The sequence below is a fragment of the Arachis ipaensis genome, chromosome B3 (assembly GCF_059453495.1).
Source record: "Arachis ipaensis isolate K30076 ecotype BB chromosome B3, ASM5945349v1, whole genome shotgun sequence".
Taxonomy (NCBI): Eukaryota; Viridiplantae; Streptophyta; class Magnoliopsida; order Fabales; family Fabaceae; genus Arachis; species Arachis ipaensis.
The window spans coordinates 69,988,266-70,060,354 of NC_142438.1; the positions used below are offsets into that span (position 1 = coordinate 69,988,266).

At 35.2% G+C, this 72,089-nt stretch overlaps 3 protein-coding genes and 1 non-coding gene across 4 annotated transcripts; 1 reads left to right on the plus strand and 3 right to left on the minus strand.

Moving 5' to 3' along the window:
- Positions 1–2,264: 2,264 nt before the first annotated feature.
- LOC148571028 (small nucleolar RNA R71) lies at positions 2,265–2,372 on the minus strand. Its single transcript, XR_015880352.1, has one exon. It is a non-coding gene; the product is annotated as a small nucleolar RNA R71 (small nucleolar RNA).
- Positions 2,373–39,355: 36,983 nt separating this feature from the next.
- On the plus strand, positions 39,356–40,700 carry LOC148571029 (uncharacterized). Its single transcript, XM_088507191.1, has 3 exons — positions 39,356–39,535; positions 39,997–40,290; positions 40,341–40,700. The coding sequence occupies exons 1-3, from the start codon at positions 39,356–39,358 to the stop codon at positions 40,698–40,700; spliced, it is 834 nt and encodes a 277-aa protein (XP_088363317.1).
- An 11,853-nt stretch (positions 40,701–52,553) lies between these two features.
- Positions 52,554–53,861, minus strand: LOC148571030 (uncharacterized). Its single transcript, XM_088508033.1, has 3 exons — positions 53,697–53,861; positions 53,298–53,405; positions 52,554–52,709 (listed from the first exon to the last, which is right to left on the minus strand). The coding sequence occupies exons 1-3, from the start codon at positions 53,859–53,861 to the stop codon at positions 52,554–52,556; spliced, it is 429 nt and encodes a 142-aa protein (XP_088364159.1).
- A 9,316-nt stretch (positions 53,862–63,177) lies between these two features.
- Positions 63,178–66,298, minus strand: LOC148571031 (uncharacterized). The gene is made up of 6 exons (XM_088509821.1): positions 66,177–66,298; positions 64,198–64,589; positions 63,847–64,082; positions 63,555–63,770; positions 63,358–63,450; positions 63,178–63,258 (listed from the first exon to the last, which is right to left on the minus strand). Exons 1-6 carry the CDS (start codon positions 66,296–66,298, stop codon positions 63,178–63,180), a joined length of 1,140 nt encoding a protein of 379 aa, XP_088365947.1.
- Between the last annotated feature and the right edge of the window lie 5,791 nt (positions 66,299–72,089).

Genomic DNA, 72,089 nt, shown 5'->3' on the forward strand with positions numbered 1-72,089 from the left:
ACTCACGTAAGGTTTATTACTTGGACGACCCAGTGCACTTGCTGGTTAGTTGTGCGAAGTTGTGACAAAGAATTAACATTATGAACGTGCGTATTGAGTTTTTAGCGCCGTTATCAAGGAATGGAACCGTCACGATTTCCGCACGCCAAGTTTTTGGCGCCGTTGCCGGGGATTGTTCGAGTTTGGACAACTGACGGTTCATCTTGTTGTTCAGATTAGGTAATTTTATTTTATTTTTAAGCTTTTTTTATTTCTTATTTTCGAAAATAATACAAAAAAAAAATTTTCTTTTTCGTTTTTCCCAAAATAATTTTCGAAAAAAACCAAAAAAATTTAATAAAATCATAAAAACCAAAAATTTGATGTTTCTTGTTTGAGTCTAGTGTCAATTTTTAAGTTTGGTGTCAATTGCATCTTTTTAATTTTTCTTGAAAATTTTCGAAAAATTCATGCATGGTGTTCTTCATGATCTTCAAGTTTTTCTTGATAAGTCTTCTTGTTTGATCTTTAAAATTTCTTGTTTTGTGTCTTTTCTTATTTTTCATATGCATTCTTGAACTCTTAGTGTCTAAATATTAAAAATTTCTAAGTTTGGTGTCTTGCATGTTTTCTTTTATCAAAAATTTTTCAAAAATACATACTTGATGTTCATCATGATCTTCAAAGTGTTCTTGGTGTTCATCTTTGCATTCAAAGTGTTCTTGCATGTTTCCTTTGTTTTGATCCAAAATTTTTATGTCTTGAGTCTTTTTAATATTTTTCTCTTTCCTTATTAAAATTCAAAAAAATAAAAAAATATCTTTCCCTTATTCTCTCATAAATTTTCGAAAATTTGAGTTGACTTTTTTAAAACTTTTTAAAATTTAGTTGTTTCTTATGAGTCAAATCAAATTTTTAATTTAAAAATTCTATCTTTTTCAAATCTTTTTCAAAAAAATCAAATCTTTTTCAATTTCCTTCTTAATATTTTCGAAAAATTTCAAAAATTATTTTCAAAATCTTTTTCTTATTTTTATTTCATATTTTCGAAATTAATGCTAACAATTAATGTGATTGATTCAAAATTTTTAAGTTTGTTACTTGCCTAGTAAGAAAGGTTCAATCTTTAAACTCTAGAATCATATCTTTTTAGTTTCTTATTAGTCAAGTAATCAACTTTGATTTCAAAAATCAAATCTTTTCAAATTTCTTTTTCAAATCCTTTTCAAATTAAGTTTCAATCATATCTTTTTCAAAATCAATTTCAAAATCTTTTCTAACTTCTTATCTTTTCAAAATTAATTTTCAAATCTTTTTTTAACTAATCCTATCCTTTTGTTTCAATCATATCTTTTTCAAAACTACCTAACTAATTCTATCTCTAATTTTCGAAAATTACCTTCACCTTTTTCAAAATTCCTTTTTGAATTAACTAATTGTTTTAAATTTAATTTAATTTGATTTAATTTTCCTTGCTTAATTTTCGAATTTTTAATTTTAATTTCTAATTTTTAATTTAAAAACAAAAATACTTTTATTTTATTTTATCTAATTTTCAAAAATTCTTCTCCCTCACCTCCTTCTATTTATTTATTTACTAACACTCCTCTTCATCTAAGAATTCGAACCTACTCCTCACCCTTGTGTTTGGATTCTCCATCTTCTATTCATATCTTCTTCTACTCACATAAAGAAATCTCTATACTGTGACATAGAGGATTCCATATTTTCTTTTCTATTTTCTTCTTTTTCATATGAGCAGGAACAAGGATAAGAAAATTCTTGTTGAAGCTGATCCTGAACCTGAAAGGACTCTGAAGAGGAAGCTAAGGGAAGCTAAAGCACAACTCTCTGGAGAAAATCTGACTGAAAATTTCGAAAAAGAAGGAGACATGGCCGAAAATAATAACAATGCAAGGAAGATGCTTGGTGACTTTACTGCACCTAATTCTAATTAACATGGAAGAAGCATCTCAATCCCTGCCATTGGAGCAAACAACTTTGAGCTGAAACCTCAATTAGTTTCTCTGATGCAACAGAACTGCAAGTTTTAGGGACTTCCATCAGAAGATCCTTTTCAGTTCTTCACTGAATTCTTGCAGATCTGTGATACTGTTAAGACCAATGGGGTTGATCCTGAGGTCTACAGGCTCATGCTTTTCCCGTTTGCTGTAAGAGACAGAGCTAGAATATGGTTGGACTCTCAACCTAAGGATAGCCTGAACTCTTGGGATAAGCTGGTCACGGCTTTCTTAGCCAAGTTCTTTCTTCCTCAAAAGCTTAGTAAGCTTAGAGTGGATGTTCAAACCTTCAGACAAAAGGAAGGTGAATCCCTCTATGAAGCTTGGGAGAGATACAAGGAACTGACCAAAAAGTGTCCTTCTGACATGCTTTCAGAATGGACCATCCTGGATATATTCTATGATGGTCTGTCTGAATTATCAAAGATGTCATTGGACCATTCTGTAGGTGGATCCATTCACCTAAAGAAAACGCCTGCAGAAGCTCAGGAACTCATTGACATGGTTGCAAATAACCAGTTCATGTACACTTCTGAAAGGAATCCTGTGAGTAATGGGACGCCTCAGAGGAAAGGAGTTCTTGAAATTGATACTCTGAATGCCATATTGGCTCAGAACAAAATATTGACTCAGCAAGTCAATATAATTTCTCAGAGTCTGAATGGATTGAAGGAATCATCCAACAGTACTATAGAGGCATCTTCTGTAGAAGAAGCCTACGATCCTGAGAACCCTGCAATAGTAGAGGTGAATTACATGGGTGAACCCTATGGAAACACCTATAATCCCTCATGGAGAAATCATCCAAATTTCTCATGGAAGGATCAACCAAAGCCTCAACAAGGCTTTAATAATGGTGGAAGAAACAGGTTTAGCAATAGCAAGCCTTTTCCATCATCCACTCAGCAACAGACAGATAATTCTGAGCAGAATCCATCTAGCTTAGCAAATATAGTCTCTGATCTATCTAAGGCCACTGTAAGTTTTATGAATGAAACAAGGTCCTCCATTAGAAATTTGGAGGCACAAGTGGGCCAGCTGAGTAAGAGAGTCACTGAAATCCCTCCAAGTACTCTCCCAAGCAATACAGAAGAAAATCCAAAAAGAGAGTGCAAGGCCATAGCCTTACATGGTGTGGCCGAACCCAAAGAGGAAGAGGAGGACGTGAATCCTAGTGAGGAAGACCTCCTGGGACGTTCAGTGACCAATAAGGAGTATCCCTTTGAGGAACCAAAGGAATCTGAGGCTCATCTAGAGACCATAGAGATTCTATTGAACCTCCTTCCGCCCTTCATGAGCTCTGATGAGTATTCTTCCTCTGAAGAGGATGAAGACATTACTGAAGAGCAAGTTTCTAAGTACCTTGGTGCAATCATGAAGCTGAATGCCAAATTATTTGGTAATGAGACTTGGGAAGACGAACCTCCCTTGCTCACCAATGAACTGAATGCATTGGATAGGCAGAAATTACCTCAAAAGAAACAGAATCCTGACAAATTCCTAATTCCCGGCAAAATAGGCACCATGACCTTTGAGAAAGCTCTGTGTGACCTGGGGTCAGGAATAAACTTAATACCACTATCTGTAATGGAGAAACTTGGGATCTTTGAGGTGCAAGCTGCCAGAATCTCATTAGAGATGGCAGACAACTCAAGAAAACAGGCTTATGGACAAGTAGAGGACGTGTTAGTAAAGGTTGAAGGCCCTTACATCCCTGCTGATTTCATAATCCTAGACACTGGAAAGGAAGAGGATGAATCCATCATCCTTGGAAGACCCTTCCTAGCCACAGCAAGAGCTGTGATTGATGTGGACAGAGGAGAATTGGTCCTTCAACTGAATGACGACAACCTTGTATTTAAAACTTAAGGATCTCCTTCTGTAACCATAGAGAGGAAGCATGAAAAGCTTCTCTCACTACAGAGTCAACCAAAGCCCCCACAGTCAAACTCTAAGTTTGGTGTTGGGAGGCCACAACCAAACTCTAAGTTTGGTGTTGAATCCCCACATTCAAACTCTAAGTTTAGTGTTGGGAGGTCCCAACAATGCTCTGATTATCTGTGAGGCTCCATGAAAGCTCACTGTCAAGCTACTGACATTAAAGAAGCGCTTGTTGGGAGGCAACCCAATGTTATTTAATCATATCTATTTTATTTTCTCTTTATTTCGTGTTTTATTAGGTTGATGATCATGTGGAGTCACAAAAACTACTGAAAAATCAAAAATAGAATGAAAAACAGCATTAAAAATAGCACACCCTGGAGGATAGCAGTCTGGCGTTTAAACGCCAGAAACAAGCATCTTTCTAGCGTTTAACGCCAGAAACAGGCACCAAGCTGGCGTTTATCGCCAGAAACAAGCATCTACCTAGCGTTAAATGCCAGAAACAAGCTACATTTGGGCGTTTAACGCCAGAAACAGGCAGCAGTCTGGCATTAAACGCCAGGATTGCACAACAAGGGCGTTTTACACGCCTAATTGGAGCAGGGATGTTAAGTCCTTGACCCCACTTGATCTGTGGACCCCATAGGATCCTCACCACTTCTTCTCTCCTCTTTACACCTTTTCATAAATCTCTTCCCCAAATACCCTTCACCAATCAACTCAATCACTCTTCCCCATCACCTCTTCACCACTCACATCTATCCTCTCTTCCCCAAAAACCCCACCTACCTTCAAATTCAAACTATTTTCCCTCCCAAACCCAACCCTAATGGCCGAACCCTAACCCTCCCCCCACTCCTATATAAACCCCTCATTCTTTCTTCATTTTCACACAACACAACCCTCTCTTCTTCCCCTTGGCCGAAACTACCTCTCTCTCCCTCCCTCCATTTCTCTTCTTCTTCTTCTTCTTCTTTTGCTCGGGGACAAGCAAACATTTTAAGTTTGGTGTTTTAAAAGCATAGCTTTTTGTTTTTTCATAACCATATATGGCACCTAAGGCCAGAGAAACCTCTAGAAAGAGGAAAGGGAAGGCAATTGCTTCCACCTCTGAGCCATGGGAGATGGAGAGATTCATCTCAAAGGTCTATCAAGACCACTGCTATGAAGTTGTGGCCAAGAAGAAAGTGATCCCTGAGGTTCCTTTCAAGCTCAAAAAGAATGAGTATCTAGAGATCCGACTTGAGATCCAATGAAGAGGTTGGGAAGTTCTCACCAACCCCATTTAACAAGTCAGGATCACTAGGAACCATGATCAAAGTGTGAACCCGAATCCAAAGCATTGGCTTACCATAGTTCGGGGGAAATACTTAGATTTCAGTCCGAAAAATGTAAGGCTGGCGTTCAACTTGCCAATGATGGAAGAGAACGCACGCCCCTACACAAGAAGGGTCAACTTTGATCAAAGGTTGGACCAAGTCCTCATAGACATATGTGAGGAAGGAGCTCAATGAAAAATTGACTCAAGAGGCAAGCCTGTTCAACTAAGAAGGCATGACCTCAAAACAGTGGCTAGGGGATGGTTAGAGTTCATTCAACGCTCAATCATTCCTACTAGTAACCGGTCTGAAGTTACTATAGACCGGGCCATCATGATCCATAGTATCATGATTGGAGAGGAGGTGGAAGTTCATGAGATTATACCTCAAGAACTTTACAAGGTGGCTGACAAGTCCTCTACTTGGACAAGGTTAGCCTTTCCTCACCTCATATGCCACCTCTGCAATTCGGCTGGAATTGACATAGAGGGAGACATCCTCATTGAAGAGGACAAGCCCATCACTAAGAAAAGGATAGAGCAAACAAGAGATCATGGACCTCAGCAAGAGCATGAGGAAATTCCCCACCATGAAATCCCTGAGATGCCTTATGGGATGCATTTTCCTCCACAAAACTATTGGGAGCAAATCAACCCCTCCCTAGGAGAACTAAGTTCCAACATGGGACAACTAAGGGTGGAGCACCAAGAGCACTCCATCATCCTTCATGAGATTAGAGAAGATCAAAGAGCTATGAGAGAGGAGCAACAAAGGCAAGGAAGAGATATAGAGGAGCTCAAAAGCACCATTGGTTCTTCAAGAAGAGGAAGACGCCACCCTCACTAAGGTGGACTCATTCCTTAATCTCCTTGTCTATTTATTTTATTGTTTTTTTTTTTATTTTTGAGCTTTATGTTTTATTTATGTTTGTGTCTTTACTATATGATCACTAGTGTCTAAGTGTCTATGCCTTAAAGTTATGAATATGAATCCATCACCTCTCTTAAATGAAAAAATGTTCTAAAAACAAAAGAACAAGAAGTACATGGTTTCGAATTCATCCTTGAAACTAGTTTAATTATTTTGATGTGGTGATAATACTTTTTGTTTTCTGAATGAATGCTTGAACAGTGCATATGTCTTTTGAAGTTGATGTTTATGAATGTTAAATATGTTGGCTCTTGAAAGAATAATGAAAAAGGAGACATGTTATTTGATAATCTGAAAAATCCTAAAATTGATTCTTGAAGCAAGAAAAAGCAGTGAATACAAAAGCTTGCAAAAAAAAAGAAAAAAAAATATAGCAAAAAAAAAAGAGAGAAAGAAAAAGAAAAAGCAAGCAGAAAAAGCCAAAAGATCTTTAAACCAAAAGGCAAGAGCAAAAAGCCAATAGCCCTTAAAACCAAAAGGCAAGGATAATAAGAAGGATCCAAGGCTTTGAGCATCAGTGGATAGGAGGGCCTAAAGGAATAAAATCCTGGCCTAAGCGGCTAAACCAAGCTGTCCCTAACCATGTGCTTGTGGCGTGAAGGTGTCAAGTGAAAACTTGAGACTGAGCGGTTAAAGTCAAGGTCCAAAGCAAAAAAAGAGTGTGCTTAAGAACCCTGGACACCTCTAATTGGGGACTTTAGCAAAGCTGAGTCACAATCTTAAAAGGTTCACCCAGTTATGTGTCTGTGGCATTTATGTATCCGGTGATAATACTGGAAAACAAAGTGCTTAGGGCCACGGCCAAGACTCATAAAGTAGCTGTGTTCAAGAATCAACATACTGAACTAGGAGAATCAATAACACTATCTGAATTCTGAGTTCCTATAGATGCCAATCATTCTGAACTTCAATGGATGAAGTGAGATGCCAAAACTATTCAAGAGGCAAAAAGCTACAAGTCCTGCTCATCTGATTGGAGCTAAGTTTCATTGATATTTTGGAATTTATAGTATATTCTCTTCTTTTTATCCTATTTGATTTTCAGTTTCTTGGGGACAAGCAACAATTTAAGTTTGGTGTTGTGATGAGCGGATAATTTATACGCTTTTTGGCATTGTTTTTACATAGTTTTCAATATAATTTAGTTAGTTTTTAGTACATTTTTATTAGTTTTTAAATAAAAATCACATTTCTGGACTTTACTATGAGTTTGTGTGTTTTTCTGTGATTTCAGATATTTTCTTGCTAAAATTGAGGGACTTGAGCAAAAATCAGATTCAGAGGTTGAAGAAGGACTGCAGATGCTGTTGGATTCTGACCTCCCTGCACTCAAATTGGATTTTCTGGAGCTACAGAACTCCAAATGGCGCGCTCTCAATTGCGTTGGAAAGTAGATATCCAGGGCTTTCCAGAAATATATAATAGTTCATACTTTGCCCAAGTTTAGATGATGCAAACTGGCGTTCAACGCCAGTTCCATGCTGCATTCTGGAGTTAAACGCCAGAAATAGGTTGCAAAGTGGAGTTAAACGCCAGAAACAGGTTACAAACTGGCGTTCAACTCCAAGAGAAGCCTCTACACATGTAAAGCTCAATGCTCAGCCCAAGCACACACCAAGTGGGCCCCAGAAGTAGATTTCTGCATCATTTACTCATTTCTGTAAACCCTAGTAACTAGTTTAGCATAAATAGGACTTTTTACTATTGTATTTACATCTTTGGAACATCTTCAGTTTTATCTTTAGATCACGTTTGGGGGCTGGCCATTCGGCCATGCCTGAACCTTCATCACTTATGTATTTTCAACGGTAGAGTTTCTACACACCATAGATTAAGGTGTGGAGCTCTACTGTTCCTCATGAATTAATACAAAGTACTATCGTTTTTCTATTCAATTCAATCTTATTCCGATCCTAAGATATTCATTCACACCTCAATATGAATGTGATGATCGTGACAGTCATCATCATTCCCAACTATGAACGCGTGCCTGACAACCACTTCCGTTCTACCTTAGATTGAATGAATATCTCCTTCATGCTACGTTCTTCATTAGATTGTCCACATGAAGCCATGGGGGTTCCTTGAGTGTCCGAACGTTGGGAAGGTAATCGATTGATTGCTTGATCCAGTTTGTTAAGGGTTGCATGAAATTTTTTCACTGTTTCCTTGAGACGCTCCCGTGATTCTTGGGTCGATGGATATGGACATGGTGCATAGGGAAGTGGTGGTTCTTGGGAGTAATTAGATTGGAATTGGGGTGGATATGTGTTAGGGTCATATGGAGGTGAGTGTTGGTAGGTGGCTTGTGAGTGTGGTGGTTCATAGCTATGTTGAGGAGGTGGTTCATAGGTATATGATGGGGCTTGTTGGTAACTATAAGGGGGTCCACCATATCTATCATCTTGGTACGCACCTCGGAATGGCTCTTGACCGTAGTAATTTGGTGGGTGATGGTTGTCACGAAGGGGTCCACCATAACTATTGTCTCGACATGCATTGTTGAATGGTCGTCGTCCATGGTACCTTGGAAGGTGTTGTTGCCTAAAGGGTTGATCAGATTCTCGTGGTTCCATCCATCTTTGATTGGTTTGACCTTGATGCGTGTTCCTGTTATAGCTTCCATTCCTTGCAACAATATTAGAACCAAACTTAAAGCGACGGAGGTGAGAACTCATAGTAATTAATAAAAATTAAAAAAAAAAACAAAAACAAATAAACAAGCAAAATAAAATATTTACAATAACCAATAATAAGGCACACAGTTGCAATTCCCCGGCAACGGCGCCATTTTGATGATCGGAAGATTGATGGTTTAGAATTCACAATAAATTCTCATTGCAAGTATAGTTTCTAAACCAAGCAATAATCCTTTCATACAAAAACTTGTTTGTCACTTAAGCAAACCCAATAAAATTGATAACTGAAGTATTGAAACCTCGGGTCGTCTCTCAAGGAATTGCAGGGAGGTATGATTTATTATTGGTTATGGAAAAAGTATATTTGGTTTTGAGTTTTTTAAAATAAGGAACAAGTAATTTAAATGACAAGAAAAATAAATTAATAATTAGAAAATCTCTTGGCAAAGTATAAGAACTGAAAATTCTATCCTAGTTATCCTTATCAGGTGTGATGAGAATTGTTTGTTGCTCCCACTTAGTTAACCCTTACTAAATAAAGGAAAGTCAAGTGGACTAATTAATTTGATCCTCAAGTCCTAGTCAACTCCTGTGGAAAGACTAGCTTTAGAGCAATCCAAATCAATCAGCAATTCCCAAATCTCAATCAACTGCTGAGTTTGACAACTCAAGTGTTACCAATTACTTAACCAAAACCAAAAGGAGAAAAATCTAAATTAAATTAAAAGCATTAATAGCATAAATTTGAAGAAAGCAATCTTAAATCTGAAATACCTCAATATGCATTAAATAGAATATTCAAATCTAACATGAGAAGGTTCATAAGTCAATTTGGCAAAATAAGTCAAATACAAGTAAAAGCATTAGAATAAATAAAAGTAGAAGAGAAACATTAATTAAAGGAACATTGAACCTGTGATTGAATAGAAGTAGCCTAATCATAATAGAAATCCTAAATCCTAAAAACCTAAGAGAGAGGAGAGAGCCTCTCTCTCTCTCTCTAAAAACTACATCTAAAACCTAAAATTGTGAATTATCAATGTTCTCTCCATCATCCTCTTCGATTCTCCCATTCTCTGGCTTATATTCCGTATTTCTGGGCTTGGATCTGGGCCGAAAGGGGCCCAGAAATCGCTGAGGATATTTTCTGCAGATTCTTGTACGTGGCGTCTGTCACGCGTTCGCGTCTTTTGGAGTTTTTTTCTGGTCACGCGTACGCGTCAGTCACGCGTATGCGTCACTTGCGTTCTGCTCAAAGCACGCGTCCGCGTTGTCCACGCGTACGCGTCGCTACCATTTTGCGCTAGGGACGCGTCTACGTCGTCCACGCATGCGCGTCGCTGCCTTTTCTTCAAAACTCCATTTTTGTGCTTTTCCTCCATTCTTGTATGTTTCCTTTCTGTCTTCTAAGTCATTCCTGCCCTATGAAGCTTGAAAATACTTAAACACACAGATCACGGCATCGAATGGTAATAAAGGATAATTAAAATTAATATTTTTAAAGCATAGGAAACATGTTTTCACATATATTATAAAATAAGGAAGGGAAAGTAAAACCATGCAATTCATATGAATAAGTGGGTGAAGAATTGATAAAAACACTCAATTTGAGAACAAGATGAATCATAAAATAGGGATTTATCAATGCTCTATAAAGAATTTTTCTCGAAAATTTCATTATTTTGGCTAAACTTATTCTTTATATATGTATATATAATGTGATTGGATAGAATTCATAAAAAATCCTAAGTTCATTTCCTAATTTCAATCAAACCAAATCATCAAGTGTATAGAAAATTGAATTAGGTGCAATCATCATATTATCGAATCATAATATATAACTAAAGACTAAAAGCATATATACAGGCCAAAATAAAAGTGCATCAAACTATAAAGATACTAGTTACGTACAAACAAAACTAACAAAAGCAATAAACTAAAATATATCCAAAATAACAAAATGCTAACAAAATATCTAAAAAGCTAAAAGCATAATAAAAACTAAAACTGAAATGTTCAGAATGGAAGAATTGTCACCCAAAATTCACCGATCAGTCGGACGACCTCCCCACACTTAAAATCTAGCACCGTCCTTGGTGCTCATGAAGTCATGCAGAGTGGAATGAATCGTCATTGTCATCTCCACTGTCATCTGCTAGGGTCTGCTCCTCCTACTCCCTGGGTTCAGAAAGAGTGTCAGGTTCCTCCGATGGGAAGTTAGTGTAGCCAGATATCCTCTTCAGGTAATCAAAACGTCGCTTATTGCGATGTTCCATCTGATAAATCCGCTGGAAGAGGCTCTGTAGAAGGTGGTAAATTGGCTATGATGATGCTGATGGTGCTGGTGGTGCTATAGGTATTGATGATGATGGGGCTACTAATGTTGAGGGTCTAGGCAGAATTCCCAGTCAAACTTCATCTGCTTCCTCTCACCTTCTTCCTTTTCATAAGCATCTTTGCCACTGGGTCTAGGCAGAAGGTGGAGGATATGCTCTATAGTCTCCTCAGCCACTGAAATCTTTTGACTTCTGAGGTGAACTACGTCGAGGGCTGCGTTGTAGTAGTTGACATAAAACTCCCAGACTCACGACGTGTTCACAGCCACATGATCCCTTTCTAGGAACCCCCATCCCATATCATAAATCAGTTTCAGTTTACTTTTTCATATCTTCGAGAATCTCGAGTTTTTTTCCATTTGTAGATTGCGCTCTCTAAAAGTCGGGAACTTTAGCTCGGAGTAAAGGTTGTTGAACTTGTATAGATCTGTGGGAGGTAAACTCTGATCAACTTGTCTCTCTCAACGATATGTTTTGTAGACTGTAGCCCATCATCTGCTGTTGTAGCGGGCTGTGTCGTTCACTTTCGTTTACCTGAGCTAGATGCCCTTGCTTTGCCCTTTCCATTCTTATCCGTCATCCTAAAAAAGAATAGAGAAAATAGGTATGTAAAATATATTTGAAAGGCAAGTAAAGCAAAATAATTATGAAAAGCAGGCAAGGAGAGACTGAGATAAGGAACAACAAAACTATGAAGTGAATGGATTAAAGTAGAATTAACTTGGAATGTGAGCCCAAAGATCAAGAAAAGACCTCCTTACATGTCCATTTGGAGTTTTTGCCTACAGGAGGATGCCCTTTGGGCTATGCAATGCCCCAGCCACATTTCAAAGGTGTATGCTTTCCATTTTCTCTGACATGGTGGAAAATTTTTTAAAGGTCTTCATGGATGATTTTTCTGTCTTTGGCAATTCATTTAACACTTGTCTGCATCATTTAACTCTTGTTTTAAAAAGATGCCAAGAAACTAACCTGGTATTAAATTGGGAGAAATGCCATTTTATGGTTCCTGAAGAGATAGTTCTTGGGCATAAAGTGTCATGCAAAGGTATAGAAGTTGATAAAGCTAAAATAGAAATTATTGAAAAACTTCCTATACCTGTTAATGTGAAAGCAGTAAGGAGCTTTCTTGGGCATGCTGGCTTTTACAGGAGGTTCATCAAAGATTTTTCAAAAATAGCAAAACTTTTGAGTAATTTGTTAATGCTTGACAGCCCTTTCATCTTTGATGACATTTGCAAACATGCCTTTGAAACCTTAAAGGGAAAGCTCATTACAGCACCAATTATCACACCCCCTGATTGGAAACTACCTTTTGAACTTATGTGTGATGCAAGTGACCTTGCTATTGGTGCTATGTTAGGACAAAAGAAAGACAAGCTGCACCATGTCATATATTATGCCAGCAAAGTGTTAAATGAAACACAGAAGAATTATACCACCACCGAGAAAGAACTTTTGGCAATTGTTTATGCATTTGATAAGTTTAGACAGTACTTGATTGGTTCAAAGTTATAGTATATACTGACCATGCTGCCCTCAAGTATTTAATGTCTAAACAGGATTCAAAACCAAGGCTTATTAGGTGGGTGTTGTTGCTGCAAGAGTTCGACATTGAAGTAAGAGATAGAAAGGAAAGTGAGAATCAAGTAGCAGATCATTTATCAAGAGTGCCACAAGAAGCCAATCAGGATAGACCACAGCAAGTGAATAAAAATTTCCCTGATGAGCACCTTTTTCAAGTTCAGCAATCACCTTGGTTTACCGACATAGCAAACTACAAAGTGGAAAGGAAGATACCTCAAGAATTCTCCAAGCAACAAGTGAAGAAACTAATTAATGAAGCAAGAAGGTTCCTGTGGGATGAACCTTTCTTATTCAAGAGATGCTCTAATGGAGTAATTAGGAGGTGTATCCCTGAAAACGAAATGAGAGATATATTGTGGCATTGCCATGGTTCAGCCTATGGTGGACACTTTGGACCAGAAAGAACAGCTGCAAAGATACTGCAGAGCGGCTTTTATTGGCTGACTATCTTCAAGGATACCAGAGAGTTTGTTCACCAGTGCAATGAATGCCAAAGAGCTGGAGGATTTACAAGAAGGAATGAGATGCCTCAAAATTTTATTCTGGAAGTGGAGCTGTTTGATCTATGGGGGACTGATTTCATGGGACCCTTTCCCCCTTCCTACTCTTTCAGATATATTTTGGTGGCAGTGGAGTATGTTTCAAAGTGGGTAGAAGCCATAGCCACAACCACCTGTGATGCACAGATTGTCCTTCAATTCCTTAAGAAGCACATTTTCACTAGATATGGGGTACCCAAGGGTCTTGTTAGTGATGGTCGTGGCCATTTCTGCAACAAATAGATGGAGAAACTCCTCCACAAATATGGAGTAATTCATAAAGTAGCCACTCCATACCATCCTCAGACTAATGGCTAGGCTGAATTAGCAAATAGGAAGTTGAAGAAGATCTTAGAGAAGACAGTGGGAATCAAAAGAAATGACTGGGCTAGGAAGCTAGAAGATGCACTCTGGGCATACAAGACAGCTTTCAAGACTCCCATTGGAAAGTCCCCCTTTCAGCTATTGTATGGCAAGTCTTGCCATCTCCCTGTAGAACTTGAACACAAAGCTTTTTGGGCTACTAAACTCCTTAACCTTGATTCTCAGGCAGCAGGGGAGAAAAGGTTATTACAACTAAATAAGTTGGATGAATTTAGGCTAGAAGCCTATGAAAATGCTAAGATATACAAGGAAAAAGCCAAGAGGTGGCATGACAGGAAGATCTTAAAGAAGGAGTTCAAACCTGGACAGCAAGTGCTCTTGTATAATCAAGGCTCAAGATTTTCCCTGGCAAACTTAGGTCTAAGTGGACTGGTCCATACTTGGTGACAAAGGTCTTTCCTTATGGAAGTCTTGAATTACTAGATAAAGCAACAAAGAGTCATTTCACATCAAATGGTCACAAAGCAAAGCCTTACTTAGGAGGGCAATGGGACAAGGAAAAGAAAGTGCAAAATCTAAATTAAGCAAGCAGGAAGGATGTCAAGCTAATGACAATAAAAGAGCGCTTGTTGGGAGGCAACCCAACCTGAGGTAGTTTTCTTTTCATAGCTGTTTTAATAAAAAGGTTAATTAGTATTATCTATATTGCAAGAAGCTAAGTTTGGTGTTACACACCAAAATAATCTAAGGGAGAATGAAGGATTCTAAGTTTGGTGTTCCACCAAAAACCTCATCATATAACACATTTTCACTTTATACATAATGCTAGCTTCAAGCAATCAGATAAACTGGTTAACCAATTTGTTGTTTTCTAGTTTTTAGTTCTATAACCTTTAGCAAGGCCAAAAGAGTTCATAATTAGTTAACTTGTTACATCAGAAAAGCAGTGGCAAGGGACTAAGTTTGGTGTTCACACGCCAAAGTAAGTTCAAAAGCCCATAAATAAGCTTTGCATACTAACCAGCTGCCTTAAGAGCTTGAGAAGCAAGCAACTTTTGAGACTCATACAGAAAAATGGTCAATATTCGAAAATAATCTGCAGTGGGACCCAAAAGAGACACAACAAAAGGAAGAATGAAAAGCTGCAACCCAACATGTTGTATTTGCACTTGATTCTTGTTGTTGAGAAAGGTTTTAAATGTTGGGAATTTCTATATAACCTGCTAAAATATTCATTTAGTTGCAAGCGAAATTGTTTGTCAAGAATGCTGATTTGCATAATAATTGGCATCCTTCATCACCTTGAATTTTGCTTTGTCTCCCCTGTGCCTTTTTAATTCAATAAAAGAGAAATATTTGAATTAAGAAGTAAATATCCAATGTTGCAAAAGTTTGAATGAAAGTCAGTGGCAGTATTTGTTGGTTTAATGCATGGTTCATAAAATAAATGCTGCATAATGATATGTTCTTTAAAGTGTGAACTGGTTTGTTGTTATGAAGGCTTGTACCATTTAGGATCCCTTGAGAATGAAATAACAAAAAGAAAAAGGAAGAGAAAAAGCCAAAAGTGGCAAAGAAAATAAACAATAAGGCTAGGCACCAATAGCTTGGACCATAGGACACATGCCTGTGGTGTTTTTGTACTAGGATATGCTTGGACATGTAAGTTCTGAGGAGTATTTCAAAACTTGGCCACTTAGATCAACTAATTTGGGATTGCCCACTGAAAGTCCACAATAAAGAGCAACCTAACTACAAAACACTTAGTTATCCAAAGAGATGCTGGGCATCAATGATCCTAGGGAGAAAAGGGTGAGCCATGTGTCTATGGTGAAGGAATGTTGAGCAAAAAAAAATTAAGCCAAAGGCCGCTGCAACATTTGCCACCAAGCCTTCAAAGAATAATAAGCTCTCTGAGCAAAACAAAGAAGAAAAAGTTAGCAAGGGAACAAGCCAAAGTAAAGCCTTATAGCAGCAAACTTAGTAAACCTTTGAGGAAACATCTCTTATGTAACAGCAAGCAATAAATGAACCACCATTGTCTGCATAAAAATCCCATGAACTGAATTCAACTATATGCTCAATAAGGATATGCACACTTCTCTGTTTCATGTCATTCTCTCTTATGTTTGATGCTTGCTTGGGGACAAGCAAGATTTAAGTTTGGTGTTGTGATGCCAAGGCATCTTAGCCTAGTTTTACTAGTCTTTTTCCTTTGTTTTCAATAGGTTTTATACACTTTCTTGGGTTACAAGTAAGCCATTTGGGTGGAAATTCATGTGCATTTGGATTCAATCAACCAGGAGTAAATTGATGCATTTTCATGAGATTTTGTGCTATAATTGCTTATATGTCAATGATGATAAGAAGTCTCATGATTTTAGCATAGCTTTGATGCATTTGTTGATTGATGACAGGTGACCAAAAGGCTTGGAGGAAGGTTGAAGAAAGGGGATGGCAGTAATGGAAATGAAGGCAGCAAAACCATCCTGGGAAGAGCTCAAGTTTGTGCCAATGTTTGCCTCAAACTTGAGGTCAAACGTTGGATTAAGAACAAGCCCTGGAGAAGCCAACGTTTGCACCAACGTTTGCCTCAAACTTGAGGTCAAACGTTGGTTCAAAATTATACTCTGGAGAAGCCAAAGTTTGCACCAACGTTTGCCTCAAACTTGAGGTCAAACGTTGGCTCAAAAACTAACCCTGGGAAAAGCAACGTTTGCGCCAACATTTGCCTCAAACTTGAGGTCAAACGTTGGCTTACAAATACACCAGGGGAGGCTTAATGTTTGCGCCAATGTTTGCCTCAAACTTGAGGTCAAACGTTGGCACAATTACTATACCAGGGGGACTTAAAGTTTGCGCCAACGTTTGCCTCAAACTTGAGATCAAATGTTGGCTGCAACATGGCCTTAGAGGGAGCACGTTTGAGCTCACATTTGACCTTAAACGTGAACTCAAACGTGAGTGACAGAAAGAGCACCGTTCTGCATAATTTTTAACATTCCAACATTTGAGTTAAAGTTTGCCTCAAATTTTGACTCAAACTTAAAGGCTCCAAAGTCTAAATTGCAAACAGATTTCTTCTCAAGTCCAAGAGCAACCAACTGAGGCTATCTTCAATCCAATTCCATCAAGGCCAAGGCCCAAATTCAAGGCTTAAAGACCATTAGAAGAAAGTGTATAAATAGAAGTTAGTTTGATTTAGGAGGGAGCTGAACTTTTACTTTTGAACTTTTTACCTCTGTTAAAATTTGATTTGTAATTTGGAGAACTTTGATTTTGGATCTGGGAAGAGAATTCTTTGGGTTTCTTGTTTTCTTTTCTGCAAAGCTTTACTTGAGTCTTGGGTGTTGAGAATTGAGGAAATTCTGTCTCAATCTCACCTTGAGATCTCTCTTTGTTTCTTTCACTGCACCATTGGAGAAATTGAGGTTTGAATTTGCTTCTTCTACTGTTTGATTTTTTTACTTCACTTGCAATTGTTCTTTGAATTGGATCAAGAAAAGTGGTGAGATCTAGACTTGGTTTTCTAGTCTCTCGACCCCTGAGATCTTCAACTTTCATTTAGTTACTGCAATCAAGCTACATTTCACTTTCTGTTTGTCTTCTCAAGCGATTATTCTTCTCTTGTTTAGATCTGTTGCAATTAAATTCATCATTTACTTCTCTGTTTAATGCAAGTTACTTTTCTTCGTTTAATTTCTACACTCCCAATTCCCAATTCCTTTTATAATTCAAGCAATTTACATTTCTTGCACTTTAAGTTTCAGTCATTTACATTTCTTGCAATCTAATTTTCTGCAATTTACATTACTTGCACTCTAAGATTCAGCTCTTTTAATTTCTCTGCATTTTAAATTCTTGTCAATTATCCCTCTCCCTTTAAAATTCATGCAATTTAGCTTCTGTCAAATACAAATCACTCAAATCAACTCTTGTTCGCTTGACTAAATCAACCACTAAACTAAAATTGCTCAATCCTTCAATCCCTGTGGGATCGACCTCACTCACATGAGTTATTATTATTACTTGATGCGACCCGGTACACTTGCCGGTGAGTTTTGTGTTGGATCGTTTTCCACACATCACCCCCAATCCTAATTCTCTCTTGTTCTTTTATCCTTTTATTCTTATTTCATCATAATAATTGTTTTTCTTTGTTTTAAGTTCTTCTTTGCTTGAGGACAAGCAAACCTTTAAGTTTGGTGTTGTCGCTATGCTTATGGTTTTTCTGCTTATTTTAATAGCACCAAAGGGAGATGAATGTTCTTCATGGAGGAATGAGATGGCCACTAGCATAACTGAGGTGGTTAAGTTCCTTTCATTCTATTTCTCTTCCGTTCTTATCTTGTTGTTTTCTGTTGCTTTGATTGCCTGCATGGTCTTTAGTACTTTCAGTTCTTAGAATTAGTTTCATTCTGTTATTTGTCTCATGTACCACTCACTGAACTTGAATCTAAAAAGAAAAAAAGGAAGTGATGTATTGCATGAGAAATTGAATTTATATTGAAGAGTAGTCTTATTCACTTAAATGTGGTGGTATTTTCTGTGACTTTGAATGCATGACATGAACAGTGCATATTTAAATTTGAATCAAAGAATGTTGATGTACAAGGAACAGGAATTTAGAGAATTATTATGACTTCTCTGAAATAAACAAAAACTTAATCCTTGAAGCAAAAGAGACAGCAAAAAAAAAAAAGAGATATAAAAGCAAGGTCCAAGGCTCTGAGCATCAATGACTAGGGAGGTCAGACATGATTAAAAGCTCAAAGAGTTGTTTCCCTAGTTACATGCTTGTGGTGTTCTTGTATCAAGTAATCCTTGAGACAAAACATTTAGAGTTGAGATCAATTGCAATTAGCAGAGTATGCCAGAGGATTTGAGCACCTCTGTCTAGGAGTAACTGAAAGAAAAATCAGAACTTAAAGAGAGTTCTCCAGTTAAGTGCTTGTGGTGTTTCTGTGTCAAGTGAATCTTGAGACAAAACATTTAAAGTCACGGCTAGGCTCAAGGTGCAAAGCACCAAAGAAAAGAAAAATTGCTGTGTTCAAGGGTTAAATTGAGTTACAAAAGATCAGAGAATTCATAATATTATCCGGATTCTAATTCTGAATAACAGTGACATCCCTCTGATTCAAAGGAGAGTGAGATGCCAAAACTATTCAAGATTTGCAGCTGTAAACCCCACTATAAGAAGAGACACGAGCTTAATCGAACTCTCCTTCTCATGCAAATTCACATTCTAAGCTTATATTAATTTGGTTGCTTGAGGACAATCAAAAATTCAAGTTTGGTGTTGTGATGCGTGAGCATCTTTCCTATCTTTTCCTAGTGAATTTGCATTTAAATTATTGAATTTAATCAAGAATTAATTATCTTTTAGCCATTATGGATGCTACTTTGAGTCTTGTGCGATTCTGTTTATTTTATGTAGCATTTGGTTAGATTTGATGGAGCTTCCACAAAAAAAGAGAAGAATGCTATATAGGGCAGAAATGCTTAGAGGATGGAGAGGAAGCTTGCACAAATGGAAGGAGCACAAGAATTAAAGGAGATGACAGCGAGGAGCGACGCGTGCGCGTACCTGATGCATGCGCGTGATTTGGAGCTTTCCATGGCGACCCGTGCGCGTACCTGACGCGTACGCGTGGATTGAAGATTTGCACAGTGACGCGTGCACGTACCTGACGCGTACGCTGACACGCGAAGAAGACCATCGACGCGTACGCGTGACTGACGCGTACGCGTGACAAGCGTGAAGTGCAGAAAATGCTGATTAATTAATTCTGATTTAAAAGTTTATTTTTATTTTAAAATAGAAAAAGATATTATTTTTGTCTTAGAAGATAGATTTTAAATTAATTAGGATTAGATATTAAAGGGGATTGGAATTATTCCACAGGGGATTCCACCTCTACCAAAATACATTTTATCAGAATCATTATTTTTCTCTCTGAACCATGAGCAACTAAACCTCCACTGTTAAGGTTAGGAGCTCTGTCTATTGTATGAATTGATACTATTAGTTTTTTATTTTAATTTATGTACTGATTTATAATTCAAGAATTGTTTTCGTTATTTATCTTATGAATTTAGGTGGAACGGAAGTATGACCCTCTTTCTAATTGAGTTCTTGTATAACTTGGAAAAGCTCTTTACTTGAACAATAGATTGAAAACAATTTCTCCTAAATTCTAATTATCTGGCCTTAACGGGATACGTGACATATAATCCTTTTATATTTGGATAATTAGGATTTTTGTGGCATAATAACTAGAATTAAACTTCACCCTCTAATTGGAATTAATTGACCAAGGAATTGGCAGTTGATGAGAATTAGAGGAGACTAGAAAGGTCTAAGGAATTAGGGTCTAGTCACATATAGTTTGCCATGAATTAAATCTTGCATGATTAAAATAAATTACTAAGAAAAATCAATCCGGAAAAATAGATAACTCTGAAGCCTTAACTGCCTTCTCCATACTTTATTCCCAACTTATTTATTCGCTTGTCTTTAATTTAATGCTTTTTGAACTTTCAAACACTATTTTCTATTTGTCTAACTAAGCTAATCACTCAATCATTGTTGCTTGATCCATCAATCCTCGTGGGATCGGTCCTCACTCACCTGAGGTATTACTTGGTACGACCCGGTGTACTTGCCGATTAGTTTGTGGTTATAAATTTCGCACTAGCAGGCTGCAGGCCAAACTCAGGCCAATTAACTATATGACAGGCCAGGCTTCTTAAGAGTAAAGCCTGGCCTATTTTCATCCCTAATCACACTTACACGATCTGCCAGGTATATGAAAATCGAGTTTGCCGTCAAACCATTTTAGTTATTAATATTTAAAATTATAAATATATATATATATATATATATATATATATATATATATATATTAAAGATATATAATTGTATTGCTTTGTAAAAAAGAAATATAGTGTTTATTATAGGGATAAAGACAAAAGAAAAAATTTTCTACTTTGATAAATGCTAAATACTAGCAAAGGGAAAAGTAAAAAAGAGATTGAGGATTCACAAAGAAAGGTGCTCTATAACTTGAGTCATTCTTTGTTAGATCTTCTTTGCAATTACACAATTACGGTTGCCGCTAGCTTCTCACCTTCAAAGACCTCGAAATTTCTCACTTTCCATAACGCCTAACACAGAGATGCAAGGAAGGCCATAGAAGATTGTCCTCTTCCAATGCTTTTACTTGCCGTTGCCACCAAATTGTAAACTCTATGGTTTCATTTTACACTAGTAGTTCAAATTTATTCCTAAGCTAATAAGTTCACATAATTATTTTATGAGTCAGCTCGAATTAATTCAAATTAATTCCTAAACTAATAACAATAATAATTTTGTTTACATTATATAATCTTTTAGTTAGTTGTTAGGATTTTTATTTTAAATTCAAAAAAAAGTCAATTAGGTTTCAGAAAATCTTAGGTATGAGCCAACTATAAAAGTATGAATTAGAGATGCATATCACACCTCCCTTGCTTAGTATAATTAATTACTTCTTTTAAAATTTTTCTATCTTTTAACAACGGCGGTCCGTATTCATAAAATTGCTGAGATCAATCCTACAACTGATAATTTGTGGGTACGTATATGAGTGATAAAGTTATGGACACTATCGAATAACAGTGGTAATATAATGTAGTTTCTTTTTAAATCTAAGGATACATTAATTTTTTTTATAATATAAGATAATTGATGTATCACATCTCTAATAATTATAGGGACAACTACATCTAATTCAAATTTACTAACCAAAGAATTAGAAACAGTGTGCATAGCTGAAAAGAAAAGACATCTAAGACAAAGAAAATCATTATTGAAAGAATTGGCTATAAATCTTGCAAGAATTTTTGAAGAAGTTGAGGATATTACTAAAAACACGACTGTAGTAAATAATTATGTGCAAATTGAATACCCAGCTATATTCGATGTTACTGAGAATATAGATAATTTAAGAAGTAGCAATATCAACACTTTATTATTTACTATTGTTTTGCTTTTTATAAACAAAAAATTATCGATTAGTGTACACTACAACATTTTCAGGTTGAGGCAACATTTAAAAAGTGTTGCCTAAAAGCCGACAAAAGGTTGCTTTTGATCTATGGCAACACTTTTAGATCTAAGGCAACATTTTTGGGCGGCGTTGCATATGCAGCCGTTGCCTTAGATCAAGGCAACACTTTTTTGTTTCAAAAGCAACGCTTTTGAGAGCAACACTTGGTAAGTGTTGTCTTTGGTTGAAAAACAACACTTCAAAGGTGTGTTTGAGACAACACTTTTGCAGTGTTGTCTCTTCTCTCGTATTTTGGTCACTACTAAAAAGTGTTGCCTATTTGCAATAAAATGCAACTCTTTTACGTGTTGCTTATAAATTGGAATTTGCAATCTTTTGAAATGTTGCCTATTAGTTTTGAATATGCAACCATTTAAAGTATTGCCTTTTCATTTGGATATGCAACCTGTACAAGTGTTACTTTTTCTTTTGAATATGCAACCATACAAGTGTTGTCTAATATTCAAAATATGCGACTAATAAAAGGGTTGCCTTTTTTATAAAAATAAAAATTAATTTTGTAATAAAAATACAAAAAATAAAATTTACAATAAAATTTTTTGTTCATACATGTGTAATTATTTTAATTAATAAATAAATTTGTGCACAATAGAAAAAAAATTATAAAAGAGACAAGATAACTAATAATAAAATTCTAATTAAAATAGATATAAAAAGTTCAATTAGTATTTCAAATACATGTTTATCAATAATTCTCAACAAAATAATAAAATTATTGTCTAACAATAATTGTCATAACAAAATAGTGATTAATATTTATCAAAAAAATATCAATCTACTTGCATATTTTATATCCATGCTTGACTTGTCCCATATGCTAAATCTGCAAATAATACACAATAAAAAATAAGCAACTTACCATTAAAACTGAAAAATTATAATAAAATTTTTTTTATGATATTAATTACTATAGATATAAAAGCAATAAATAGATCTAAAAACTCCTTCTAAACAACAAGAGTGAAGGGCATAGTTATCAGAACCGAACCGGTGATCGAACCGGTCAAGTTACTGGGTCACTGGATTACCGGTGAGTCACTGGTCGAACCGGTCAACTCGGTATAATTAAATAATTATATAAAATTTAATTATTTTTTATTATAACTTTATAAGTACTTTTATTTTGTTTTTAAATTTTAATATTTTATTAATTAGTTTATATTTATTTTATTATTATGTTATTATAGGTAAAAACTCACATACAATTGTTTTCATGTAAAGTTGATATTTAAGAATCGTTAGATGATTTGACAAGTTTGACTAAATATCATCTAACGATTTTCAATTATCAACTTCATATGAAAACAACTGCATGTGAGTCTTTACCTATTATTATATAATTTATTAAAAAAATGATATTAATAAATATCATATAATCATGAAAAGAAAAAATAAATTGTGATTAATAAAAAAATTTTATTTATCTTCTTTTTAATTTGTATATATTTAATAAAATTTATAGTTAAATAAAATATAATTGATTTAAAAATAAGTGATTTTATAATGAAAATAAATTGAATATAAATAAAATAAAAAAAATGCTATATGTATTATAATTTGTATATAATTTAATAAGAAACACAGCAGTTTGAGTGGTACAAGTTTTCATGTTCTATTCAAAACTGCAGGGGTTCGAACCCCATCTTTGTCATTTTGAAAAATTTTCCAAACTTCCCAATCCTTGACACTTGGCAAGACATGGAGTATATGGAGCACGGTGGAACGCAGGTGCGCCGACGCATCATAGGTTTCCCTCAACTGTGACCCGAGCGGTTTGAGTTCGAACCGGATCGGTTTTCACCGGTTTATTTAGGATTTAACCGGTTCGTTTCGGTTCTTTGCCTTAAGCGGTCCTCAACCTGGACCGGACCGATATTGGGTTCGGTTCACCAGGTTTTCGATCGAATCGGCCGGTCCGGTCCAGTTTTTACAACTATGGTGAAGGGTAACAGGACCTCATAACAAATATATATATTCATGAGCAATGCTTTTTGTAGTTTTTCTAATAGAATATTTGTTAAAGCAAAATTAGCAAGTCACCATCTTAATTCTTATAAATACATGATTTCTTATCATTCAGGACCAAATCCGGCAACTTTTCTTGCTACCTCATTAAAAAGTGGTTTTAGAAGTTCTCTGAAATTTGTTATCGAAATTGCATGAAACTTTGAAATAGATACTTGAATCACTTTAATCCAACAACAAAAATTGTAATTTCTTCTTTGTAAACTACCACTTCTACTAACTTCGCTGGTAGCCTAGCTAGCAAAAAACAAGAGGAACTCCTAATCTAGTAGCATTGAATCCAAAGGAAAATACATTTATTGAAAGAAACTGGGAATCTTAATATTGAATTTTGTGCTTGATCTCTAATAAGTAGAATGAGTGTTTTTGTTAGCAGAATCTATGACAAACACAAAGCTCTTGAACAATTGATTCTATCATATTCAGCATATATTAATCAAATCAATAGCATATATTAATCAAATCAATTTATTCTATCATATACCTCAAAAATACACATATATATGACATAGCCAAGGAAAAAAGCTAGATGCAGATCTTGCAAATTTATATTAGATCAGAGTCCAAACAGAACAGTTCTATTCTTATCATTCAAAACTACAACTAAGTAGAGTCATCTTTTTAAATAAAAAACTAAGGCAATAGATCAAATTCTCAAGTAACTCAAATTCTTATCCTATGGAAAGTGCTTGGATTGTGTAAAGAGAGATCATAGAGATGGAGACAAAGTGATATAGCAATTGAGATAATGACACACAAAAATAGTTTCTGCAAAAGTCTAGTGAAGGCCATCATGATTTGTCTAAGAACAAAATTTTCAAAAGTAGAAACAAGCAAGCAACATAGCTAAGCTAAGAAATTGAACTGGCATACCAAATCAATAACAACTGAATATATTTATTTATATCTACAATAATCTTTTTGTAATTTTAATGCCACAGGTTAATTACTTTTATGTAAGTAAGATTAAAACACTGAAGATAGAAAACTAACTTTGACGCAATGGCGAACATATTAATCGGTGAGATCTGTTCACCAAACAATCAGAAGTAGAAATGAAATATATCAAATTTCACAATAACTTTTTCTAATAATAAAAAATTATAAATATATTTATTTATATCTTAACAACTCCAGAGAAATGTGACAAACCAATTAAATTAATTTGCAAATTTAGATCTAGCTGAATATATCTTAACATCTCATAAGATTAAATAAGAGAGGAACCTGAATCAACTCCTGCCACTCTTCTTTTGGTAAGAGATGAATGGCGAGTAGAAACTAGAGAAGCTTGAAACATCAACATTATTACCAAAAATGCTACAATAGCAACAACAATATTATTAAAATTAGGATTCAAGGCACGAAAATGGAAAAGAAAAAAGAATAGGCAGAATCATAGGTACCTGTGAAATAGTAACCGGTGGTGATAAAAGCAACAAAAAAAGATATACTATATTACCTTTATCATCATATCATTTTCATCTAATTACCTTTGTTTAATTTTTACTTATTTGCATTAACTAGTCACAAGTAGTACCAAAATTAATAAATCAATTTACTCCTTAAAATGATAATAAAAGGAAAAACAAAATAAGAAATTACTCACAGGTATTGGAGTCTATCTAATTGGCCGAGAGTGGAAGGAATCACCCCAGAGAATCAATTATTGGAAAGTTCCAATGTCTGAAGCTTTGGAAGGGTTCCAAACTCTGGCAGAATTTGACCTGAGATATTGTTGTTCTACAGTAACCTACCCATAACGTGGAGAATTATGCTTAGGTTTCTCAGAAGGTGATACAAACTCCAATACTACAGACATGAAACCAGTAATTGTAATAACCAAAACAAGAAGAAAAATAAGATAAACATTATTACATGCTGGGATCACATCACATGTATGAGAAAATGATGCATTGACACTATTGTTTTTCAAATCCACCAAAGTCCCCCTTTTCCTTTTAGTGTTGACTTTTAGTTCAATATTTTCAATCAAACGCTTGTTTTATTACTTACAAACCAAGTTGGTCAAGAAAAGATTAGTGTCTAACCACTGTGCTGAAGAGAACAACAGAAATGGTACTAGTGATCATGATGGCATTCTCACGCAACGTAGTGTGGCCTAGCCTTGTAAACTGCATGTCAAAGATTCAGTTTATTTCTAAACCAGACACAGATTTAGTTAGTATTGAAAGCTAGCCATGAAGTTTGATTACTTCACCTGGTTGTAAGCAAGTGCTATAGAAACAGCACCTCGCATGAGACCAGACCACCAAATTGTGACCTATGAAACAAGATCATAGGAGACAGGAGTCATGTACCAAGGAAGGCTCTGAAAAGAAATTGAAACAGGGAAAGAAAACACATACTTGTTGCTTCATGTCAATTTTCACATGTGGGGATTTCTGGAGCAAATTGGATAAGAATGAGAGAGGGAAAACAAATGTTGCTCTTCCAACTAGGATAAGTCCTAGAAGCACTGAACTGATCCCAACTGATTTTCCAGGACTAATGAATCAAGAGACCAAAAATGTTAATTAAAATTTTCACGTTTTACAAAGTTTATTAATCTAGAAATGTTAGTATTACCTTTGGCTTATGAATCGCCACTTCTCTATATCCAGTGCATCTATCCCAACATAAAGGAATATAAATATCTCAGCAATGAATGACAATGTTGCAAAAACATGCCCGCAATAGGTTAATTCAGATCAGCAATCTCATAATAAATCAAACATGTTGAAATTTTTGACGTACTTGGTTGTGACTCTTGAAAATAAAATTATTAGTATTGGAATTAATTGCATCAGTAATGAATAGACATGGAAAAATACCTCCATTAAAATTAAAAGGAGATTCTCACCTCAACAAGCATGTATGAAAGGTAAGCCATCAGTATCATAAGAGCAACCCTAACCTGAGACATGATTAGACGATAAACACATTCCTCAATTTCCCCAATCTGAGAATAGAATTAGCTTCCTAAGTTTATGGAGGAGAAAAAAAACCTAACCTGAGACATGATTGCAGCGAGCAGTGAGGATTACAGCAGAGACGGCTCAAGCAGAGTTAAATTTCTGAAAGAGCGGCGGCAGCCTCCAACAACTCAAAACAGAACCAAAAAGAGCGGCGGCAGCCTCCAAGAACTCCGGTGAGCTTCCTCAACGACAGTGGTGGCAGGAGCTTCGGCGGTGCTAACCGAGGCTTGACGGCGGCAGGAACGGCGGCGGTCGAAGCTCAGTAGCAACGAAGACCAGGCGCGCGGCGACTCCACACGCGACGGTGACAACGACGGCTTCACCTCCTCCGCGCGCGCTCTTTCTTCTCCGTCTGTGGCTATGGTTCGCGCTCCCTTCCGTTCGCAGTTCTGTTTCTGACGCGGCTCAAGAACGATCGGCGGCGACGACCAGATCTCCAGCGATGGCAAGAGGATGCACGACGGTGCCTTCTCCCTCCCAGTCCTGGCTTGCGCTCGTCACTCTCTCCCATGGCTCCCTCCGCGAATGCTCTCTCTCTCTCTCCACGGTTCGACGACGACGCGACGGCGGCGGTGAGACCCAGCGACGCGGTCTTCTTCTCCACTCTCCTCTGCTTTCCCCAGATCTCTCTCTCTCTCCGGTGATGGTGGTGCGGCGGCAAGACGCAGCACGGTCCCTCCTCCCTTCCCGATCTCCCTTCTCCCTCGGACTCCCCCCTTTCTTCTTTCTTCGTTACTAATTGTTGGAGTTAGGGTTTCAGTAAATCAGTAAATAACTAAATAATATATAAATTATAAAGATGTATTTTGTGTTAAGTTAAAAGAAGAAAAAAGTATTTTTTGTTAAAATATTTGAAAGAAAGGTTAAAATTTTCAAAGAAAAATTTTAATTTATTTTTGGCAACATTTATAGTGAGAAGTTTATTAAAAATTTAAGAATAACACTTATAAAGTGTAATATATAAATATCACAAATGTTGCTTATTTAATTTATAAAAGCAACACTTTTTATTTGTACTTTTAATTGATCAAAAGGAACATTTATGGTCTGATGTTAAAAAAGAGTTGCAATAACTTTATTTTGATGTAACAAATATTAAGTGTTGTCTTTAATTAGTTTAGACAACACTTTTTGAGTGTTATTTGCAATATATGTTGCAATAACTAAGAAATGTTGTAGTGGTACAAATTTTTAAAATTCTGACAAAGATATGGTTATATATTATATTTTTTGTATTTGAACATTGATTTATTGTAATTCTTATTATTTGATTACTGTGCATATAAAACTTAAACCTTGATCTTGGTACAATAAAATCGTATTATATAATCTCATCTTTTTAATTTATAGATTGCAGTCATTGATGGGAAAATTTGTGGAAAACTGAATCTTCCAAAATACCCAAAACTAACCGGCAAGTGCACCGGGTCGCATCAAGTAATAAAAACTCACGGGAGTGAGGTCGATCCCACAGGGATTGAAGGATTGAGCAATTTTAGTTTAGTGGTTGATTTAGTCAAGCGAATCAAGTTTTGGTTGGGTGATTTGTGATTTGCAGAAATTAAATTGCATGGAAATAAAGAGAACAGGGAATTAAAGTGCTGAATCTTAAAGAACAAGAAATTAAATAGCAAAAACTTAGAATGCAAGAAATGTAAATTGCGGAATCTTAAAGTGCAAGAAATGTAAACGGCTGGAATTATAAAGGGAATTGGGGAATGGATTTGCAGAATTTAAACAAGGAGAAGTTGAATTGCATTAAACAGAAGAGTAAAAGGGAATTGGGATTGAAGCGGATCTTGAAGCAGTAAAGTAAATGAACATTAAAAGCAAGAAACAAAATTTAAATTGGGAATTTAGATCTCAGGGCCCAGAGACTAGAAAACCAAGTCTAGATCTCAATGCCTTCTTAGATCCAACAAGAACAATTTCAAGGGAATTGTAAATTGCAAGGAAAGTAGATGAGAAGTAAGTAACAGAGACAGAAATTTAAATTCAGTAAATAAGCAGAGAGATCCAAGGATGAGATTGAAACAAAATTTCTTCAAATCTCCAACCCAAGATCCAAGACAAGTGTAATTGAAATTGAAAGCAATAAAACTAAGAGGAAGAGGAATGAATTCTCCTTCCCCAAGACAAAGAAATTAAAGATCACTCCAAGTAGCTCAAAACCAAAAGCTCTCTCCCAAAATCACTCAGTAAAAACTCAAAAGGAAAAAGCTCTCTAAAAACTTCAAATCCTAAGCTATTTATACACTTTCTTCCAATGATCATTAAGCATTCAATTGGGCCTTTAGTCTTGATGGAATTCGGTTGATAGTAGCCTCCGTTGATTGCTCTTGGTGTTGGGAAGAAATCCATTAGTGAACCGGGCCATGAGTCATTCACGTTTGAGCCAACGTTTGAGTCAAACGTTGACTCAAACGTTACTTGAGTGAAATTATGCAGCATAGGCCATTTGCTGTCATCCACGTTTGAGCTAACGTTTGAGGTCAAACGTGAGCTCAAACGTGGTTCTTCCCTCTTGCATGCTTCTTGGGGCTACTTTGTCCTCTTGTTGTGTTGCCAATTTTTGTGTCCAATAGAGACTATTATATATGGTTGGAAAGCTCTGAATGTCAGCTTTCTAACCCACTTGGAATCACCTCAATTGGACATCTACAACTCAAGTTATTCTTGTTTGAAGTGTGCCCCCTTCATGCTGTTTGGCGCCAACGTTTGACCTCACGTTTGAGTCAAACGTTGGCTCAAACGTTGCTGCCTCCAGGGATGCCATCTCTTCTCTTTGGCGCCAACGTTTGACCTCACGTTTGAGGCAAACGTTGGCGCAAACGTTGCCTTCCCAGGAGCTTCAATTCTCTTCTCTTTTGGAGCCAACGTTTGACCTCACGTTTGAGGCAAACGTTGGCTCAAACGTTGCCTTCCATGAGCTTCATTCTTCAGCCAACATTTGACCTCAACGTTTGAGGCAAACGTTGGCGCAAACGTTGGCTTTCCCCAGGGTGTTCTTCAACTGCTACTCACGTTTGAGTTGACGTTTGACTCAAACGTTAGCTCAAACGTGAATTCCATTTTCTTAAACCCATTCTTGCAACCTTCTTCCATAATGTTGGCACATCTTTTGTTTCCTTTCTTCACCTACAAGTAATCAAAACAACCAATCAAAGTATCACAAAATTCACAAGGTTTATAAATCAATTAATTATCAACTAAAGTTGGCTTGAACCTCATGATTTTGTATCAATTAAAAGGTGGTTGATTGATTTAAGGAAACCATGCAATTCCAATTCAAATGGTTGATTTATAATACAAGAAAGTGCATAAAACTAAATGAAAACAAAAGAAAAAGACTAGTGAAACTAGGCTAAAATGACTTGTCATCACAACACCAAACTTAAAGCTTGCTTGTCCCCAAGCAAGAAAAGAATTATTATGAAGAAAAGATGAAATGGAAGAGGATGTTCATGCTAGCAGAGTATTATTGATAGTTCATGGGGTTTTGTGTGGATATGCAAATACTCACTTCTTATTAACTCCTAGGCCTAGAAAGTCTCCTTCAAGCTTCAAGTGACATACTGCTATGACCTCTCATTATTCCTTTATCCTTGGCTATTACTTTGTTCATAAGCTTTATTTGAGTGTCATGTGTAGCAAGTCCATTTTCTTTTCTTTATACTTGACACATTATTCACCATAGACACTTGGCTCACATTCCTTCTTAAAACATTGATGCCCAGCACCTCTTTGGGTTACTAAATGCCTTGTAGATAGGTTGCTCTTGATAGTGGACTTTCAGCTGATGATCCCGGATTAGTTAGTCACCGAGTGTTGATGCACTCCTAAGAGCTTACTAATCCAAGCAGATCCTAGTACAAAGACATCACAGGCATATATTTTACAGTTCAAGCTATTGGTGTCCAGCTTTGTTTCTTTTTGTTCTGCCACTTTTTGGCTATCTTTTTTCTTTTTTTTCTCCTTTTGTTTTTCTTTCTAACCAAGGAATTTAATTCAATTGAGATTCATAGACAGTAGGCCACTCTTTACTTAGAAGGAGATATCCTGGCTCTTTATTCATCAAAAGTGAGCTATTATACAATCACACACATACCACCACTTACTTTTATCCTACTTTTATCTAACAGAGAATATCTTGCTTCATATTCAAACTGTTCTTTTATTGAAATTAAAGATGCAGGGGACAACACATGCTTTTTGCTAAGTGAACGTAAACACACAAGCACACACATAAGCTAGTTTACTTATTTTAAAAGAAACAAACATAATGCAAAGACTTTTAAAGGACTACTTAAAAATGCAAAGACAATTTAGAACAGATAGAATGCATGCTTTTTTTTTTTTGTGATGAACAAGGAGCAAGTCCACCTTTCATTTGTCATGCCTTTTCTTTCTCCTTTCATACACTTGGCTGCTAGTGTTCTCACCATCCTTGTTTGGTGCCTGTTGATCTTGCCAAAAGCCAGTCTTATTCATAGCCTCCTCCACTCTATCTTCAAGTCTCATAGGCCTACTTACTTCTACCTCACTTCTCTTTTTGAAGAATTCATCAAAAGTTGGGAACGCTGGATCCATGTTGTGCAAATGTTCTCCAATATAGTTCAGTTTGATTTGGCTATTGATGTTGTAATCGGCTTGTACTTCATACCTTGCATCTTGGAGTGTTGTGAACTCTTTAAAAGCCTTCAAATTTTCAGCTTGCATTTGTTCCAACTTCCCAAAAGATTCATGAGATTGAAAGGCATGTTCTTCTTGCATCACAAGAAATCTTGACTCGAATTCATTTTGTTTGTTCATTATTCTTAGCTCCCTTTCTTCTTGTGCTTGTTGGTTTTTCATGTACAGAGAATGGTATTCCTCTTGCCTGTCTTGGATTCTCGTGTACTGTTGAGACAATCTCCCTATTGCTTCTTGCATTTGAGTCATATCCATATTGCCATGTGGGAAAAAGTGTGGATGTTCCTCCTCCTCTTGTGGCTCTTCTTCTATGTGTGGCTCATCTTCTTCCATTGGTTCTTCTCTTCCTCTTCTTCTTGGTATTCTTCGGCTTTGCTGTGCTTCAGTAACAACCATCATTCTTTCAACGGTTATAGGCATTCCCGGGTGCAACCATGTTGGGTTTGCCTCCTCCATTGGCACTTTGGCTCTCATGCATAGACGCATAATGGTGCTCGGGTAGTGCAGCCACCCTTCGGCCGAATTTTTCTCTGCTAACCTTTGGATGTCATTTGCAATGATTTCATGGACTTTCACTTCATCTCCCATGATTATGCAGTATAACATGATAGCTCTCTTCTTATTGACCTCCGAGTTGTTTATTGTGCCTAGGATTGATCTCTTCATTAGCTCGTACCAACACTTTGCTTCAGGGGTGAGATCTCCCCTTCTCAAGTACTTGTACTTGTTTTTAGTGGTACCTACCCATTCTGTGTTGACTACGCTAATCTCGCTGGCAATCTCATCATAGTCCTGTTCTTCATTTAACCTTTGATGATATCCTGGCTTATCAAAATGAGTTGCCCTTAGTTTTAATACTTTCATGATAGTATTTGGGCTAAAATCTACTTCAGTTCCCCGCACATAACTCTTGTAAGTTGGAGGTTGATCCATTTCGGTTCTTGGGGTGTTGGCATAAAATTCCCATATAATGTTCGCATTAATCTTGGTAATTGGTGAAATGAGCTCCTCCCACCTCCTCTTCCTAATCTTGGCTTTCATTTTTTGACACTCATCGTCTAGCAATAGGAGTGGAACCTCTGGATGTATTTTCTTCTGCCTCATCCATTCAAGTTGTAGTTGATGGTACCAAGATCTAAATTTCCATCGATCAAATTCATGGGTGCTTTCCTCAATCATAGGCTCTTTTCCTCTCTTTCGTTTGGTTCTTGAGGACGAGGCCATGATTGTTTAATTTGCTGATCTTTTTGAGGGTGGAGGAAGTGTGAAGAAAGTTGGAGAGTTTGATGTATGTTTGGAGCAATAAGAAATTGAGACCGAACTTGCTATGATAAGAAATGATGAAGAGAAGTTTAAATGGTTAGAGTTTAGAGTAAGAGAAATGTCGCACAAAGTTTGTTATGTTGAGGAGTGATGAAGGGAATGAAGTTTCTAAGGTTGGAGTGATTCGGTCATGTGCATGGCTTGAAGGTGGTATGTTTTTAAATGAGCAATGAAGGGCTAGGATGCAATTAGACACTATGGAGATCAAAGGTATGCATGTAAGGATGAATGAAGACAAAGTTTGCTCCTTCCCTTGCCTTTGCCGTGATCATTCTCAAGGAGTGGCAGATTTCTTTCTTGAAGCATGTGATGGGATTTTGTCTTTATGCTATGCTTTCCTTTGTCTTGTCTTTTTCATTGAAGATTCTTTGACTTCCTAGTCATCACAACAAGACAACATACATTAGTCTTATCCAACCGTAGCAAGAGTGTTCTTTTTAGTAATACTATGTGAACCATCAATTCTTATCTCATTTGAACCGTGACACTCTTTTTGGAGGACACCAAACTTAATGTTTGGTAATGTATAAAGAAAATGAGTCTCTTCCTCCAATTAGTGAAGTTCAAATGTCAAATGTTCATAAGAATTGTTTTCATTACACTTTCTTTTTATCTCTTTTTTTTCATGAAGGATCAATTGTATCCTTAAATCGGTGCATCAAAGTTTGATGAACACCAAACTTGTTTCTTGTCAAAGGGTACATCACAATTAATGCCTTCATTGCCGAATAAGAATTTTTCTATTTATCAGGTTTTGGAAAATAACATTTGTATGATTATTGATGCATGAGTTTCAAATTTTCATGAAGCTATGTGGACACCAAACTTAGTGTTTGGCCATATGCTTTATCAAGACATTTTAAGCATGTGAAACGAAATTCTTTGTAACATTGGTTTAGTGTGCTTGGAGGTACACCAAACTTAGTATATGTTTCATAACAGTGCATGCAGTCAATGGACATGTTCATGAAAAGAGAAAAGAATTCATGCTCAAATGATCATAACTTATTTAATTTAAAATGACATGAATCTTAAAGCATGGGTTGCCTCCCATGGAGCGCTCTTTTATTGTCACTAGCTTGACATTGAGGCTTTCTTTTATGGTGGTTGGTGTTTGTAGGGCCTCAATTTGTCTCCTCTGACCGTGATCCTCTTCTTTGTTCTCTGGTGTTCAATTTCAGCATGCTCTAATGATAGTATGTTGCTGACAGTATAGTAATCCTCGGTTTGTTGATTTGCCCCCAGCTGTTGATATATCAGTTGCACTTTATCACCTTTGGAAAGCCCCTCTGTTGGAATCTTTCTGTTCTTCCAACCCCTTTTTGCTTTGTTTCTGCGTTTCATCTTTCCTTTTGTTGTTCTTTCTTTTCTGGCCGTAGATTTTCCTTGGGGACCTCTCTTCTCAGTGGCCAATACTCTAACATCCTCTTGGGCTTTTTCATCAGTCTGCACAATCCTTAGCATTGGGATGTTGCTGTGACTTTCCTGGTCATTTTTCATATAGTCTTTCTTCTCCTTGCTAAATTGTGCCTCTGGTAATACCTTCAGAGTGACACTCTGGTCATGCATCCTGAGAGTTAATTCCCCTTCCTCTACGTCTATGATAGCTCTAGCAGTGGCCAAGAATGGCCTTCCCAGTATAACAGAGTCACCATCATCATCGTTTGATTCTAGAACAACAAAATCAGCAGGGTATATAAAACTGTCCACCTTGACCAAAAGATTTTCAATTATACCCCTGGGATATACCATTGACTTGTCTACCAGTTCCAGAGACATTTGTATTGGTTTGACCTCCTCTATATGCAGCTTTTTCACCAAGGAGGATGGTATTAAGTTAATACTTGCTCCGAGATCGCACATTGCTTTAGTGATGGTCAATTCCCCAATGGTGCAAGGCAGCAAGAAGCTTCCTGGGTCCTCAAGCTTGGGAGGAAGCCCCTTTTGAATCAAGGCCCTGCATTCCTCAGTAATCATTATGGTTTCTTTCTCATCCCAGCTTCTTTTCTTGTTGATAAGATCCTTTAGAAACTTGGAATATAGAGGCATTTGCTCAAGTGTTTCAGCCAAGGGAATATTGATTTCCAACTTCTTAAAAATCTCAAGGAATTTGTGAAAATGCTGGTCTTTAACCTCTTTGTTAAACCTCTGGGGATATGGCAGTGGAGGTGTGATGCTCTTTCCTATTTGCTGCTGTCCCTGAGCTACTTCCTTTGAGCTATGTGGCTGGTTGTCCCTCTCTTTAAGTTTCTCAGTGTCTTTGTTTGGCATCACAATTTGCTCCTTGGCCTCATCTGCCTTTGTTTGATTCTCATCCTCCGTTGGTTCTTTGATGTTCTCTGCTTGCTTCCTTGTAGTGTCATTGTTGCTTATTAATGTGCTCCCACTCCTTAATTGTATTGCCTTGCATTCCTCCTTGGGATTTGGAATTGTGTCGCTGGGCAGTGAGTTTGAAGGTCTCTCAACAGATACTTGCTTGGAGAGTTGCCCCATCTGTCTCTCTAGGCTCTTTAGGGAGGCTTCCTGATTCTTGGTTACCATTTCCTGGTGTTTCAACATTTTGTCTATCATGGCCTCCAAGTGAGTGATTCTTTGGGCTTCAGGTGATACTTGAGGTGGGTTATGAGATGTGGGTGGTGGATGGTAGGCATTTTGGTTGGTGGGTTGGTTATTAGATTGGTATTGGTTGAGGTTGGGGTAGTTGTTTTGAGGTTTTCTGTAGGGGTTTTGGTTAGTTTGCTGCTGGTTGTGGTTTTGGTTGCTTCTTGGGTTGTGTTGGCTTGAGTTCCTCTGCCATGGTTGTTGGTTTTGGGTATGGTTATCCCCCCATCTGAGGTTTGGGTGGTTCTTCCAGGATGGATTGTATGTGTCTCCATACACTTCATTCTGTCCAGAGTTTTGGTTGTGCATGTACTGGACTTGTTCTTGCTGCTGCTCTTCTTGAGTCTCTTCATTTTGCACCTATGTGGATGATGGTTGGCTTGTGTTGACTGCAGCAACTTGGAGGCTATCAATCCTTTTGGCCATTTGCTCAAATTGTTGTTGAATTTGCTGCTGCATCATCTTGTTTTGAGCCAAGATTGAGTCTACTCCTTCTAGCTCCATTACTCCTTTCCTTTGTGATGGTTGGCGGTTTCTTTGATGAGCAAAGAAATATTGATTGTTGGCCACCATGTCCACAAGATTCTGAGCTTCCTCAGCAGTTTTCATCAGTTGTAGTGAACCTCCAGCAGAGTGATCTAATGCCTCCTGAGATTTCAATGTCAGGCCTTCATAGAAATTTTGCAGCACGTCCCATTCATTGAACATCTCTGGGGGACACTTTCTGATTAAGGCTTTGTACCTCTCCCATGCTTCATACAAGGATTCGGCATCTAATTGTGTGAATGTCTGCACCTCGGTTTTCAGCCTGATGACTCTTTGGGGTGGATAGAATTTGGCTAAAAATTTAGTCACCAAATCATCCCAACTAGTGATACTTCCTTGGGGAAAAGTTTCAAGCCATTGTGCGGCCTTATCCCTTAATGAGAACGGGAACAGCAGAAGCTTGTAGGTTTCAGGATTCACGCCATTGGATTTGATAGTGTCACAGATCCTTAAGAAGGTAGATAGATGTTGATTTGGATCCTCCAATGGTCCTCCCCCAAATGAGCAGTTGTTCTGGACCAATGTGATGAGTTGTGGCTTCAGTTCAAAGTTATTTGCATTGACATTAGGGGTGAGAATGCTGCTTCCACAATGTCTAGCATTTGCAAAGGTGTAGGAAGCCAATACTCTCCTCTGTTGTGGTTGATTATTAACTCCTCCTCCTGGGTTAGATGTATCTCCTTCCATCTCGTGGTATTCTTCCTCAGATTCTTCTTCTCCAACAATATTTTTCCCTCTTTCGGCTCTTCTTATCCTTCTAAGAGTTCTCTGATCAGCTTCAGATAAAACAGGAACGGATCTCCTTGTACCTGACATACAAACAAAACAAAAGAAACACCAGTAAGATCACTTCAATCTATTGCTAGAATGAAGTTTAGTTTAAGGAAAAATTCAAACAGTTAGTGGGTTAGTCCAAGATTAAAGAATCAGAGAAGAAAAAGTGCTTGATCTAGATCTCCACTTCACGTAATCATTGTCAATCTAATCAATCCCCGGCAACGGCGCCAAAAACTTGATGGGAAAATTTGTGGAAAACTGAATCTTCCAAAATACCCAAAACTAACCGGCAAGTGCACCGGGTCGCATCAAGTAATAAAAACTCACGGGAGTGAGGTCGATCCCACAGGGATTGAAGGATTGAGCAATTTTAGTTTAGTGGTTGATTTAGTCAAGTGAATCAAGTTTTGGTTGGGTGATTTGTGATTTGCAGAAATTAAATTGCATGGAAATAAAGAGAACAGGGAATTAAAGTGCTGAATCTTAAAGAACAAGAAATTAAATAGCAGAAACTTAGAATGCAAGAAATGTAAATTGCGGAATCTTAAAGTGCAAGAAATGTAAACGGCTGGAATTATAAAGGGAATTGGGGAATGGATTTGCAGAATTTAAACAAGGAGAAGTTGAATTGCATTAAACAGAAGAGTAAAAGGGAATTGGGATTGAAGCGGATCTTGAAGCAGTAAAGTAAATGAACATTAAAAGCAAGAAACAAAATGTAAATTGGGAATTTAGATCTCAGGGCCCAGAGACTAGAAAACCAAGTCTAGATCTCAATGCCTTCCTAGATCCAACAAGAACAATTTCAAGGGAATTTTAAATTGCAAGGAAAGTAGATGAGAAGTAAGTAACAGAGACAGAAATTTAAATTCAGTAAATAAGCAGAGAGATCCAAGGATGAGATTGAAACAGAATTTCTTCAAATCTCCAACCCAAGATCCAAGACAAGTGTAATTGAAATTGAAAGCAATAAAACTAAGAGGAAGAGGAATGAATTCTCCTTCCCCAAGACAAAGAAATTAAAGATCACTCCAAGTAGCTCAAAACCAAAAGCTCTCTCCCAAAATCACTCAGTAAAAACTCAAAAGGAAAAAGCTCTCTAAAAACTTCAAATCCTAAGCTATTTATACACTTTCTTCCAATGATCATTAAGCATTCAATTGGGCCTTTAGTCTTGATGGAATTGGGTTTATAGTAGCCTCCGTTGATTGCTCTTGGTGTTGGGAAGAAATCCATTAGTGAACCGGGCCATGAGTCATTCACGTTTGAGCCAACGTTTGAGTCAAACGTTGACTCAAACGTTACTTGAGTGAAATTATGCAGCATAGGCCATTTGCTGTCATCCACGTTTGAGCTAACGTTTGAGGTCAAACGTGAGCTCAAACGTGGTTCTTCCCTCTTGCATGCTTCTTGGGGCTACTTTGTCCTCTTGTTGTGTTGCCAATTTTTGTGCCCAATAGAGACTATTATATATGGTTGGAAAGCTCTGAATGTCAGCTTTCTAACCCACTTGGAATCACCTCAATTGGACATCTACAACTCAAGTTATTCTTGTTTGAAGTGTGCCCCCTTCATGCTGTTTGGCGCCAACGTTTGACCTCACGTTTGAGTCAAACGTTGGCTCAAACGTTGCTGCCTCCAGGGATGCCATCTCTTCTCTTTGGCGCCAACGTTTGACCTCACGTTTGAGGCAAACGTTGGCGCAAACGTTGCCTTCCCAGGAGCTTCAATTCTCTTCTCTTTTGGAGCCAACGTTTGACCTCACGTTTGAGGCAAACGTTGGCTCAAACGTTGCCTTCCATGAGCTTCATTCTTCAGCCAACGTTTGACCTCAACGTTTGAGGCAAACGTTGGCGCAAACGTTGGCTTTCCCCAGGGTGTTCTTCAACTGCTACTCACGTTTGAGTTGACGTTTGACTCAAACGTTAGCTCAAACGTGAATTCCATTTTCTTAAACCCATTCTTGCAACCTTCTTCCATAATGTTGGCACATCTTTTGTTTCCTTTCTTCACCTACAAGTAATCAAAACAACCAATCAAAGTATCACAAATTCACAAGGTTTATAAATCAATTAATTATCAACTAAAGTTGGCTTGAACCTCATGATTTTGTATCAATTAAAAGGTGGTTGATTGATTTAAGGAAACCATGCAATTCCAATTCAAATGGTTGATTTATAATACAAGAAAGTGCATAAAACTAAATGAAAACAAAAGAAAAAGACTAGTGAAACTATGCTAAAATGACTTGTCATCAGTCATCGATAATTTTTTGTAGATATTATTTTTATACTTCATATGGTGAAGGAAAAGTATATTTTTATATAAAGTATTTGTTACAAATATAACTGAAACAGAATTTACTAGCTTGGTGATTATTATTAGATGTGATAGATATTGGTGATCCAGAATTTTTTTGTCGGCATTGTGATGCTATGATGTGGTATGAGGAGAGATCAGAGAAATCCAAAACAGGATCCAATATTGAGTTCTCAATATGTTGTATGCGAGGAAAGATACAACTGCTATTTTTGCAACATCCACCACAACTCTTACAAGATTTAATATTTGGAGCAGACCAAAGAATACAAGAAAGAAGTGTCGAGTATGTAACCATTACCAATGGTGAAAGTCTATTTCAACAATCTTGGTTAATTGCTTTTTCATGATTAAAGCACAAAGATTGACATACTATCGAAACAACCAAGACAAAGTGAGAAGTGATATATACAAAGAGATTCAAGATGTTTAATAATTGTCAAGATGCTATGAGAATTGGTAAGAAATATGGATATCCAGACCTCTTCATCACAATGAGATGTAACTTGAGTTGGCAAGAGATTTGCAGAATTAATAATCCAAGAAACTTAAAGGTTAAAGACCGACCAGATATATCGTGTATTAGGACAGTTAATGACTTAATGGTACATGTGATATTTACTATATGAGAATTTTATTAACTGTTCAAAGAGGTTGCACAACATATGAGTCTATTAGAACAGTTAATGAGATTACATATTCTAACTTCTAAGATGTTTGCTATTCCATGGGACTACTGTGTGACGATAGAAAATTTATTGCACCTATTAATGAGGTAGCAGAACTTGCATTTGGTCATCCATTGAGAAAAGTATTTTTTGATGCTACTGATATTTAATAGCATTAGCAAACCAGATCGTGTTTAGAATGCAATTGGGACATTATTTTCTGACGGGGCACTATATGAGAGGAGAAAAGCATTGAAAAATCAAGGTATTTCACTATGTCTTTTTTTTATATCAAGATTGTATTCTCTTACTACTTTTATTTTTATTAATAATATTAATAAATTTTATTTTGGAATTACTTATTAAATATTCATAAAATCATCGTATGCTTTTGCTAGGACATGACTGATGACGAATCAAAAAACCTTTGTCTTATTGAGATTGAGAAGATACTCAACAGCAATGCGAGATCTTTAAGAGACTATCAATCAATGCCATATTCTGAGGTGTCTGATGTTTTCTTTTTTCAGAATAAGCTAATAGAGGAGGAGTTAACATATGACACAAATGAGTTGACTCATACAAACTTATATACAGAACAAAAGATGACTCATGAGCAAATGTTAGTATTCGATGAGATACTCAATGCTGTTATTGCAGACTTGGTGGTTTTTACTTCGTTTATGCGTATGGTAGGTGTGATAAGACATTTATTTGGAATGAACTTTCTTCTACTATTCAGTCTAAAAGAAAGATTATTTTAAATTTTGAATCCAGTAGAATTGCATTTTTACTCCTACCTGGTGGTAGAACAGCTCATTCTAAATTTTCAATACCCATTACAATCACTGATAAATCTACTTGCAACATCAAGCATGGCAGTTTGAAGGCTGAGTTGCTCATCCAAAATAGCTTAATAATTTGGGATGAAGTTCCAATGCTCAATAAAATGTGCTTTGAAGCACTTGACCGGACGCTCAGGGATCTTATGTCAGTTGCTGATCAACATAAGACACATCAACCATTTGGTGGAAAGGTTGTGGTTTTAGGAGGTGATTTCAGACAGATACTTCCGAATTCTGATGATTCTGAAAGAGAGTAGACATGATATATTGTCATCATCTATTAACTCATCCCATCTGTGGTTGTTCTGTAAGGTTCTTAAGCTGCATACGAACATGAGACTTTTAATGTCTTCTTCGGGTCAACAAAATGGTGAAATGAAGAGATTTGCTAATTAGATACTTGATATTGGAAATGGAAATATTGGTTTTGCTGTTGGTGATGAGTCAGAAGTTGAAATTCTAGGTAATCTACTAATTATAATTACTGATGACCCTCTCTCTCATTTGATAGACTTTGCATATCCAAATTTGTTGTAAAACATGCATATTACATGTATTTTTAGAGTAGGGCCATTTTTGCACCACGCTTGAGAGTGTCGAGAAGGTAAATGATTTCGTCTTGACAATCTTTCTAGAAATAGAAAATGAGTATTTAAGTTCTGGCACAAGATGTCAAGCTGATGAGAATGAAGATGTACAATAAGAGTGGTTCACATCAGAGTTCCTAAATGATATCAAATATTTGGGACTACCTAACCACAAGTTTACTTTGAAGGTAGGAGTCGCTGTAATGCTACTACGAAATATAGACTTGACTTCAAGTTTATGCAACGAGACAAGGCTAATAATTAACAAACTTGACAAAAACGTAATTAGAGCGACAATTGTGACCGGTAGAGATATTGGCGAGAAAGTGTACATTTCAAGAATGAATTTGATCCATTCAGATTTAGGATTGCCATTTAAGTTCCAACAGAGACAATTTCCATTAATAGTGTACTTTACAATGACCATCAACAAGAGTCAGGGTCAATCATTATCACATGTAGCGTTTTACTTGCTAAAATCAGTGTTCACTCATGGACAACTTTACGTTGCTTTGTCAAGAGTTAAGAATCGTAGTGGCCTCAAGGTTCTAATTCTAGACAACAATGACGGCAATCCAAAGTCATCAACAACAAATGTTGTGTTCAAAATTTTTTTTAATAAAATTCAGGTAAAAAATAGTATTTTCATTTTAATAACATGTTATGATTACACTTTTGTACAAATATTTACTGTAGATATAACTAATTTATCTAGAACTCTACTTTCAGAGTTGAAATGAAATTTGTAACAGGGAGCACAACATCATATGTGAGGTTAGTAAAATATTAAGTTGTCGATAAATTTTCATTAGCCTTTTGATATAAAGTTTAGTGTAAAACTGACATGTTACTATTACAGTTATATATGTTCTTATTTTTTCAGGTCTCTTTCCTTATGGTTCAAGAATATTATAGAATTCAAAATGTTCTATTTGCATTTTACTTTGAATAGAGATAAAACAACATATTCAGTATGTTTATTATATAATGATGATGATCAGTGACGGATCCAGAAAATTTTAGAAGTGGAGACAAAAATATATACACAAAAATAAAAATTGTTGAACATTATTAATTATATAGAGATATAAAAATTAAAAAAGTTAGTGAACACTTTTATTTTTAAAATATTATTCATTATATATAATTTATAAAAAAATATTTTTTTTATTTTTAAAACTTGAACTTAAAATATTTTAATTAAATTATAAAAAATTGTTATTCTAACTTATTTTTTATACATATTAGATAATAAAAGACTGAATCAATTAGCACATTAGCAACTAATGATACACTAGTATTTATAATTTGAAACTAGAATTATTAATGAATACTAGAAAAATTAAATTTGTATATAAAGAATATGTTTATATAAAATAATAGAAACATAATTTATAATTTTTTTCTTTCTTTTCAAAATAATTAAATTTGTTATATATTTTTTAATTAATTTAATTTTGATATAATGTTAGATGAAAGATTTTATATGTAATATAGGTACATATAATAGAACAAAAGATATAAAATAAGTAATAAGAATGAATAAATTGAGAATAAAATAAAATATATAAAGTCATGAAGAAAATAAAATATTAGATTAATATTTAAACTATAATTGCTTGAATTAAAATTTGCAATTAAAAATTTTAAAAAGAAAAACAATGAAATTGGAAGATATATAGAGTCATAGAGAGCTATATAAAAAATATATAGAATTTAAAATTTATTTTTTGATAAAGAGAAGATGACCACTAGATAAAGAATAGAAAAAGAATGTTAAAAATATAAAAATAAGAAGAGGATTTAAATAAATAAAAGAGTGATGACCCAAAAACTAAATTTGATTAGGTTAAATAATAGTTAAAATGATAAAAAAATAAAAAAATAAATTTGAGATTTTGACCAATTGAATTTAATTTATTTGTAATGGAGTCATTTAAAATTTAAAATAAAAATATATTATATATAACTATTTCTTTTTTTAAAAAAAGAAAATACAGTGGGGGCAAGTGCCCCTTCATGCTCCAAGCTGGGTCAGTGCCTGACGATGATAGTATTATACTAAACTCGAAAAATTTATGATTATAAAATATTATTTTTGATTTAACATGTCAAATTAAAATGTAACGCACGGCTTTAATACTAGTATAGTAATACAAATGGGGAGTTCATATGCTGACGTAGCACTCATACGCTGAGTTTGTGAATTTATTTGCTTAGGTGTCATCACTAGAAATTTTTAAAATTATATTTATAAATTATAAATTATTATTTGCTTAGGTTGTTACTTTTAAATTTTAAATTATTTGCTTAGGTTGTTTTACATAAGTTGTTGTTTTTTAAATTTTAAGTTGTTTTGCTTAGGTAGTTATTTTTTAAATTTTAAGTTATTTGTTTAGGTTGTTATATTTTAAATTTGAAGTTATTTACAAATTACTCTTTTAAATCATAAATTATTATTTACTTAAGTTGTTATTTTTTAATTTTAAATTATTTGTTCATAAATTAAATTTTTTGAAAAATTAATTTAAATTTATTAAACTAAATAAAGATGTTATTTAATTATTTAAATTTTGCCAAGATAAATTTTATTTATAAATTAAGTAACAACTTTTGTCGCATAAGATCTCTTCTATGTTTAATACGCCTCAGGTATAGTTAAGAAGGCACCTTTTTAAAAATCTGTTGATTCTTTTTATTTGAATGCTATGTTTAAAACTTTGAATATTTATATTTCTTAGGATTTATATTTTAAATATATTTATATATTTATTTTATCTGTAAATTTAATTCAAATTTAAATTAAAGACAATCAAATATAGAGAATTCTAGCTGTGGTCAACTATAAAAGTATAAGTTATGAGACATGTATAGCACAACAATTCAAAGTACATTAATTCCTTCCTTTACATATATCCAAAATTTAAATTTTTTCTACTTTTTCCAATGGCTGGTATTCACAAAATTACAGAAATCAATGCTATAGTTGACAATTTGTGTGTATGTATATGAGTGATAAGGTTATAGATAGTACCAAGATACGAAAATTCTCCATTACTATACTCAATTGAGATGGTTCGGCTTGATGAAGACGTGAGTTTCTTACTAATTTCTTAAATAATATTAAATTTATATTATTCATATTTTAAATTTGTTTGTTTATCCCTATTTAATTGTTCTTTGATTTTTGTTTATCAATTCTAGAGAGGAAAAATACATGTCTCAGTTAAGAAGACTCTTGTGTCTCGATTCGCTAATTTGCTAAGAGATAGAATATCTTATTAAATAAGATATTTTGGTGTTGGACTCAATGTGGGTAACTTCAAGACTACACATTATAAGTATGTGGTTAATTTAAACCAACATACCGATGTGCACATACTTCCAGAATCATCAAGTATCCCACGATATGAATTTAATTTTGTGAGTTTTGACACTCTCAATGCTCCTGGGTTCGATTGCACATATTTGGTTGGTAAGTTTATTGTTTTAGAAAAAGTATAATTCAGGGATAAAATCATTTATTTTATTGATAATTTCGGTGTATTTTTTTCTTAACAAACTTATTAACAACAAACTTTTTTATTATATTTTAATTCATTCGAGATGTTATTGGATATCTTGCTGGAATTTAGAGTGAGAGGATTATTGAAAAGAAAGGCAAGTCTACCAAGTACAATGTTATTGAATTAAAGATCGATGATGTGTACACTACAACATTTTTAGGTTGAGACAACATTTAAAAAGTGTTGCCTAAAGGCTGACAAAAGGTTGCTTTTGATCTATGGCAATACTTTTGGACCTAAGGCAACGTTTTTAGGGGGCGTTGCAGATGCAGACGTTGCTTTAGATCAAGGCAACACTTTTTTGCTTCAAAAGCAACGCTTTTGAGGGCAACACCTGGTAAGTGTTGCCTTTGGTTGATAAATAACAACATTTCAAAGGTGTGTTTGAGACAACACTTTTGCAGTGTTGTCTCTTCTCTCGTATTTTGGTCACTACTAAAAAGTGTTGCCTATTTTCAATAAAATGTAACTCTTTTACGTGTTGCTTATAAGTTGGAATTTGTAATCCTTTGAAGTGTTGCCTATTAGTTTTGAATATGCAACCCTTTAAAGCATTGCCTTTTCTTTTAGATATGCAACTTATACAAGTGTTGCCTTTTCTTTTGGATATGCAACTTATACAAGTGTTGCTTTTTCTTTTCAATATGCAACCATATAAGTGTTGTCTAATATTCAAAATATGCAACTAATAAAAGGGTTGCCTTTTTGACAAAAATAAAAGTTACTTTTGTAATAAAAATACAAAAAAAAAATAAAATTTTTTGTTCATACATATATAATTATTTTAATTAATAAATAAATTTGTGCACAATAGAAAAAATTTATAAAAGAGACAAAATAACTAATAATAAAATTCTAATTAAAATAGATATTAAAAGGTTCAATTAGTATTTCAAATACATATTCATCAATAATTCTCAACAAAACAATAAAATTCTTGTCTAACAATAATTGTCATAACAAAATAGTAATTAATATTTGTCAAAAAATGTCAATCTACTTGCGTATCACTACAACATTTTCAGGTTGAGGCAACATTTAAAAAGTGTTGCCTAAATGCTGACAAAACGTTGCTTTTGATCTATGGTAACACTTTTGGACCTAAGGCAACGTTTTTGGGCAGCGTTGCATATGCAGTCGTTGCCTTAGATCAAGGCAACACTTTTTTGTTTCAAAAACAATGCTTTTGAGAGCAACACTTGGTAAGTGTTACCTTTGGTTGAAAAATAACAACACTTCAAAGGTGTGTTTGAGACAACACTTTTGCAATGTTGTCTTTTCTCATATTTTGACCACTACTAAAAAATGTTGCCTATTTGCAATAAAATTCAACCTTTTTATGTGTTGCTTATAAGTTCGAATTTGCAATACTTTAAAGTGTTGCCTATTAGTTTTGAATATGCAACCTTTTAAAGCATTGCCTTTTCTTTTGAATATGCAACCTATACAAGTGTTGCTTTTTCTTTTGGATATGCAACCATACAAGTGTTGTCTAATGTTCAAAATATGCAACTAATAAAAGGGTTGCCTTTTTGATAAAAATAAAAATTACTTTTGTAATAAAAATAAAAAAATAAAATTTACAATAAAATTTTTTGTTCATACATGTGTAATTATTTTAATTAATAAATAAATTTGTGCACAATAGAAAAAAATTATAAAAGAGACAAAATAACTAATAATAAAATTTCTAATTAAAATAGATATTAAAAAGTTCAATTAGTATTTTAAATACATGTTTATCAATAATTCTCAACAAAATAATAAAATTCTTGTCTAACGATAATTGTCATGACAAAATAGTAATTAATATTGATAATAAAGATGTCAATCTGCTTGCATATTTTGTATCCATGCTTGACTTGTCCCATATGCTAAATCTGCAAATAATATACAACAAAAAATAAGCAACTTATCATTAAAACTGAAAAATTATAATAATAGAATTTTTTTATGATATTAAATACATAAATATAAAAGCAATAAATAGGTCTAAACAACTCCTTCTAATATTCCTGACAACAAATATCATGAGAGTGAATGAATAGATAGATTGAATGGGTCTGGGTCTTCTCATGAAAGAAAATTTAATCCCATGTATATAACTGCATTTCCATTGGATGAACTTTTAATATGTTCAAATATTCTCGTTAGTAACTTTTTACAAGGAAACTAGTCAAGGCATCAACCAATTTATGATTAAAACCATAACATATCTAACAAATAACAGTCAGCATTAGGCATTAAATTCAATCTAAATGGGAATAAGAAAACAGTTTGAAATTTCCTTAAAAGATAACAGTCCAACAGTAATGCCAATAATTCATAAAATTAAAATTGAAAGTCAGCCAAGGACATGGCCAATCCTAACCTCTGGAAAATTACAACTGTGATGTGTTATTAACTATGATGGCAGGCCTAGTGTCACACATTATTATCACAAAAAAACTTAATTAGAAGCATTAAGTCATGGCAAAGTTTGTCACATAAAAACTTTCGCTTTTTTGTTCATGTCTAGGAATTTCATAGGTTAATTACTAGTTAATATTAAGTTCATGTCGCAGGATAATTGCCTAAGACTTTTAGAGTCTTTCATCAGCTGTAATCATCCAAGTATGTGAGAACTACTGTACTAGATTCACAAGCTAGTTAGCAACATATATAAAAGTTAAATTAATGTTTCTTGGTCAGTGTATCCCCCTTCATACACTTCAAGAACTAAAACAAAACAAGACAGAACTGGGGGAAGAATCAAGGTATAATAGACTGGTTTGTTGATTAAGCTCAAAATTAAAGAGTAAAATTAATTACTTACAGAACTGAGTCCCCAACAAAGGCCATTGATTTCCCTTTGACCATCTTCAAGAACTGAGTAGCATCAAAGAGAGGAAGCTAACACTCATTAGGTTTCCATCTCCATTGAAGAAACTCCCTGTCAGGTCTTCCATGCAGAAGGCAATTCTGCTTGTCAAATATGAAAGGGCATGTCCCATTGCTGTAGTACGGTCCCTTCAGATAAGGAGTCTAGTTCCCAGAGAAAACATTGCAACTAGTCCTTCTTGTTTCTTCTTTAGATTCAAAGCTTGTGGCAAATATCTTAGAAGCTGATAGATTCAAAGTTCTGAGGAGAGAAAAGAAGAGCATTATCACAACAAGAGTGAAGGGTAACAGGACCACACCTCTAGAGATGTTTCTTGCTGTATAGTTGCACTTCAAAATCTCAGTACCCTCTAACTTCATGACACATAACCAACCTCAGCTTTCTTCTTAGATTCAACTCTTCTCTGTTGGACACTTACTAGTTACTATTTTTTTATTTTGCAGTGTAGATCTCTGGTTTCTTGTTTTTAGGAAACTGCGCTGAAATGGAAACTATAATAGATGATAATTGTAATAAACAAAAATAAACATAGAAATATATTATTGATAAGGTTTGGACTTTGGTCTGTACATGTTACTTGTATTTTGCCTTGGAAGCTGCTACTTTACCAATAAACAATGATCAATGATCAATAAACAATGATCGAAAGCATAGGTAAATTCTGTGTTGAACAATCTATGTTGTACTCACTGTGTCTCTCGCTCAAAGGATTAAAGACTTAAAAGTAAACAAAATGGGAAAGAGGAGCAATTAGGGTTGGGCAATGAGAAATTTAGATTTGATTGAGAAAATTCATAGAGAAGAACAATGAGTTAATGTATGTACTACATTAACAGCAAGTTATCAAATTGAACAGAAAAGCTAGTGATAAAGTGAAATCAAAATTGAAAATTGAAAATTGACCAAAGATAGAGCTAGGGATTCATTCTGAATCGAAATAGCTAGAGAGTGAAAAGAGGCAGGGGACAGAACGTACCATATTTGTGTGAGATAAAGTAATGACAATGTTCCAGATATGGTATATTAAACTATTAATTGATGATCTGAGAAAACAACACTTCACCACCAAATTTAGAGTATAGTTGCGAAATTGTAAAATAACTTATAACCAATAGCTACAATAATCAGAAATTTGCAGCAATTTTTGTGCAACTTATTTTAAATTCAGCTACAATAATCAACCATAAGCTTCATGTATTCTTATCATTCAAAGCTACAACTAAGTAGAGTCATTTTTTTAAATAAAAAATTTAACCGAAAAATCAAATACAAAAATGAGTTACATGTGACTCCATTGCCACAACATGCTATTCTGCAAGTAGTACTACAGTGATATATCAGAAGAAACAATTCCAGAATAGTAGCTCTTATGCCAAAGGCATCACATCACTAACTAGCAACTGAAATAGCACTACTACAACAAATCATTTTTCAATCTATTGTACACGAAAACCAGTCAATAATCTATGAAGACCAAAATGGCAAAGCATTAACTACCTTATGATTGAGTTGTTCTTCTAAGGAGAACAACCGTCCATGCTCCCAATTCTAGCAATAAAACTGCTTATAATAAGCATACTAATGTAGCCTGAGAAAATCGAAGAAAACAAAAATGCATGTACCTTTCTCGTGTGAGAGATGTGGCCAATATCTAATAAACCACAGAAAAACACAACTAGTAAGTACATAATTATTGATCAAAGTTTCATAAATACTTCAGTTTTACTCACTTATGTACCAGATGTGCATTGTATAGTATTCGATACTCATATTTATATTCGTGCAACATAAACCATAAAGAGAGAAGTGTCATTACTTGCCTGTGATAGAGGCATTTCCCTCAAGCTGGTCATATAGAAACTCCACAAAGTCTTTGTAGAATAAAATAACACCTGCAGTAACACAACAAACCAAAAAGTTATATGAATATTTGTTTAAAAAAGAAAAAAAGGGGAAAACATAAGCAAACAAATAATGGAAGTCATACCTGGGTTCCCAGGCACAAGGAGAACATGCATAATTGGAGCAATATCGGGAATCTCCAATATTTCAGATTTGTAACTAAACAATATATATATATATATATATATAACACATCACCACATGAATTATAAAATAACTTAATTAATTAAAATATTATTATCTAACAGGTAAGAAATTCACATACCCTTGTAGCAAATTATTGTCTCTTGAAAGGAAAAAAAAATTACCTGCCTATACATATAACAAATTATTGTCTCTTGAAAACTTTACAATGACGAGACACAGAAAAAAGAAAGTAAAAACACAATAAAATTTAGTTTCATCTACTGATTTTTGCCAAGACTAAAGATTTAAGATGAACAGATTGATAATTAAAATATAGGAAACAAAAAGACAATTAGTAGAAAGAGAAAAAATCTTAGTGGAAAAAAAACTTATTTTTTAAAATTTACCTGTGATTTCGTATATGTATCATTAGTGATGTTGTAGAATTCCTGCACTTCAAGGGTTGATTTTCTCATAATTCCTGAACATTGAGAAGTGAAAAAGCAATAATTAATTAATTAATCAATTTATTAGAATTATGAAGTTTGATAAGATATATCATAAAGAAAGGCGTTGAATGAATGCCTACGATGCAATGAGCATGGAGAAACACCGATAAACTGAAACATCGAGCATGGAGAAGTAAAGTTTATAGATAGGAATTTATCAATGTTAAAAATGGAGAGAAAAAGAATTTCTACTACACACAACACATCATTAATTGCTTTATTTTCATGAAAGTTCTAAGTATAACAGTTTTGACCACTAACATGAATTCAAGTATACTGAGAGTTGAAGAACTAGTCAAGAAACTCTCTTGAACTTTGCTGAATCTATCAACCTCTTCCTCCTCCCTGAAGAAGTAAGTTCAGTTAAGCAGAGAAAAAGAAAAAGTGAAGATAATTGGAAGCATTGTGAAAAACCTGGCAGCAAATTGATTGAACCGGAAGCATTCTCAGCCAACTCCAACACCTACAACAACTATGAATCTAATGTTAAGTTCCCTAAATTGAGATTCCACCAACAATAATTAAATTCCAAGCCCTAAAATTAACATCATTTAGTGATTAAAGCACAAGCCGGCAAATACACAATAACAATAAAATATTGCAGTGATTTAATAGGATCATAATTAATTAAACAGTAATTTCTCATCAATGAAGAAAAATTATCATTACCAGAATTTCTCATCAACTTCAGCCATAACAAAGCTGAGTAAAGCAAGGAGCCTATCTGTGATAGAAAGAGCACGAGCACCACGGGGGAGCAGAGCATATTAGCACCCAGCCAGGGGTCAAGAAAAACGTCGCAAGTAGAAGAAGGCGAGCAAATTGGAATCGAGCAGAGCAAAATTTAGAAGCTCAAAATGCAGAGCGACGAGCACGAAGGTGCACGAGCAGCAACAAGCATGACGGCGCGCGAGCAGAGACGAGCACGATGGCAACGCGAGCAGCGAGTAACACAACTTCAGAAGCAATGATGAGGAAATGCAGAGCAGCGACGAACACGACGACGATGCGAGCAGCGAATGAGCACAACGGTGCACGAACAGCGACAAGCGTGACGGCGACACGAGTAGAGAGGAACACAACTTCACAAGCAACGATGAGAAAATCGAACAAACAAGGGTAAATTGCGCATCAATAAAATTTGAAATGGTTGGGGTTAGGATTTCTAATTGAAAATAGGGCTTGGAATTTTGTTTTGAACTCTAAAGATTTGAATCAGTAAATAATATATAAACTATAAAGATGTATTTTGTGCTAAGTTAAAAGAAGAAAAAAGTACCTTTTTGTAAAAATATTTGGAGAGAAGGTCAAAATTTTAGAAGAAAAATTTTAATTTATTTTTGACAACATTTACAATGAGAAGCTTATTAAAAATTTAAGAACAACACTTATAAAGTGTAATATATAAATATAACAAATGTTGCTTGTTTAATTTACAAAAGCAACACTTTTTACTTGTACTTTAATTGATCAAAAAGGAATATTTATGGTGTGTTGTTAAAAAAGAGTTGCAACAGCTTTATTTTTATGTAACAAATATTAAGTGTTGTCTTTAGTTAGTTTAGATAACACTTTTTGAGTGTTATTTGCAGTATATATTACAATAGCTAAAAAATGTTGTAGTGATATTTTATATCCATGCTTGACTTGTCCCATATGCTAAATCTGCAAATAATACACAACAAAAAATAAGCAACTTATCATTAAAACTAAAAAATTATAATAATAGAAATTTCTTGATGATATTAAATACTATAGATATAAAAATAATAAATAGATCTAAAAAAAATTCTTCTAATGTGGCCATGGTATAGGACAATAGGATTCGATTGTAACAAGAGATATATTCAGAGACACAATCAATGCAAAAAATGGAAGCTTAGTTAATGTCATAAAGCCACAGTCCAAAATTTAATTAATTTATATATGTTCCTAACAACATATAAATGTCATGAAAGCAAATGAATGGATAGATTGAATGGGTATGGGTCTTCTCATAAAAGCTATTTTAACTAGGGTTAAGATTTTGGGTGGAAGCTGCAAATTCAAATGCAAATGCAATTTCTTATTCTAGTGACAGTCATTCCTTTGATCCAGACCTCCACTCAGTGCTTGAACTTGCCACTGAGTCAGAGTTGTGTGAGATTGAATCAATTCTTTTTGGCCCCAGGTGAGGTTAACTTCCTTTATTCTAATATTGCAAATCCATTGCTTTAGAAGGTGGAGACAGACAAACACAATGCACACAAAGTATATCCAAATCCAAAGCTACACCTATATATGTATTATTAAAAGTTATACTTGGTCATCATTTTGGAACACGAGTTGATGAGGAAGGACTATCGTTACCATTCGGACATTGCATATTATTTATATCATGTGTTGATTCCTTGGCTCGTAATAAAGACAGTGCTTCATCAATATTTGTGCTAAGAGAACTCCGTTGCAAGAGAAGTTTCACAAGATCCTCCAAACTTTGGACTTTGTCTTTTGTCTCATGAAGTTCAATTTTCATTGAACTTGTAGTCTCTGCATGTTGTTACTTAATTTTAGCAATCTCCCATTCTTTCTGCAGAGATGTTTTTGTGATTGTCCTCCCATAACATCGAACTCTTCCTGGTTGTTCTTTGCCAAATACTGCAGTAAATGCTTTCTTGGGAGTGTCTCTGGCTTTTTGATGGCCCTTAAGTTTATCCTATTAAAAAAAACATAACAAATTCACTAAGATATAATGAACACATACTAAAAGTATTCTCAATAATGATTTTATTAAATTTAAAATCATCTTAGAGTAGAGTTAAACGCCTTGAATTTTAGCTCAAGCATTTTGGCTCTACCTTCAAACAGAGGATTCTTTTTTCTAGCATTTAAATAAATATTTTTTTTTCTTTTTGGATTTTTCAGGCTGTGTAAAGTGTCCAGTATTTAGATATCCGTCATTAAAGCATGTTCCAAGTTTAGTTATTGACTATGTAGTATTTTTTCGATCCTTTCTGAGAAATCTGTATTATTCACTATACACACACACACACACACACAAGGTTTTTCGTTGCATCTTACTATGATTACATTTTCTATTTATCAGAAAAGGGAAAGAAAAAGCCACTTAATAAGTAAAAATTTCATTTAAGAGAAAGAATCTACTTCCCTAAAGAGACCTCAAAGGCCTGAATTGGAGGTATATATAAATATTTGGAAAAAGTAAAAGCAAAATAAATCAAATAATTCTCGGCATCCAAGCAACAAATTTAAGGTAGTTCTACTTCAAATTATTATGACTTACAATAACAGCTTGTGTTCCTGAATCAAGCTCTTTTCCTTTTCGTCCAGTTCGAGTTGCAACAAACACATCAACTTGTGATGGGTCTTCTTTGTTCTCATTCATTTCACGCTACAAGTAAGGGGAAGAGTATTAAAAATATCCAAAAATAATATTTATCTAGTTTTAAGATGGTCATTATGCAACAAGAAAAAACTTATAAAAAATCAAAATTATTTCCATTTTATTACGCACTCTTGCAAAACTGATAGGTCCCATTCGATGTTGATGTTGTTGCTTTTTACGATTTTCAGAATTTACACGAGATAGAGCTTATATCCAACAAAATTAAAGGGAATTATATGTAATAAACCAAAAGTATAAAAAAGACAAAGAAATAGAAATATTTATTCTACAACTCACCTTAACAGAAGGAATACTCCAATATGCAATTAACTTTTGAAATTGGACTTCTGGAATATCTGAAGGGAGATTTTTCAACATATCTATAATGTTGTTATATATCTCAAAATGCTTTTTCTTGATTCTTGTTTTGTAACCTTTCCAAGCTTCTCGAACACGAGTCATCACCCACTCTTTTCCCTCTTTTGGAAGAATGAACTTTGACTACGAAAAAGTACAAAACAAAAATTGTAAATGACAATTCAAGATAAAAGTATAAAACATGTCTCTAACTTCCATTAAAATCTTCAATAAAAAGTTAAAAAATTCAAGGATATTGATTTCAAGATATTGTAAGGCTGTTAAATAAAAATGTTAGTATAATATTTAAATTTTTGTCAATAGGACTAATTCTCCTCTTTAAATTTCTTAAATCTTATATTCAACTAATAGGATGTGATAATTTGAAAATTCTGGAACATAAAACAGCAGTTATATATTTTCACTAGGGGTGTTCATAAAAAAACCAAAATGTGGTTAACCGGTTAAAAAACCATAACCACATTTTGGTTAACCAGTTTAATGAAACAATTTAAAAATCATATCCATATTTTTTAGAATTGGTTAACCAAAACCAAATTAAAAGAAACCGGTTTTTAACCGGTTAACCAAAACCAAAACCAAATTAAAATCAAAACTTAATTTCAAAACCAAATTACATACTCTTTCTCTCTCTCTCTCACTCTCTCTCTCTCTCTCTCCCTCTCCCTTTCTCTCTCCCTCCCTCTCCCCCTTACTCCCTCTTTCTCTCTCTCCCTCCCTTCTTTCTCTCTCTCTCTCTCTCTCTCTCTCTCTCTCTCCTCTCTCCTCCTATCTCTCTTTTTCCTTACTCTCCCTCCTCTCTCTCTCTCTCATTTTCCTCTTTCTCCTCCTCTCCTTTTCTCTCTCCCTATCCTCTCTCTCTCTCTCTCTATTCTCTATCCCCTTCTCTCTCTCTTCTTTTCTCCCTATTTCTCTCCCTTTTCCCTCTCTCTCCCCTTTCCTTCCCCCCTCTCTCCCTTCTCTCTCTAATTCATTTTTCTCTTTATCTCCTCTCTCCTTTCCTTCTCTCTCCGCTTCTCTCTCTCTCTCTCTCTCTCTCTCTCCTTTTTTTCTCTTTCTCTCCTCCTCTCTCTCCCCTATCTCTCTCTTTCCCTATCTTCCTCTCTTTCTCTCTCTCTCTCTCTCTCCCCTCTTCCTCCTCTCTCTCTCCCCTCCCTCTCTCTCTCTCTCTCTCTCTTTCTCTCTCTCTCCACCTCGTCTTTCTTTCTCTCCCTTGTCTCTCTATCCTTCTCTCCCTCTCTCTCCCCTTCCCTCTTTCTCTCTCTCCCTCTATTTTTCTCTCCTTCTCTCTCTATCTCTCTCTCCTTCTCTCCGCTCTATCACTTCCTCTCTCTCTCTTTCTTTGCCCTCTTTCTCCCCCTCCGTTTTCTCTCTTCCTCTCTCCTCCCCTTTCTCTCTCTAATCATCTCTCCCCTCCTCTCTCTCTCTCTCTCTCCTCTCCTCTCCTTCTCTCTCTCTCTCTCTCTCTCTCCCATATCTCTCTACTTTCTCCTCTCTTTTCTCTTCTCTCTCTCTTTCTCTCTCTTTCTCTCTCTCTCCCCTCTCCTTCCTCTCTCTCTCTTTTTTCTTTTCTCTCTTTCTCTCTCTCGCTCATCTCTCTTTCCTTTTCTTCTTTCTCTCTCTCCTCCTCTTCCTCTCTTCATTTTCTCCCCTTCTCCTCTTTCTTTTCTTACTCTCTCTTTTCTCTTTCTCTCTCAACCTTCTCTCAATCTCTATCCCTCTTCTATCTCTTTTCTCCTCTTCTCTCTAAAGCGAGAGAGAAGAGAGAGAGGAGGCGAAGATAGAGGAGGAGAAAGAAAAAAAGGAGAGAGATAAGAAGAGAGAAGAAGGATAAGAGAGAGAAGCAGAGAGAGAAAGAGAGAGGGGAGAGAGAGAGGATGGGGAGAGAGAAGGAGAGAGAGACAGAAAAAGAGAAGGAGAGAGAGAAAAGAGAAGAGGGGAGAGAGAAGAAGAGAGGGAGAGGAGGGGAGAGAGAAGAGGGAGGGGGAGAGAGAGGGAGAGAAGGATAGAGAGAACGAAAGGGGAGGGGGAGAAAGAGGGGGAAGGGGAAGGGGAGAGAGAGAGAGAGAGAGATAGATAGAGAGGAGGGGGAGAGAGAGAAGAGAAAGAGAGGAAGAGAGAGAAAAATGGGAGAGAGAGAGAGAGAAAAGAAAGAGAAGAGGAGAGAGAGAGAAAGAGAAAAAATTATTTATAGAAAATATTGAAAAGAGATAAGAAAGAAAAAGGAACGAAAGCAATGGAAGGGACTTCATTATTTACAAATGTTACTCGTATCATTTAGAAAGAAAAAAATTAGATTAAAAAAATTCAATTAAAAAAAGGTTTAAAATTTTGGGTTTTTGTATGTAAAAATATTAATTTTTGTGTAAAAATCTATTTTTACATGTAAAAACCTATTTTTACATGTAAAAACCAATTTTATGGTATAAAAACCAATTTTTTAGTACAAAAACCGGTTTTTGGGACAAAAACCGGTTTTTTGTGTAAAAATTTGGGTTTTATATGTAAAAATATTAATTTTTGTGTAAAAATATATTTTTACATGTAAAAACCAATTTTATGGTACACAAAAACCGGTTTTTTGGTACAAAAACCGGTTTTTTGGTACAAAAACCGGTTTTTTTATATAAAAACTGGTTATTTTTTTAAAAACCGGTTTTTATTTTAATAACCGGTTAAAAACCGGTTTTGAAATTTACTAACCGGTTAATAACCGGTTTCATCATGTAAAACCAATTTGGTTAATTAACCAATACTATATTTTTGGTTAACCAAAAAACTGGTTTGGTTTTTGGATTAACCAAACCATGAACACCCCTAATTTTCACAAAACTGCAGCTAAGTCATACGAAATTGAAAAATTTTAGATCATAAAAAATAGATGAGAAATAAAACACTTACCTTAATATATTTCTATATGCGCTTTTTGACTTTGAGGGGCACATCTTTTTAATTAGTGTACATCAAGGTTATGAAATCACTATTCCTTCCCATTGTTCCAGTAAAGTAAGTTAAGTCCTTCACTCTTCTTGGAGTTGGTCCCACTGCTTGTCCTCCATAAAAAGTCACCTCTTCTCTTTCTTCCCAACTTCTTGCATAGATTTTAGCACACCTTGTTTTTTCTCGTGTCCTTCTAGTCTTTGGAGTATCTATAAATATGTGCAATTTAACCATTTAAACGAATTATATAGCTATACAGGCCAATGAATAAGTAAAATAATAATTATGTATAAAGTACAATACCTTCAACATTGTTAGTTTCCATAAGGTAATTGTCATCACCATGAAGAACTGCATCTTCATATTCACCAACATAGTCCTCATCATCCAAGAAATCATCATCATCATCATCTCCAACTTCATTAGCATTTGCTCCACTATGTTCTTCCTCTCCTTCCACATGAATCCCATTTGTCTCCAAAAATGTATCAAGTGTCATGGTTTGACAACTTGATTTTGTATTTATCTTCTTAAGATTTTGTTGCTTTTCCTGAATAGATTTTTCGTTTTTAGCACTTCGTTCAAAATTGTCATCTTCTCTTTCCAAATGAATCCCATGTGTCTCCAAAAATTTATCCATACCCATGGTTGGATGCTTTTTAAGATTTTATGGTTCTTCTTCACTAGCTCTAATTTTCTGGTTCGGCTTACTTTTCGTTCTTTTGGAAATTAGAATGTCTTTTTGAGTGCTTTGTTTAGAAGGCATAGGAGTCACTCTCTTTTGTCCATGACCACCAGCCACTGGTGTACGAAATTGACTCTGCAAACTTTTGCACAGATGAACCGGTAAGTGCATCGGGTCGTCCAAGTAATACCTCAGGTGAGTGAGGATCGAATCCCATAGAGATTATCGGATTGAGCAAGCAATGGCCATCTTGTGGATCTCAGTCAGGCGATTAGAAAGGATGGTTGGTTGGTTAAAAACACATAAAATAGAATAAGAAAAGAGTTACCGGATTGGTGTTAAATCAATGATAAGAGAGCGGTTGAGGCTTCGGAGATGCTTTCTCTTTCTGGATTAACTTTTCTCACTGTCTACTTCAACAATGGATGATTCATTCCATGGTAAGTTGTAAGTGATTAACGCCGAGGCTAGTGGTCATTAATCTCCTCTGCTTCAGATCAAACACCGGTGCTAATGGTCATCCAATTTGAATGAGGGTGAAGCTCTAGCAATTCAGTCCCTTGAAGATCATACTCGAAACGCCACAGATAAGGTTGGATCCTCCGAATCAGAGAATGAAGCTTTATGATCCTAGCTTATACCACAAAGGCCCTAATCGTCCCGTACCTCGGCTGAACAGATGTTCCCATGTCCCCAACAAAGTCGTGGATTAGCCATCTAAGACATGTATAATCAAGCTTATGGTTCAATACTATCCTGGTAAGGACTCGCAAGAACCCATGTAGAAAACGGGTTATACACTCGTTCCACCTAGTTTCATTTGATTGAAGAACGAAGATACATCTTAGAATGGAATCAAACACAGATTGAAATAGAAACAGTAATATTATTAATCCATGAGAATCAACAGAGCTCCTAACCTTAACCTAGGAGGTTTAGTTGCTCATGATTTATAGAGAAACAATAGTGAATTCGAAAATATGGCAAAAAAGTCCTAAACAAGGGTGATCCTTGTTCTATATATACTAATCTAGTAACTAAAGATTACAGAAATAAGACAGACTAGACTCTTGGTGTGAAAATCCACTTCTTGGGCCCATTTGGTACGTCTTTGGGCTGAGCTTTGAGTGAATCCACGTGCTGACACTCCCTTTGGGGCGTTGGATACTAGCCTTGCTCCCTTTTGGGCGTCCAACTCCAGGCTTGCTCTTTTTTGGGCGTTCAACTCCAGACAGGAGGCGTAAGATGGGCATTCCACGCCCATTTTAGACCATCATTTCTAGAGCAAAGTATAAAATATTATATATTTCTGGAAAGCCCTAGAAGTTAACTTTTCAAAGCTGTTGAGAATGCTATATTTGGAGCTCTATAGCTCTAGATATGCTCGTTTGAATGCTCAGAGGTCAGAATCTAACAACATATGCAGTCCTTTCTCAGCCTCTGAATCAGACTTTTCCAAAAATTGCCAGAATCACCTAAAAATCACATAAAATCATAGAAAAATCACAAAAACTCAAAGTAGCATCCAAAAAGTGATTTTTGTACTAAAACCTACTAAAACTTAATAAAACTTAACTAAACATACTGAAAACAATGAGAAAATGGTACTAACAAGTGTATAAAATATTTGCTCATCAGAACATCAAACTTAAACTGTTGCTTGTTGATAAATCCATATTTCATGAAATTTATTTGCTCTAATTGGGTGGATTTTATCAACTTTTCCTACACTTATTCAATGAAATAGCATGGTTTTGTAAATTCTCCCTAAATTATTCTTAAAAGTGAAAACATGCTTTTTAGGCCCTTATTTACAAAATTTTATTCACTTTAATTTCATTTGATGCCTTGATGTGTTTGTTGAGTGATTTCAGGCTTGTAAGGCAAAGATTGGATTGAAGGAATGAAGAAAAGGCATGTAAAAGTGGAGAATTCATGAAGAAATGGAGTTTGGAGCTTTTCAGCAAATGTGCATACGCACAGGTGGAAGCGTGCAGTTATGTGTACGCACAAATGGAAAAATCAGAAAGTTTGCGTACGCACACATCTATGCGTACACACAGGTGTCAACATGTGACCTCATTAATGCAATTTGCTGGCAGCGAAATTTTGGGCCTCAAGAACCCAATCCAACTCATTTCTAAAGCTATTTCAACCCTAATTCAAGAGGAGGCATGGGAGAGCAATTAGGTTTTAGTTTTTGTCATGTTGTAGGTCATTTTCTAGAGAGAGAAGCTCCCCCTTCTCTCTAGAATTAGTTTAGGTTTAGTTAATTTTCTCTTAGATTGATGCTTTAATTCTTGTCTTGATTTTGTTTCTTTACTGTTTTCTTCTTCTAGCTTCTTACTTCTTTTAGTTTTACTTGTTATTTCTTTTATTTGGTTATTTTATTATAAGGAACTCTTGTTAATTTGAATTTCTATTAATGCAATTTAATGTTTCTTTGTTTATTGTTATTTAATTGAGCTGTTATTATTATTTTCTTGCATTTGGTAGCCTTAGATTTTATTATTATGGCAATTTAATATGATTTTATTTTCATGCACACCAAGTGTTTGATAAAATGCTTGGTTATTTTTTGCCTAGTTTTTCTTCACTCTTTGCTTGGAATTGAGGACTTTGGTGACCCTTGAGTCATTGATGTCAATTCTTAATAGATATATTAGAGTAGTTAGTTGATTTAGTTTCCACTAACTCTATGTCTTCCATTAATAGAGTTGGCTAGGACTTGTGGATTGAATTCAATTATGCCTATTTGACTTATCCTCGATGTTAGGGTTGACTAAGTAGGATTAACTCTTCATAATCATCATATGTTTGTGGTCAATGGCTAGGATAGGTAACCTTGACTCTCAATCCTTGCCAAAAGGTTTCTTAGCATTTGAATTTCCCTTTTCTTGCTTTAATCATTTTCCATTTAATTTCTTACATGTTTGTTTACTTTCTTGCTATTTATATTTTTTGTCTCTTGCAATCTCAAAATCCCGTTTCCTCCATAGCCAATAATAGAATATTTCATTTGTAACTTGTAGGGAAGACGACCCGGGATTTAAAACTCCCAGTTAATTTTGTGTTGATTGTGACATCTTTAATTTAAACATTGATATTGGTCAATTGTTGGGCTTAGTACTATACTTGCAACGGAATTTAATTTGTGATTTTTGAATCGGCATAAATCCTCTTCATCAAGTTTTTGGTACCGTTGCCGGGGATTGCAATGTGTGCTTATTGTTGGCTATTGTAAATATGTTAATATATAAATAGCTTGCCTTTTGGTTATCTTTTGTTTTTGTTGATGGTTAGGATTGGGATCCCGGAGGACATTGAAAATTCAAGCATTGGTGGGGAGGTCAAGCACAAGCCACCAAAGCAAGGGCTCTCCCAATTGTCTAACTTAAAGACAATAAATAAAAGTGCTAGGTGCGAGACACCCTACCATGGTAATATCCTTCTAACCCTTTCTCTCTTTTTGATGTTGTTTCTTGAATATTTTCTTATCTTGCTTAGTTTAGTTTTGTTGCATTTTGATGTTAATTTAGTGTTTTTAATGGAATAATGTGTTTTTGAGATTTTAAAATATTTTGGGGTTGGAAATCTATTTTGGATGACATGTTTGATGCCTTAGAACTCTAAATATTTTTTGAAAAAACAGAGCATGTGCGTGCGTACCCACCTGTGCGTACGCATACCTCCCCAAAAATTTGCATCTTGAGCATATGCACCCACCTATGTGTACGCACACTCATTAACACCCCCTCTATTCGGAGCGCTCGCACACCTTGTGCGTTCGCGTCCCCCTCTTTTTGCCTCTCGTGCGCACAGATGGCGAATTGGGTGTTAAATTTTGACGTTTCATATTCTCTAAAAAAAGAGAAAAAAAGAGCTTTCTATGCGTGCACACAGCCCTGTACGTACGCACACTCCTTATCACCCCTTCTACCCAGGGCGCTCGCACTAACTTGTGTGAGTGCCCTCTACCCTTTTTCCCATCTGTGCGTACGTACACCTTTGTACGCGCGCACAGCTCACTCTTAAAAGAAAAAAAAAATCCTAGTGTCCGCACGCACAACCGATTTTCACCTACTGCACAGAGCGCTCACACACGCTTGTGCATGCGCACACCCCCATTTTACACCTTTTGTGTGTGTGTACGACACGCTGTGCATACGCACTACTCTGTTTTTACACCACCCTACTTCTTTTCTCCTCTTCTCTCTATTTCTTCTCTTCTTCTCTCTTCTCCCCTCTTCTTTCCACTACAAGGAAGGCGGGAATTGGCGGCGGTTTTTTTATGAATTAGCGGCGGTTTTAAACCGCCGCAAAATCATTTTTCGGCGGTTAACCGGACCGCCACGAATATGGGTGTCGGGATTGGATTTGGCGGCGGTTTCCAGAAACCGCTGGCATAACCGCTGCTAAATCAAAATTTCGCAACACAACAATAGAAAACTGTTGCCGAATTCCACTGACACGATTTCCCTCATATTTACCGGCTGTTTCTTAACCGCCACAATTTTTTTCGATATGTATGACTGGCCGCATATTTAGCGGCGGTTTTAAAACGGCCGCTAAATGCTAATGTAGTTTCTGTCAGAGATGCCTGTGGTTACAAACTGCCGCCAGATATAATAGTTTCTACAATCATTGAACCAAAATAGAGGCGGTTTAAAACCGCCGCTATGTTAACAAAAATTAAAAAAAAATGAAAATTTGGGTCTTTCAAATTTACATGCCAAATTGGTTTAAAATATTATTCAATGATTTTTTTATATTTCTTCTTATATTTTTTATTATTTTAAAGATTGAATATTTTCAACCTTAGAATCTAAACTTGTATCAAAAACAAAATCGAGATATAAGCAAAACAAGAAATATATATGTCCATCAAAATACGAACAAAAAAAAACTCTTTCAAAGAGTTGCTCAGTCTAATTCAATAAAATGTTTGCTTCAATGCAACATATCTCCAATCCTAATATTCTAGTATTCACTCTATCATTCCACAAAACGCATCCCTACAGTGATGTCTAGTGGCAGCTCCTCACCCTGCCGTTGAAACAGATAAATCAGAGAACTTTCCATCGCCTTCATCTTTTTCTTCTCTGCTGTTGCCTCATCCTCCATCGCCTTCCTACTCTTCAACTTCTCCCCTTCCAGCTCTGCCTGCAGTTCAAGCAGCTTCCTCTGAGTCTCCTTTAATTGGACTCTATTGCCAGGCCCATGTGAATTTGGACCGAAGAATTGACTAGGAGTCGGTCCAAAACCCATACCACGTACTCTACCCGGTTTCTCTTTTCCAAAAACCTGAGAAATGAAATCATTTTGAGATAACACCCTAGATGACTCATCCTGTTGCTCAATCTCCTCAATTCGTTCCTACAGACATAAATTAGCAAATACAACAATTTTGTTGATAGGTCCATCTCATGTCAAGAACACACCAAATGATAACATAGGATGCCAACCACTATAACTAGTTGTAACGGATAAATGAAAATCAATCATTCAAATTCTATCCCAACTGTTTCCAAATTACGTCGAAGTTCAAAAAGTCTAGAAACATAACAGGTAAATTAGCAATAACAATTAAAGTAAGCTGGAATATGAATTGTAAAAGTCTCTTGGTCCATTTTAACATAGAGTATCAAACCATTCATCAAACAGGAACAAAAACAAAATAACATAGAAAAGTAGACTATTACCTTATTTGAGGTCATAACTTTATCGATCAATTATAAATAGTGGTACTTACACCGATTGCTCTTGCTTCATCATTCATATAGGAGCCGTCCTTTTTTTTTTGTTCATTGTGATCCATAGCTCCCCTCTTCCGACTATTCTCCCTTGTTGTTCCGACTGTATCAACAAATTTTATGCCATTACCGTTTTCCACACAATCAAAGCAACCTCAAGTCACGGAAATAGTCCAAAGAGTGAACAAAAAAAGTAAAGTACCTCTTCTTCGATCTGTCGTGCAAAGCTTTTCGAACCGCCAGTGTGGGTATATTGTTGTTTTGATCGATTCTTCGTATTTTTCTTGCACTTCTCCTATTGGTCCAGTAGAGACAAAAGGCAATTATAAGATGATTTAAAAAGACTCAATGCAACAATAATTTACATAAAAGTTGTGTACCAATGATATACTAGATTACCTTCATTTCAGGTTTGGCGCGATAGTCAAGGAACCATCTCCAATGCTCTCGATCGATTCCCGGTGGACGGTTCTCAATATCTTGTTCAGTCGTGCACGTTGGCTCGAAATAAGCATTATACAACCTCAGCCTTGTCTCCTTCCAAGACTTCCCCATACTTTTCAAGATATTTTTCTTGATAGTTCCTTCGCTATCTTCATCAATGTGGAAAATTTGCTATACAGATAACCAAAAATTTGTCACAAATTATAAAAATAAGCAGATGTATTTCAAAGGGGATATAAACTTTTACCTTCACACATTCGTTATAAACTTTGTCCTTAGTTGTAATCTTACGCCAGCATTCCTCACAGATAGGAAACTTTCCAAAGTCAGATCCTAGCAGACCAAGCACGCCACTCAACAGTCCAGCTTCGTTTCCAATGGCTTGCTTTGCATTGTTGAACCTGAGGACGATCTTTCTACCGTTAGGCTGTTCCATGGCCTCCCTCACGCTTAGTCTTGCCGGCTTGATTGTGCCATCGGAATCTATAAGCCAAACATAATACCTTATGTTTATCCGTAGTGGACAGCATGCGAGAATAATAAAACTTAACAAGAGTCTAAATCATGTTGAACACATCAAATTTATTAGCTAAATTACCGATTATCCTGACTTCCCAAAACTCTGTAGTCTTGCGTCCTTTGCGATTCTGAGCTCTAGAATTAACAAAGGACTCATCAGCTGCTTGATCAACAGAATCTACATCATTAGCATTATCTGCCGAGTTTACATGGCTTGACTCCGAGTTCTGAATGTTAGTTGTGCTCATTTGTGGAGCCGGCCTTGGTACACTACGCGGCGGAAGGAATGGACGTGAAGTTGGAGGGACACTATCACCACTCTTCTGGAGAACTTTAGAGTCATCACGGTGGGAAGCCGAGGCCGGAGGCGGGACCGGAGGTGGAGCCGTTTGTGGTTGCTGACATCCTGGTCCTATTTTCAGTTTTCTTGTGAAACGACCTTTTCTAGCCATCTTAAAAGGTATAGGGCGCCTATTTTAACCAAAAAAGAAATTAGAATCAAGAAGAGTCAAAGCACATTCATGCTATTTTGGTAAATTTGTTACAACCAAAATTGAAATATAACTCATTGACTAATTCATATAGAAAACACAAGTCTAAATATGGATATAATATTACATACATGTGGAGATATAATTTCTACCCAGGAATCTAAGATACTCCCAACCATTTCACGGGAAAAGATCCACATACATTCAAGAGTGTAGCACATGCAAACGGCAACTCCAAATTTGATACCGTGTTCCATATATAGCTTTGGGCTTCAAATATCACATACACTATATGCAATAATAATATAATTTTATTCAATCTCTCCTTTTAATGCCATGAACAGTCTAACGGTAATAAATGGTGTAGGTTAATATATTTATTTAAGGCTAAGTGACTAAATAATTTATATGAACATGTTGCACCAATCACACAGGGAATAGTTGAAATATATATAATGCAATGCGTATAGGTAGGTATCACCAAACTATTAACGCTATTGTAGACAACACTAATAAAGAACACCAAGCACAATTCAAAATTACATCCAAGTGGTTAATATATATGTGCCTTTTCAGGTACAGGTTTAAACAAGGAAGAGCCTATAAATTACTCATCCCCTCCCCCAATTTAATTAGCTCCTTGCATTAATTATTTCATGCATGTCCTCAAGTGTGAGCTATAATCATTGCAACGAGTATATGATACCAAAAAGGATGTTATTTTATAATAATTATCGAATGATGATCAAATTTGAACAGTAAGACAATAAGAAAACTATGATGCTCTGAGGATTACATATAAATATTAAGGATGAGATAAAGTAGGAAAGAAACAAACAATTGTATTGTAAATCTATGGAATTATGTAATTAAGCATGACAGCACATCAGCAAGCTAAGAATGTATTGAATCTTACTAAGTTTTGGGTGAAAATAAGACAAAACTATGCTAAACGGCCACGCTGGTGACTGCAAACGGGGGTAACATCTAATTAGAAGCTCTCATAAGTTCCTGAATTAGTCAATGCATTTTTAATACCAAGTCAAGTATACTTCTAAAAGATTGGTGCATTTTAAACTACCAAATCTAAAACCTGTATCCCCCTCCGATACACAAACTCCTAAGTCCCACTCCTCCGTTCCCAACTTTACATTGGATATACCTCTTTATAACATTTCTACTTCTACATCAAATTAATCCTTTTCAAGTGATGTTTGCATTTCAGTGGTACAAATTAGACAACCCAAATTAGCAAATACATAAAGCGGACATCAAGCTATGAATTTTAAATCAGGGAACTACAGAGCAGGTTATAATAGTGTAGCCTCAAGTCAGCAACAAACTGAATCAAAATAAATTCTCTTAATTCATTAAAATTCATAAGTCCTTATTGTATTACGAGGACTATACACCTTCATATTAACATTCTATTGTGTTCACCTCTTACCTAGAAGAAAATAGGCTTACGGTGAAAGGAACAAAACAAATTTCAATCATATTAAGAGTACCCACTGAAATCAACAATTTTAACATCACACATTTTATTGTTAGAAAGAGGGAGGGTTACCGTAGCAGAGACGTTGGGCCAACAGTAACTCGACCGGAAGATATCCACACGGGCGGAGAGACTTGAGCGACCGACAGCTTCTCGAAACTTAGGATCCGACGCGAGTTAGAATGATTTCTCATTGGAGCGCGAGATCTCAGAGCTTCTATGGGCTGGGGGTGCCTTCATTAAATGTTTTTGAGTTAGGGCTGGGTGTATAAGGATTGGGGAGCAGATGATATGACTGCCGCAGAGGCTGGGGTATGAAAATTTCAATCAAAGGAGTTCAATTAATTTGGTGGGTCTTTGAATTTGCCTAAAACCCAAATCCCTAACTTCTGACTTTTAAAGCAAATTTATTAATAAGATAAAATAAAGCATTAGTAACAAAATGCAATTGAAAAATGGACTATGTTAGCGATGACGCAAAATTGTTGGGTCGATATAATAATAATAATAATAATAATAATAATAATAATAATAATAATAATAATAATAATAATAATAATAATAATAATAATAATAATAATAATAATAATAATATTAGCACTTTTTTTAAACTGGCGTCTTCTGGATGTGCAGCTCATATCATCATCACGACCACTTCCTTCAATTATATCAGTTTTAGAGTGGGAAAAATTAGTTCCATTTCCATCTATTATGATAATCTTCCGAGTTAGAAGCACTTGATTAATATCGGGCAAAATGCAACTACGCTATTAGGAAGACGTAGAATGCTCACTAAGCTCAAGTTAACAACACTTACTCTTCTCAACCTCCATATTCTCATGATAAGGATTAAACACAAGACTAGCCGTAGATTAAAAACTTTAAACACCAGCGAATGAAATATGTATAAAAGTAGACTCGATGGCCTTCATTATGGCATAGAATAGTGGTAAATCCAATTCATTAATTAATCGACTCTAAAAAATAATAACTGTACCAATCTTGACTAAATATCGAATTTCCCAAGTTCTCTAACATGATAATACTGTCCAACAAGAACAATCTCAATATAACAATCTGAGAAGTTATAAAGTCACGACAAAACCAACGAACAAGGTTCGACTTTTCTAAATAACCTTAATTGAAAATCTTCAAATAACCTAAAGCATTGTCCTCACGGATTCAAGTACCATGTTGCCCAATTAGCCAAGTGCAATGCATTCTTCTTTCCAGGAGACATTCTACTGTAAGGATATCATTCTCATCTGGCGTTTTGTTGAGGTTATATGACAACATGGAGCAATTTTGTCCTGCAGAAGTGGCCTCATCAGACCCATCAGAGGAGACAACATCCTCTTTCTCTATCAAATCTGGAACCACCTCTCCTGGTTCTTCGAATGCCTCTTGGATCTTTGGTCGAGATAACCCTGAGAGTCCAGCATCATATCCAAACATAAAGGAACAATTAATACATTAGAGTGTGACATACAATCCTATTATATTACCATTGCATATATAATGTATTTCTTACTATCCCATAGTCGTTCAAGGCCATGTTCTATGAGCTTGAATTTCTCCCGTGATGCAACATCCAGTTCAATGACCAAAGTATTTCATAGCGTGTCTGTACAAAGTATTTATTATTAATACTATAAATAAGAAGCAGAAGAAAAAGGAAAGCACACAGAGACCAATTATCAATCAAAAAGATAATAAGGACAATAAGATCTTGCTCATAATTCTTATCACTGGCATCAACAAAAAATTCTGATCTTATTCAAAATCCACCATAAACTCTCTCTCAAGTCTTAAATTCTTATCACAAGCTTCAAGCAATGAAAGAAGACCACGAGTTTTTTTTATGAGAAATAAGACCATGCATTGGTCTTAACTTACCCGAATCCCATTTTTATAGGTTCCAACTTGCAAGTGGCTCTCTGTAGTGAATCGTGCACCTAAACTCCATAAAGAAATACAAATATAGATTGGTGGCAAATGGGTGTCTCCGAATTTGTAGTCCAATAATTCTTTCCTCTACCACTATAATTATTTTATCAACTACACTTTTCAAAGGCTGGCCTCTTAAACAACTCAATCTTAAGAAAGCATTCTTAAATGGGGTTTTTAACTGAGATTGTATTATGATCCAAGTATCCATCCACCTGGATTTATCCGAAGGGCTAGTTTGTTAAAATAATATCTTGACATTGAAGACATTTTGTTTTAGATATGCTTCTAAGAAAGTCGTATTATAGTTTCCATATCCTGTCATCTACCGTGTAAGTGCAAATAATTGGTCCAGTGAAAAAGAGCATAAAAACTAGGATTAAAAAAGGCAGGCCTATGAGTGCAATAGTTTTTTTACCTAGAAAAAAAAAAGAGGAGAGACGAACATGAAAATTTAAACTCTGAAATATGTATTCTGGAAGATTTCTATAATTCTATCTTGTATCTTTAATCCAAACCATAGTTATCATTTTGAGGATTTAGTATTTTGTTTCACTAACTGAATCAAATCTTAAATAGTATTGTGTCTACTCATACCCTAATTTGAATAATGTTTTCTGATTTGTAATATATTATCATGCAAAAGAGCCAATGAGCTTGTTTATATGAAGTCTGATATCATATTAACTTAAGCTTGTTTAAGTGAAGTTCATATTTTATTTAATGAAAAATATTAAATGAATCATGCATAATATTTTGTAACTAAATTAGAATGATGCAATGACTACATCATAAGTACCTACATCAATTATCATTCTTCACCTACTAAGATAGCACCCATGAAGAGTTCCAAAACTATAAGCAACAAGCTACTTGAATGATAAAATAAAATAAAATCATCAAATATAATATTTTTGGCAACTGAGATGAAATTGTGACAAATCAGCAACTAAAATAATAATTAAAAAAAAAGAGGGGGTGGAGGAGAGAATATCATTTAGTAATTGTTATAGAATGTATATTAGCCGTTCAATTGTTGAATTATATATTAATATTTTGACTATTATATTCATTTTCTGTTAAAGAAAAGAAAGTATGGACGTTGCTAAAATATTATGCAATTAACTTTGATTTTTTTTATCTAATTTTTGAAATACCTTGTTGGATTGAACTATTGAATTATTGCAAAATGTTTAAATGCAATCTATATCATATTACTTTTTTTTAATTAAATAGTGTTTTTTTTTGTGAAAAATAAAAAATATTGAATTTCAATTAAGATTGAAATGTGTTATAATTAACCTCTAAGCCAATTAATTTCGAATTAATGATCTTATTTGGCTTATGACAAAATTGCACTATTGAAATTTCCAAGCAATATGAGTTCTTTAATTCAATCCCAATCAAATATCATAATTTAGAAACAACAATGCAAAAAACATCATTATTATTGTCTCCTATACCACCTAATTGCTTCCAATGCAATCAATGGCATAGAGCACTAAAAATGTAACAAAAGATTAAAAAAAAAGCATAGCTTTACCAATAAATTTTGTTGATCTTTTTTTGTTTCTCCCCTTAGCATAGTGAGTCACTCATGCAAACAAAACCACGTGTACTTGTTTTATATGCTAAGCATGCATAGTAGAGCAAATCATGAGGCTACCAACAGTGCATCAGAGTTTTAGTCTTGCCAACTTCTTTTTCCATGTTCACATTAGGTATTTTCATTACATCTACACCTCTCTAAGTTCTAAATCTTTCTAATAAAATGAGACATCTTATTATTATAGTTTATATCAGTCGCAATCCCTTCTTATTATTTTTCCTTTTCCTTGCTACAGAATGATCAATTCTAATCCTCAGTAAGGCTAAAGAGGAATAGTACAATAATAATAAATCAAGATCAACATATACATATATAATAAGATAGTTTCAAGAAAAATAACCTTGTTTGGATTGTGCTCTGGAAGCTTCTCTGCTGCAAATAAACCAAATTTTCTGATATAGAGCAAGTGTAATGAATGAGCCTTCACAAAATCAATGATTCAGACACAATAAACCAAATTTTTTGATAATGCAGCCATCTCAGGAACTAGGCAGCAAGGATAATTGTAAATTGTACAATGACATGTATATGCTTCAAAGAGATTCAACTAAGCAAGCAGGTACAAAATTGAGTACTGATAAAAAATAAGGGCTTATTAAGGGTTGTTAGGGATTTATTTATTTAGTTAGTAGTTAGTAATATATAAGGGCATTAGTGAACTAACAGATTATGAATTCTATGAATTCCTATGGAGTTGGCTTGGTACTTGACTCAAAAATGTTGTATCACTCTGATCGTGCTGGTATTAATATCAACAAGATTTGACTAGCACTGATGTAATCTAGTAGGACAAAACTTTGATGTTGATTTTTGATGGCTATAGTCTCCATTGAATTTATTTCAATAAGATTGATTTGAATGAGTGCACCATTGGAGATTAATGATATGTAGCTCTGGTATTTTTGAACTGTGAAGTTATCTATCTAAAATAATTTCTGCTCATGGTTGTAGATTTGATGAGTTCTGAAATTTACAATTTTATTAATGTGACAACTTAGAAGTTATAATATATATATATATTATAATAGTTATATATATACATTGCTAGTTACAACTGAGTGGAATTCTATTACATTTAGCACCTCTAACTTTAACTTGGCATGCAGTGCACATTCTGTGGCAGGGATGGTATAATGGCAATGATTGAAGGAAGATGCCAACCTCTTACTCATTTACAAAGTCAGTCAGGGAAGTATGTAAACTAACTATTATAGTTCAGTCTTGCTGATGTATAATCTAACTACTATAATTAGCTCATATAGCTTCTCTCTAACATGGTAAAATTAAACATTATCAGGTTTTATGTTTACTATTGAAAACTAGATATACATTATCCCTTATGCTTGAAAATTACTTAAGAACTCAAAACTTGCATGAATATTAATTTTTGTGCTGAAACAGGGTTAATATTAACTCAAATTTTTCCATGTTTAGGTTCTAATTAAGTGATGTTAATATTAACTTGACCTTTTTCCATGTTTAGGTTCTAATTAAACAAGGCATGCTCTGTTAGGGAGACAAGGTTGCATTACAATCTGCTAATTCATCTAACTCAATTAACTATCTAGCCATTCAACACTCACGTGTTCAATTGGTTAAAATTATGATAGAAGCGGAATCTTTGATTAGCCAGCTAAGCTTGCTCTTATGGGACCAAGTCACATGAATCAAATCCCTAACCCTAAACAGCAGCAGTTAACCCCAATTAATAGAAGATATGGACCAATTCCTGTTCAAAATTCCAAACTAAGAGTGAAAACACTAAGGAAAGCTCAAATTGTTAGAACTAACAAGGGACAAGGAGAGGCCGCGATAGCTCAAGATGGCGAACGGTGGAGGGTGGCTCAACAGTGTCATGCACGACCAAGGTGATGGGAGAAGCGTGTATGGGAGCTGCGCGACTCCACAACCCAGACAGAGGCGCAGGGTGTTGCAGATCTTATGGATTTCGCACACCCTGGACAAGGGAGTATGGGTTTCCAGAACTGTGGCTGAGGCAAAAGCTCGATGGCGGCCAGAGGACCCAGGATTAGCAGCAGTGGCACAGTGGATCAGCGACGGCAGTGTTCGCGTACTTCCAAGGAGGTTTTGCGGGGTTCTGCTTGACTTGGGGAAGATTCAATTAGAATTTATAGGATAAATTAAAAAGGGGGGTAAAACAGAATTTGAGTTAAGAGATCCTTACCTACCGGCGTTTAACTACGGAATCGCCGCTGTTGTGGCGGCACACGAAGAGAGCATTCATCCGCACCACTGCTTTGCGGTGGCAAGGTGAAACGCCGCCAATTATTTGCCGCTATGTTCCGTTCCTGGTGTAGTGTTCTCTTCTTCAATCATCACCCACCACTATCATTCGTCACCCACCATACTCTCCTTTAGTTAGTTAGTTAGTTGGTTATTTAGTTAGTTAGTTATTTACTATTTTGGTG

Coding starts and splice junctions, on each gene's coding strand:
- LOC148571029 (XM_088507191.1), top strand. CDS start 39,356: ATGTTTAATAATTGTCAAGATGCTATGAGAATTGGTAAGAAATATGGA. Junction 39,536..39,996: donor GGACAGTTAATGACTTAATG/GTACATGTGATA, acceptor TGCTTTTGCTAG/GACATGACTGATGACGAATC. Junction 40,291..40,340: donor TTACTTCGTTTATGCGTATG/GTAGGTGTGATA, acceptor TCTACTATTCAG/TCTAAAAGAAAGATTATTTT.
- LOC148571030 (XM_088508033.1), bottom strand. CDS start 53,861: ATGACTCGTGTTCGAGAAGCTTGGAAAGGTTACAAAACAAGAATCAAG. Junction 53,406..53,696: donor GGAGTATTCCTTCTGTTAAG/GTGAGTTGTAGA, acceptor CCTTACTTGTAG/CGTGAAATGAATGAGAACAA. Junction 52,710..53,297: donor CAGGAACACAAGCTGTTATT/GTAAGTCATAAT, acceptor TTTTTTTAATAG/GATAAACTTAAGGGCCATCA.
- LOC148571031 (XM_088509821.1), bottom strand. CDS start 66,298: ATGAGAAATCATTCTAACTCGCGTCGGATCCTAAGTTTCGAGAAGCTG. Junction 64,590..66,176: donor GGCCCAACGTCTCTGCTACG/GTAACCCTCCCT, acceptor TGGTTAAAATAG/GCGCCCTATACCTTTTAAGA. Junction 64,083..64,197: donor TTGGGAAGTCAGGATAATCG/GTAATTTAGCTA, acceptor TTTGGCTTATAG/ATTCCGATGGCACAATCAAG.